The 71,166-nt window shown below is 43.3% G+C and overlaps 1 protein-coding gene across 1 annotated transcript; it reads left to right on the forward strand.

Moving 5' to 3' along the window:
• Positions 1-10,513: 10,513 nt before the first annotated feature.
• On the forward strand, positions 10,514-58,335 carry NUP210 (nucleoporin 210). Its single transcript, XM_062500751.1, has 40 exons — positions 10,514-10,671; positions 17,901-18,031; positions 18,804-18,935; positions 19,764-19,860; positions 21,328-21,478; positions 21,800-21,932; positions 22,672-22,830; positions 23,297-23,365; positions 23,661-23,767; positions 24,794-24,934; positions 26,123-26,260; positions 28,909-29,064; positions 30,351-30,549; positions 31,119-31,264; positions 32,167-32,388; positions 33,622-33,795; positions 34,767-34,959; positions 35,232-35,338; positions 37,477-37,581; positions 37,711-37,812; positions 40,483-40,611; positions 41,275-41,402; positions 41,943-42,078; positions 42,369-42,431; positions 43,339-43,518; positions 44,819-44,899; positions 45,125-45,256; positions 45,456-45,611; positions 46,102-46,193; positions 46,837-47,011; positions 49,713-49,888; positions 50,831-51,048; positions 51,525-51,661; positions 52,400-52,523; positions 53,391-53,537; positions 54,918-55,168; positions 55,856-56,075; positions 56,211-56,306; positions 56,424-56,507; positions 56,974-58,335. Exons 1-40 carry the CDS (start codon positions 10,514-10,516, stop codon positions 57,048-57,050), a joined length of 5,622 nt encoding a protein of 1,873 aa, XP_062356735.1. The 3' UTR covers positions 57,051-58,335.
• The last annotated feature ends 12,831 nt before the right edge of the window (positions 58,336-71,166 follow it).

The raw sequence follows: 71,166 nt of genomic DNA on the forward strand, positions 1-71,166 counted from the left end.
AGTTCTGTTGCTCAACCCTCTGCTATCCAGTTTATTTTCCTGGACCCTCCATTGTTCTTGTTTTTTTTGTCCCTGGTTCCCTTCTGTGCATGGTCAGTAAAGCCCCACAGGAATACCACACAAAGAACCCCTCCTGTCATTACTAATTTTGTCAGCCCTCAGAAGATACAGCAAGGTGCATGAGCGTCTGGCGCGCCCTGAGCTATCCCTTCTCATGGCAGAGATGTTTTTGGGAAGGCAGTGGTCTCGGCAGCCTCTGCCACACTGCCACAGCAAACCTCCCTGCATGCTTTGGATTTGAGATGAACTAACAGATACCTGAAATTACAGATCATTAGGAACAATGCAAATACCTAGCTCCAGAAATGGAGGATTGTGAGTTACCCTGGCTGGGTTTGAAAGCAGCTGCAGGCAACATTTGTGGAGGCTGATGCTGTCTCCTGGCAGTGCAATATGCTTTGGGTTTCACTGTCCTTGCTCTTTGCCTCTTCCTGGAGTGCTTGGGCAGAGCTGACTGCTGCCAGTGATGCAGGCAGGGATAGGGGATGTTTGGCCCTGGCAGCGTATACACTGATTTGACCTCTCCAGAGTCAAGATTCAGGACAGTATTTCCAAAATGCCAACACTTTACTGATTAAAATGCAAGCTGAGACAGGTTGATGTGAACTCCAGCCATGCATCCACTTCAGATAACACTCATTTTACAAATCTGGATTAATTTACAGCAAAAGATGCAATTTAACTGTGAGCATTTGGAGGCCATGCAGTGTGCAAAGGATAAGGACGTGCATGAGTGTGCTGAGGAGCAGGCACCTGCAATTGGAAAGATGACTTTTAAAAGAATTTAGAAAGTTAATAGAATTTTTAGATCCTTGCAGCTGGTCTTTGCACTGAAAGAGCATCTTATGCCCTACCAAATTGATTTTCTAATTAAAATATATCCTTTATAAGAAGATCTAGGATTTTTAAAAGAGCTTGATTGACTGAGATACTGCTTCCCATTTGAATTGTGAAGCAAATACAGTTTCTTGCAAATACTGTTCTTACATACAGTCCTGCAGTATAATTCAGTATAATTCTGTGAAAATCAGGCATAAGCTGGAAGGAAAAACCCTTTATGGAGTTCTTACTGTAATTTTTTTAGTGGAATAAAGTTACAGTCCCTAAAGCCAAGCATGTGCAACATCAGATCTGAAAGAGAATTCCAGAAAGGTCAAACAGAATGTATTCTGAGCTCACAACAAACTACTACATCTTATTTCAAACCTCTACAATGGATAGTGTAGGGTAGGATTTTTCTTGTTTGTTTCCCTGTTTGTTTGGCTTTTAATTTGGTGTTTAAATTTAAAAAACAGGGCTATTCATTATTTATACAGAAAAATCTCATTTGTCTTCTGCTTTTCACCAAGTGTTTTCCAATTTAGAAACATCACTTGATTGTAATTAAACCAAATGTTAGTGAATAATTCTGTACCTTTTTTCTTCACTCCATTCTTTTCATCAGTTAGAGTCAAAAGGCTACAACTTTCCAATAATAACAAATCTTTAGTCAATAATTAGTAATAATTAAAGACTCAAAGCTGTTACAGCAGCTAGTCAGGAACAAAGAAAATTCTGCTTGTGAAATGAGAACTAATAAGGAAAAATTAATTTCTTATCAACTTAAGTATTTCTAAAAATGTAAGCTTTCATACAGCATACTCCTGGGAATCTCTTTGTAATTTCACTTGATCAACACAGAGCTTAAATTGGCATTCTTATAGTTAATTTACACTATTACATAATAATATAGGGAGAATAATTCACAGAGAGAAACTGCATGGTGCAGAGTTGCCTTGAAGCTTTTTTCCACTTTCTATGAATTATATCAGATAGGTAGTTACATAAATCAGAATGGCACTTTGGGGCCTCTTACAGTCTGAGGTGCTTAAAAGATTTACAAATTTTAAGTAGAATTCAGTGATTGTAAAATTAGCCAATAATGGGCTATATTGGGAATCTTCTATTTCTTTTCATGTGTTTCACACAACTTTTCACAAACCTGTAACACTGGAAAAAAATTTAACATTCTAAAGTAAAAATAAACTAAAATGAGCAAAAAAATGTACGAATTGCATGAAAATCTGTTGACAAACGCTGTTCTTTGGTTTTGGGTCTGGGTTACTACCAGAACTGTAAAGAACTGTTTGGCATTTTCACTGAGGAAAAGTTCAAATTGCACTTTACTGCTGGAGCAGAGTTCATCTGACAAAAATGTTTAGTCCTGTAGGATTGCTGTGCTTCCAGTGTAAGTGAGCCTGGCTCCTGCCACAGCACGAGAGGTGCTTGTGAACTTCTGAGGGATCCTGCTGTGTCTTCAGCACCTTGGTAGTGCTATGTAGAGAACTGATCTGAGAGTGAGAACTTACTCACAAGGACCCACAACCAACGAGAAAGGCAAATGAGGCAGAAAGGAGAACACGTACGTTCCCAGGATCCCAAGAGGAAACATTCCTAAATAACTTAAAACCTGGTGTGGCCAAGCTGTTGCTGGTGAGGAGAAATAAAATGGCAGGTGGATGTTGATGGGCTCGGGGAGATCACATGGGAATAGAAGCAACTGATGACACCTTGTGGGGAGCATCTTTTCTCTGGGTGAGAATAGTCACCCCACTGTCACTGTGTGCACTGATCTCCAGAATGGAGAGCAAACAACCTTCACAGGTTCCATACAGGCCAGCATGAGTTCTGACAATGGGCTTCCAGCTTGCTGCCGCAGCAACAAAATACACCAAACAATGGATTTAGGAATTTTTAGAGACATGGCCCTCTCCTATGATAGATCTCAGGTGAGTGGGAATACCCCGGCTCATTGAAAAGTTCAAAGGAAAACAGGAACAAATGTTTTCCCACTGTATTTTGGGTCTTTTCTAGACTAATTCTTTTTGTATTCCACCACCTCATTTAGCTTTTGAGTGCTGCTGGGCGTTGAGAAGAGTCTGTAATTGTGCTGGGTGTTCTTTTTCCCTTAGCAGTTAGTGAGAAGTTAGAACAGGACCCTGGGTACAGGCAGTTCAGATTTGCCAATCTCCCGTGCTCTCCCCTGCATTTGTCAATGTCTGAGTTTCACCAGCCATTATGCTGCCAATTTGCCTAGTTCTGTTCCCATGAAGTTCATCACAGCCTTCTCTTAGGAAGATAAATAATTTTGTCATCTGCAAATCCTGCTGACCTCATTTTTCTGTTCTACACCTCATTTCTGCCTTTCTGGATAATGAATGAGTGTATTAAATGCTAACTACAGTCCAGATCCTTGGGACATACTAATATTAACCTCCTACTGAATTGAAAACTGACAGCCTAATGAATCTCTAAACTCCTTCCATGAGAACAACAGTGTCGACACAGGGAAAAACCAGGATGACTTGTCATATACTCCTGAGCTGAAGAAAAAAACCAAACCAAAACCCCTCCCAAAACTTTGCAAGTGCAAGTACCTGTAATTTTCAGTGAATTTAATTATGGGTCTTGGGAAAAAAAACAGGCTACACGAGGAAAAAAAAAAATCTAATTTAAAAATAGGGAAAACCACCTCTGTATTCCTCTTTCCTTTCCTGTTTATGGAATCACTGAGCTATAAAACAGTACCTTAAGCATTTTCCCCCCATGAAATTGCTAAAAGTGCCTTGACTAGAATATTCTTGGAACATCAAAGCTTGTTTAGGAATTTGATCCAGAGGGAACAAGGTAAGCATTTATAGCTAATCAAGCCTGAAGTCAAAGATGAACAAGATGAAACAAACTGATGACCACTACAGCTGTAATCGTGGTGGAAGGACATGCTGCCTTGTAAAAGTCATTTAGATTTTTCTGGATATCAGAAGAATTCCTGCATTTCTCTGACAGTTTGGTATAGTATCTATAGTGGACATTTCTGAAAGCAAAAAACGTATTTGGAATAAACATCAGCAAGCCACATAAAAAAGGGCAGTTTCTTAGTGTTCTGCCACTGTTATAAAAACCAATATATTAAAATTTAGATGTGTTATAAACTTCAGAAGAAAGTCTAGAGTTATTCCTGTAACTACAATGCTTCAGCATCTAAAAAGTGTAATTTATACAGCAGCTTTAAAAACTCTAATTAGTGTCTTCCAAGTACAAATCGTCTTGTTTGAACTTTGTCCCAATGAAGAGGTAGAAGAATACAAAAAATGTTAATGAATATTCACATGCTCTTGAAGTAAACCTCCTTCATGAATGAACATTTTGAGAGACCAAATTTTCTTAGCACAAACCTTCACAGATGAAGGTGCAGGTGCAATCATGTATTTAATTAAAAATGTATTAAAATAAACCTGTTAATAAACTAATAGGCCTTTCCATAGGAAACCACAAAGTTGTTTGGGAAGTCTGCCATGTTTTACTAGAGTTTTCAATAAGTTCTATCGAAGGAGATTCCTTTTCTCAGGTTGGAAGAATTTGCAAAATGCCTGACCTTTAAAAATCACTGTCCTGTGCCTCACTATCTGCAATGAATTTGACTCGGGGACATTGCATTTAACCTTTTTATTTGTTACAAATCTGCAGTTGCAAATTCACATCAAAGACAACTTTTTTGCTCCATAAATTAATCTAACTTTTCAGTGTTGAATATTCCATTCCCCATAGTAACTTGATTGCTAGGCGGCTTATCTGGAAAAGTGATCCTGAAAGGATTTTAGGAGACAAAATAGGAATCAGGGCACCTGAGTGCAGTGTGGACATGATCTGTTATATTCTGTGGTGTACTGCTGCACCTCCTGCTTTTCCACTGACATTCTATTGCAGGAAGTGATGCTTCCTTTGAAGGACTCACTGCGCATGTAACAGAATTTAGGTTACTTCAAAGTTGGCAGGAGGAGTTAATTTTTAGTACTTTTGTATATATTAGAATGAAAAAAATAATTATTTTAAATTAATAAATGCAATTTTTCAGTTGGAATGCACACTTTATAGTGTCTCTGTAGATGGAAAAGTCTGAGATCTTTGTTGTTTGGGTTCAGAACCCTCTAAATCACTGCCAGTGCTGAGATAAATGAGATCAGAAGACTTCTACATTAAGAGAATGGGAAAAACAGAAAAAAATGATGGGATTATATATGCCATCCCATGTTGTTGTTTAATGCATAAGAAACAGCAAACCAATTCAGAAGAGTGTTAATGTTTAAAACAGACTCAGAATTATTGTATTTGACTGCCTACTTAAGATTTGTGAGGTGTACATAGCATAATTTGCAACCAAGTAACCTTGAAAAGACCAAATTCACTTTTGTTAGTGCTATTAACTAAGTCATTAAACATATTCACATGCCTGCTCATAAATTCTATTCATTATTTTCAACATTTAAGACTTCCATGTTCTGCTAATTTTCCCTGATGTATTTAAAGCAGAAACAAAGGTTGGTATTTTTGTTTGTTACTTGTCTCATCTTGTGAATTCTCCTCTCTCCTGCATCCAGTGAGTTGTTGGGCGAATAGCTCATTAATGTGATTCCTATCTGTGTACAAAGGCACAGGGCAGAAGCACTGTTATGTAACAGCTTGAAAAGACACCTATAAATAACCTCCTTCAATAACCATAAATTTACATTAGAAAGGTAGATAAACTCTGAAGTGAAAACCGTTTATTTTTATCTGATGCTGTTATTTCTTAATCTCAATGTTATCAGACTCATCCTGCATAAATTAGTGAGGTCTTGGGGTTTCATACCATCTGGGAAAGTCTTGCATATCAAATGGATTTATCCATATGAACAGGGATCTAAAGAGCTGCATTTCTCTGTGGGGACTCAGTTGTACCTGGTACACATCGGGAAAACTCCCGGCAGCATCGTTGGCAGATGAGTCTGTGCAAAGAAAGGCAAGCTTGGCTCTTATTTTACCCATTTTCTAAACACAAGTGCTCTTATCTCAGTAACCTGAAGGAACTCAACCTCAATCAATTTTAAATATTCCTTCCTTGACACCAGTAACTGCCTGCCTTAATTTTGGACATTTTCTGAATTTATGCCTTCCTTTGGCCTAACACCTTGAAAGGAAAATCCTGGCAGGATAACCAAAATGTTCAGTTTTATAGCTGCTGTCAATCCATCATTACCCCTGTAGAAAGCAGTAGTAAGGTTGAGAGGGTGTTCTCATGAAATCTTCCATAGGTGTATGAAGATACTAAAGTCTAATACAGTAAACTGAACATGATTACTGGTGGGGAAAGTGATAAAGAAATAACTGAAAAAAGACTGTTTCTGCACTCTGTAAGTCTCCAATACCCATTGTGAGGTAATGCAGTGTAATGCCTCCTCTTACAGCTCAATTTCTGTAGGCAGCAGGAGCAGCTGAGCAGAAATGCAACCCTAAGGCACAACATCTCCATGTGCTCCTGCTGGCAGGGTCGATGCCAGGCTGGAAGGGGCTTGAGGCAGCCTGGGATAGTGGGAGGTGTCCCTGTCCATGGCAGGTGTGGGATGGGATGGGATGGGATGGGATGGGATGGGATGGGATGGGATGGGATGGGATGGGATGGGATGGGATGGGATGGGATGGATGTTCTTCCCAACCCAAACCATTCCAGGATTCTCTGAGTCTTTTGCTGGCGCTAAGGAACACTGGCTGAAGTGCTGTTCCTCTGTTGTTGGTTTTTTTTAGGTACCTTTTATTATATTGGATGCTCTTCCTACTTCTTTGATTTAAGTTCCTTTGGTGGAGATACTATGCAAGGGTCTGCAGCTGTGGGGGTGGAACCGGGAAGCAAATTAGGCAGAAAAAAGCCCAACAATAAAAGCCATTGAACTGCTCAGTTGGGAAATACATGTATTACATACATATATATTTATATATTATATACATACTTTGAGCTCAGTGAGAGGTAAAACAGACAAGGGGAGCAGCAGCCTGACAGGGAGGAAGGAAGCTGACCATCTTTTCCAGTGATTTTTGCAGGATAATATTCTGCTCTGCAGTGTAAACAAAGACAGCATCAGTCGAAAGAAGAGGCCCATGACTGCTATTCTGCTCTAAAGTTACTATTCCCAGACCACCTTCTTTGTCAAGTCTATTGACCTGCCCTTTTCATCTCCTCCTCAGCATGGTGTAGGCAACTCCCCATTCACTTCCCAACCAGAGCTGCATCCCTACAGGAACAGGCATTTCATTAAATATATTACTAGTGCTTGTCAGTCATTCTTCAGCCCTTAAATAAAATATTATTTTATTTGAGAGGTTCGGGAGTGTGACAATGGAGAATGTTTTTCATCATTCTACTGGGTGAGCCGTGATTCTTTCAGCTTAATGAAACGGTTCTTACAAGTAAATTGTACATAATGCACTCAGCTGCTGAAGCTTCACAGAGCTGGCCCTACCCTGTTAACACACAAAAAGAGAGAGACCTGCAGGGTTTAGGACTGGAGCTGGTTTGAGTCAGCCTCACCCAGGACACTTTAAAAATAACCCTCCACAGGTCGTTGCCTTTGCATTTTGCCGAAGTTTCACCTTCTAAGTTGCATTTATTCTGAGTTGGTTTTGTTGTTTGGTTTTGGGATCTCTTGGGGAAGGGGGGGGGGGGGGAAATTCTTTTGTTTCAAAGATGAGTGTTTAAAATATTTTAAATTACTCAGACATTTAAAAATATGAAATGCCTGAAAATGAAGCCAGGTGTTTCTTGCCCAGATGTTCCTTCATCACTGTGCCATTCAAATACTTCCTTTTCTTGAACAAGGATTTAAAAGTATTTCACTGACAATAGATCACCTCATAAGATATTGATAGACTTTTTTCTAGTTTTATGAAAAATATATTTCCCCCAGAAATTGATAGATTTTAAATATTTGATCCAAGTATGTGTCTCTTTGGTTCCCTGGCAGTGTTTTCAGGTCTTCAGACCAAGTGAGTTTGTAAAATCTTCCTGTAATTCTCCCCCTTTTATTTTCATATTCCAGTAGAAACATTATCAGCACCTGGTGTTTTGTTATTTATTGCATGTATTTTGATTGCCTCTAAAATCTCTTGAAATTCTTCCACAAGAGGCTCAGCTTCTTAGGGAACAACCATTTATTGTTTGCCTATCTCCCTCCTTAAGCAGCTCATTAAAGCACTCCCTCTATTGCTCTGTAATCGCATTCTTTGTGACCAAGACATTTCCATTTGTGTTCTTTATCAGACTTACTGGGTGTACACAGATACGTCTGTACAACTCCCTCAGATTGCTGCTGTGTGTCCTGTTCCAATTCTCCAGCACACCAGGTAACCCTGAGAGGTGTTTGTCTGTCCTGGGAGGAGGGATGTGCTGACTCCTATGGATCTCAAAGCAGTGTGGACAGGGAAGGTGGAGCAGTGCAGGAACGCTGCTAAGTCAGCCCCTGATGCTTCAGTGACTCCTACCCCCGATGTCAGGGACTCCTCACAGAGCACACACTGTACTGGCTGCCTCCCAGCTCACCCTCCTCTGGCCAAAATAAATGCTAACACAGCGCTGCAATGCATGACTTCCAATTCAAGTGAGCACAAAATTCACTTCGTAATCTTACCATATAATGCAAACTGCAGATTTGCTCACCACTGTCTCCTGCCTTACTCTGCTCTTAAAATTGCTCACTATGCTCTGAAAGATGTGTTGGATGTTTACTTGCAGTGCTTCACTGTCATGTTTCATCAATAAACTTTAAGGCCCTAACTGCACCTTGCTTGTCCTTGTGAAAATAAATCAGTCTAAGAAGTATTTGTTACTGGAAGATTACTGTTCTCATATTGAATACTCATCACCACCACTGCTGATGAGAGAAAGGAATTAAGTTCTGAGATTGCACACCCTGCTTTTAAAGCTAGGAAGTACTGGGATGCAGACATTTCCTCACCTCATTCACAACACAGGATGCAAGGTACTTACTATCTACCCCTTATTTACTCAGTTGCAATTGTACTAACTGTAAACCCATTATACTGTTTAGTCATGGGTGATTTTATCACATTCCTCCCTAATATCCCAGTCTTTACTGAACTTATCTTCTTAACATGCCTACAAAGAAAGGCTCCAGCTTCATTGAGATGAAAAGTAAAGACAATAAACAACCTTCAGTATTTTGGGCAGTAATTTAAAGTCTAAGGGCTTGATTTGCCGACACCTTTAACGCCACACATCTTTCTAGGCCCAGCTCCTACTAACTTAAAATTGCAGCTGCAAAGTTCAGCTCTCCTCTAAATCAGACCACTCGATTTCATGATGTGCAGTCAAACAATGAGTAATACACACAGAGAAGCTGCAGGGAGAAGTGAACTGTCCAGCAGCACATATTCCTCTGGGATAGAAAGTGGAACAGCATTGCTGAGGTACTGATAAATAAAACACGAGCTGAATAAATAGTGCAAAAAGTGCTCCTAAAATGCCCTGTATATTTTTACTTGCTTAGAATAAATGTGAACTGGTTAACTTCTGTAATACCATCTCAATTAGATCTGGGTAGACTCTTAGGTGGTGTCCCTGGACAGCAGCTGATCTTCTTGGCAGGATTTGATGATCTTTACTCCAAAATGTTTGTGTCCTTCCTGAAATCCACTCTACTGATGCATGCATGTCCCATGGACAGGCAGATCCTCCACACATGGAACATCTCTCATACAAGGAAAGGCTGGCACAACTGGGATTTTTCAGCCTGAAGAAGCTTTTGGGTGACCTAATTATGGTCTTCCAGTACCTTAAGGGGCTGACAAAAAAGATGGGGAGAGGCTATTTACAAGGGCCTAGGGTGACAGGGAAAGGGAGAATGGCTTCAAAATGAAAGAGACATGTTTGAGATTAGATGTTAAGAAGGAATTCCTCCCATTGAGGGTGGGCAGGCCCTGGCACAGAGTGCCCAGAACAGCCGTGGCTGTCCTTGGATCCCTGGCAGTGTCCAAGGCCAGGCTGGACAGGGCGTGGAGCAGCCTGGGACAGTGGAAGGCGTCTCTGCCATGGCAGGGGTGGCAGTCGGTGATTTAAGATCCCTTCCAACATAAAACATTCTGAGATGCTGTGAAAATGAATGAACTGTAGCTTAGCATACCTGATTGCACCAGTGTACCCGGGGACACGACGGATGCCACCAGGAACGGCACCTGGCTTGTTCCACACTGCTATGGCAGCAGGACCGGGTCAGTGACCGTCCCCATGTGCTGGACTGGTGAAGCCATGCTTCGAATCCTGTGTTCAGTTTTGGTACCCCACGACATAACAGACGTTGAGGTACGGGAGCCTGTCCGGCGAAGGGTCTGGAGCACGAGTCCTACGATGCGCTCGTGGTTACGGCCCGGACAAACCGAGGTTTTTTTAAACAGCCAGCACCTCACTGTCGGAGCCGCAGGAGCTCCCCCGAGGGAGGGCGGTGCGGCCCCGGGGGGCGGAGGGCGGAGGGCGGGGGGAGGCCCTGCCCCCGGGCCGCCCTGCTCTGCCCTGCTCTGCCCAGCCCTGAGTCTGGCTCTGGCCCAGCTCCCGCTTCCGCCGCCCCGCACGGGCTCGCCCGCGCCCAGCATGGCTCCCCCCGCGCCCCGAGCGCTGCCTCTCCTCCTCCTCCTCCTCCTGCACCTCGCCGCTTCCTCCAAGCTCAACACTCCCAAGGTGCTGCTCCCTTTCACCCGCGGCACCCGCGTCAACTTCACGCTAGAGGCCAGCGAGGGCTGCTACCGATGGTGAGTGCAGGTGCCGCCGCCCTTTGTGCGTTTGTCCCCCCGCCGGCACCTGCGGCGGCTCCTCGGCCCGCGGCGGGGCCTGACGGCTCCGAGACAGCCGGGCCCTCTTTCAGCGCCATCACCTCGCTGCGGGTGGGTTTGGGCGGCCGAGCAGCGCGGGAGCAGACACGGAGATAATCCCTAAGGAGAAAGGTTGTTTATTTCGTGCTGTGGGGGTTAAACCCGCTGGAGTGGGGCAGTGTCTGCAGGCCGGGCCCTCAGCAGGAGGTCCCCGCTTGTAAAGGAAGCTTCCCGCCATGGCTCCGTGCCAGACATGTGCCTCACACCCCGTGTGCACCCAGCCACGCACCCCACACATGTTCCCTTGCTTCTCCTTGTACCTCACACCCCCCAGCTGCTTCTCTCTGTACGCCACACACACGCTGCACCTGCTCCTCCGCGTACCGTGCCCGCTGTGCCTCCACACAGCCCCCTGTGCCCACCCTGGCGCCGCACACGGCCGCAGTGCCACCGCCACAGCCCCGCCTGTGGGGGGACGGCGCCCAGAACTCTGCTGCTGCTGGGGGGAAATGTCCCTGCTCTTGCTGTTGTCAGTGATAAAAGGTCCTGACAGCTTTGAGCCCAGGGTATGGGATGTAAAGGAGTCGTAGTTAAGTCGGGAGCCTCTCACTGCTGCTCTACGTATAGGTAACAGCAGCCTTAGTACTTCACCTGGGGACAGTGAAGGCAGGTTGAAAAAGCGAAAGCTCTCCCGGTTTTCTCAGCGTTGAGCACGTGGGATGTACTCCGGGAGCTTCTGGCTGGGAGCTCCCTCCCTGCCTGGCACAGAGGGGAGGGCTGGGTGGTGTTGAACACAGGGGCTGAAGGCAAATCCCACAGCGTGTGCAAATTCGGAAAGCTCACAGTAGTCTTCATGTTAAACAAACGTTGCCAACGCCTTGTCCTTTCTGTCCTAATCAGTAATGAGCAGGAGGTACTCACCTGAAAGAGAAGTGGCAGTCTTGAGGTATGTTCAGGATGATACTTCCATATGTGCCAGATGGATGCATGGAGCAGTTTTCAGTTGGTGTTTTGCATCTGGCAGGTATGAAACACGTCTTAAAGGGCTGTATTTTCATTTAGTCAATTTCTTTGCTTGGTTGTTGTACATTCCTCCTCTCTGGGCTGGGTACAAGCGTTTGGTCTGTTACAATTTACAAATTTGAGGGTCCTTATGCTGAAGTACAGTAATTAATTTTATCCAGAAGTCAACTAAATGGAAGTTATTAGATGAGCTGCTTGTGGTCATGCAATTTAATTTTTAATGAACCGGTTTAGTGAAAATCTCACAGCTGTGGGTTTTTTTCTCTTTTCTTACTCTAGTTTTTGAAGGCTACTGAGTCTTTAAAAGGATTTGGTTTGTGAGGTAAAGTACATTGCATAAACTCATCAAAGCACTAGTAAAATCTGGAAGTACAGACTCTTTACTGTTTGCTGGTGAGCTGTTAGGTGATGCTGGGCTGGCTGCAGCCATTCCTGCACATGCCAGATGCTATCCAGCACGGAGATCCTTGCTAATCTCACTGAAGTCTGCAAATGAAAAGATGTAAGGTTGTTCTCCAGAGAAATGCCAGATTTGATCCACATTGATATCTCTAAGGGAGGTGATTTTTGTGCACTTCACAGCATGCTCTATTGGTGCTGTTGGTCAGTATCCAGTGACTCATACCCCTCATGCAGACAGGCTTCAACATCCTTTTCCATTCTCTCCCTCTACCCTTCAGAGATGAATTTTGGTTGAGAATTAAGGAAACCACACCTCATTCACCTTCTGTGTGCCGTCGTTTTCTGCAGCAGGATTGTAAATGGGCATTTACTCATTTCTGCTTTGCAAGGCCTGGCAGGATGTGGGTTGTAAAATCCAACGTGTGCTCAGCAGACCCTTCAGAGGAAGCAGGAGCTCTGTGTATGTGACTGAACAGAGACACCAATTGCCTCTGGGGCTCTCTCCCTCTGCACTCCTGTCCCCGCAGGCCTGGAACTGTGAGGGTTAGAAAGAAATGTATCTGGAGGAGCAGCACCACAGCCACTTGCTGACAGGTTTCCTGTGCTTCCTGTCAGAAGCAGCTAGCTGGTACTGGAGAGGGGCTGTTGAGCTGAACAAGTGAGGGAGTAGCAAATGTGATGGCTGCAGAAGGAGTGACTCTTCCTCACATTTCAGAAATGGTGGGTGTGTTTGCATGCATGAAGGCAGGGATTTGAATGGAAATGGTCAGATTCAGGCCCTCTGTGTCTGGAGAGGAGACTGGGGTTTGTAATATGGGAGATCGTGGGGTTAGAGGTGGCCTATGAGAGCTGTTCTGGTTGCACAGCAGCATCTGATAGGAAATTAAACCTTTTGAAGGCCTGCAATACTCATCTCAAACATTCAGAATTCAAAGACAAGTGCCCAGTTTCCTGGATGATCAGCCTATAGCATGTTGTGACCTTATTTTTTCCCAGTTTCCCTTTCAGCCTTCAAGTTTATCTCTGGAAGTAGGATATTTTCAAAGTGATTGCACTGGTGTCTGAGAATTTCACTGATTGAGAGGGCTAAGGTCAAGTTCTATCATCATTCCAGCAGATTGGGAGCAGTGGTAACATTACAAGCATGGCTCTAAAGTATTTTCTGATTTTCAAGATGCTCATGGCTGCTGAAATTTGTGTTGCCTTTATGTTAAAATTATTTTTTTGGGAAAAGCTTTGTTTTCAAAGCACACAGTGTTCCCATCTGTAAATATTGTACATGATACTATCTTCAGGCATAAAACACAGTCTGTGCAGTTATGTTTTGTATTTATATTGCATCTGTATTTGTCTTTTAATTACCTTAATCCAGAAATTACACCTGAAAGGATGAAAGCATTCAGAAGCAGAATGTTCTCATTGAAACCTGCCATACCATAATAACATTTCTGGGGGGAGGAGGGGAACACACACAAAAATAAACATTTCCCCCCCAAGGTACACAGCATGGCTGGGTATTTGTAGCAGAAATTATCTGCAATATACAACTATGTTTATGTATTTCAGTATTTCATAGAGTTTAGAATTGAGATACATGGTGAGAGCTGGTGGAAATGAAGAGGAGTTTATTGCCACTGTAATGAAAGGTTTGTGTGTGCTACTGAAACCCTCACTGAGGAGGTTGTATGGAGGTAATTGCCATGGGAGAGGAGCTGGTGGCAGAGTGGTAAAGGGAGAGCTGCAGTGGCCGAGTGGTGTTGGAGCTGTGGGATGCACAGGTACTTCAGAGAGCCCAATCCCACTGCATAGTGCTGCTGTTGCAGTCGTTGGCTGCCAGAGCTAATTTTCTAGCTCTTTACACTGTCATGGTTTTGTTGTAAATTGATTTTACTTCTCCATGGGATATACGTGGTAGCTTGTGTGCTGTTAAAAATCTGTATCAGTAGTTTTGTTCATTGAGATCTGTTGCTTTGCTCTAAGACCAGTAGTCTCATGCCTGGTAATCTGAGAGTTGTGTTGTCCTGGATCACCTGTTTTACCACAGGTCTAAAAAAACTTGTCTGATTCTCACTGAAAAATGTTTTATTTGAGATACTGTTCCATATTATGAAGTGACATCTTAAATAATGTTTGTTTTCTTCTCTCTGCTTCTCACCTGCTCTGCATTTCCCTCTTGTAAGGCATTGGAGTGGGCAGCAGGATGTTCTCCCTCTCCTGGACTCACCTGGCTGTGCTTTCCCAGCAGGGCTGCAAGCTCTTGGAAGTGCCAGCACAAGCTCAGAACTGGTTTGAGGTGTCCTTGTTGGTAAAGTGAGAGGGGCTATGCTGCTGTGGCTCAGGTGTGTGTGTGTGTTACCTGAGAGTGTTGGCTCAGAACCAGAGCGGGGATGTGAGTCTGCAGCAGAGGTGTTCTGACAAAGCCCAGGAGGCACAAGAAATAATGTTGTTTCTCTTAGCTGATGTGTCAATGTCGGTGCAAGTTTACTGTTGAAAAAAGCTTTTTCTCAGTCTGAGCAGACAGAAGGATTAGGAGCTTGTTGATTTTGGGCAACTTTTCATTGCTGAACACCCACAAAATAAATGGTTAAGACTTTTGGTCATTTTTTAGTCCCAAGAGTGACTATATATAATGTTCCTGGTGTACTGGTCAGCCCAGTCTTCCCAAACTCTTGGAAACTTCTACTACCCAGGTTCCCTCTGACTAAATGTCTGCCTAAATACCTGCCAAAATTCTTACAGATCAGATCAACTGACAGTCGTGGTGCAGCTCCACAGAGGTGGATTTTTGCTGATTCAGTCAGCTGAGTTTAGTTTGAAAAGCTGGCAGAACAGTATAAAACACTGCAGCAGTAAGAATCAACAGGGAACTGCCTGGGAGAGAAACAGGAATAGGTGCCTGATCTTTGAACCAACTGATAAATAAATGAAACATAGTCTAGTGAGCTATTGACATGTGGTGTTACAGAACAGTCCATAAAGAATGCAGGCCTGGGTTTGGGTCCATGTGTGGAAACAATCTTGGCATCTGGCTCTGTGTTCCTTCTGTGCAGGGGATGGAAACTGAATGAAACAGAGATTGACAAGAGGGCTGGCAGCCTCTTTTTGCCAGTGCCATTCATTCCTCAGCAAGTAGGATTTTACTCTGAGGGAAATACAAACTGGGGACTTTTGTGAGCTTTTTTCCCCTTCCCTCCTCTTCTGTCAAATGCTTCCTCCCTGTCTTGCTCTTTCTTACAGGCACTGGCATGGGATCCAGAGCTAGTGCCAGAAATGCTTCCCATTGCTGGCTTCTCAGGATCTAATTTTGCCTTCTGACAAGTCCAGCTCTCAGTGTCACACACTGACACGTTGCTGAAGAGCTGCTGTTGTTGGCAGAGAACATAAATTGCAGCTTTCCTCACTTAAAGCTGAAGTTTCTTTTTCTTGCCCATCTAGGACCCAGTAGTGATTGCAGAGTAGTGCTGCTGTAATCCCCAGCCTGGCTGATTAATGCCTTTGCCTCTCTGTGCTTGACCCTGCATCCAGGTAGCTGTAAATAGAATGTGCTTTTGATATGGCTGAATGATAGAGGGGTCATCAAATATTTTGTATGTTCTGCTGGAAAAACCACTACTCATGCAGTTTGTTTTAAAATCTAAATCTATAGGAAACCAAGCCTCAGAAAGGCCCACTTGAGTAAAATTTGTATTTAAAAAGATATTCAGCTGATACTCTAGCTCTTAAACTACTGCTAGAAGCCAAATAGTGTCTAATCAATTCTTCTCTGCTGCAGTGACTGACTTTTAGCTTTGAAAGTTCCTTTTCATTTGTGTAGTGTGTGCAAGTTTACAGTTAAAATTTTATTTTTGTTGGTCTTTGTTCCTCCCTTTTTCTAGTCTGAAGAGTATCTGGTAATTAGATTCAGTTTTACAACACTGCTATTAGTGCAAACCACAGTGGTTTTGTATTACAATTCATAGCCAGATATTAAAAGAACAAATACAAACCACAGCGAAACCCCTGTTGTGTTGTAAACACAATCAATTCCAGACTGCAAGAATGCAAAACCCTCAAATTAATAACAAAAAATCTAATGGCAGAGAATATTAAGCAGTGTAAAGAGCTAAATAAAAGTCAATTTCCGGCATATGATGCTTATTTAAAAATACCTGCATGCAAACAAAGTCAAATGAACATGCTTAGCTTCAAAAGCCAACCAGCCAAGTACAGGAAAAGCCTTACTTGTTGTGAATGTTAATGTTGTTTAAAGAAACTTGCTGAATGTTGGAAAACTGTTTCATAGCTTCCTGAGAACAACAGAACAGGAAAATAACTACTCACATTTAATCTCTAAAAAATATTTAAATTTTTTAGAGTAAAATCTTAAGTGTGCTATTAATACAGAAAATCATTATTTTGGAAACATCATAAACCATACTAAAAATATGCATGTATTTGTATACATTGTTTAGGTATATAGAATAGATATAAGCAAATAATTTTCAGGTTTAAGCTTCTAATTGGTGTTTAAATTGCCCATTGCATACTGCTGTGGTCTGTTTTTTCCTTGATCAGATAAAATACTTTGAAATTCTGGGTCAGCAGTTGGTACTGTTGTTTCAAAATCCTCTAAAACTACTCCTTATGTAAGCAAAGTACTGTTGGGAGCTTAAGGTTCTAAATGGGATTTGCAGTTTTTTTGCAGTGGCTACAAGGAGAGGTCTGTGCTCACCTGGACTGCTGCTGTTACCTCTCAGATAACAGAGTGTGGTGTGACGTGTTAATTTTCATTAGATACAGTTTTAGTTAAGGAGAAATGTAGTTTTTCACTGGTGTGGATTTGTTGGTTGTGCCAATAAGAGAAGGAGGCGCAGCCTGTGTCTGGGGATTCAGGCATACGTGGCAGTGCTGTTTGTTTGGAGCTCCCATCCTGCTCCTTGCTGGGTTAGAGGATTTTCCCCACGTATCCCAGGTAGGCATTTTTGTACATCCTCTCAAAAAGAAGTCCAAACCGGTCCAGCTTCCCCATCTTTACCAGGTGGGATCCAGTGCCCGGTTTAGATTACATATATCAGATAGCACAGCGTTTTCATCAGAGCTGCTCTCATCATGCGGAGAAGCAATTCCCAAGCAGCTCTGTCACCCATCAGTGCTTGCTTTCATTGTTTTAATCCTTCAAAGGGCCCTTGTGAGCGGGTCCTGGGCACACAGCGGGGACTGTTGGGTGCTGGGTTCCGTCCCTGCCCGGCTCCGGGCTGTGAGTGCGGCCGGGGAGGAGAAGCTGGGACCGGCTCCGGCACGGGCTGGCAGTCCGGGGTGACTGCCAGGACTTTGGTGCTGGAGCATTTCACTGGCTCTGCAGTTCACCCGAAGATGTGTACTGCTGCCATCTCAAGATTTACTTTCAAGAGGCTTGGTTTTTACTAATTCTCGAACTTTTGTTGTTTTATCTTGATGTTTTTGGCATGCTGGAAGGGAGAGCTGGGCTCCACTCTGTAATGGCCTGGTCTGCTCCGTGCATTTAGGGGAAGGTTGTTCGATGCCGTGATGGAGAGAACGCTCAGCTTGCCTACCTCGCCTCTGGCCTGGGCTTTCTGCATCCTCAGCCCACGCTTGCTTTGGCCGGGGTCCTCGAGGAGCTGCTGCCATCCGGCTCTTCCCAAAGTCAGCCGCCGGCCACGAGGCACGCCCCGGGCGAATCGCTTGTGTGGCTGTGAAGGCAGAGCCGTGAGCCGTGTGTGACAGCACCCCACCCCACCCCGCAGGTCCTCCACGCAGCCGGAGGTGGCGAGCATCGAGCCGCTGGGGCAGGACAACTGCTCGCGGAGAGCGCTGGTCCAGGCGCGCTCCACGCAGCCCACGCGCCTCACCGCCATCATCTCCGCCGAGGACGCACGTGAGTCTGGGCGAACCGCTGCTGCTCCCCGGCACCCTGCCTTCCTCCGGCAGCAAAGCTGACACGGAGAGGCGCGCAGACAAATTTCAGTTCCTATGCACGGTCGTTTTAGACTCCCCTGGGCGTGGGTTTTAGCTTCTCTTTGCCTCTGATAAGTGTTAATTATTTTAATGATGCACCCAGGAAAAGGGTTATTCTTAAACCCCCAACCCCCGCCCCCAAATCCACAAATAGAGGGGGTGACTGAAACATAAAGTAGTGTTTAATAAAAATGACAAATGCAAATGCATATACTTTGCATTTGAAAAAGCTGGAAGTTGCTTTTGTGTTTGTCATGGAGTATACCTGGTTAGTTTTTATAGTGACAGAGAGGCAAAACCAGATGACCAATTAAATGCCGTGCAGTCACTAACTGAAGGAGTTGATGGGTGTTTATTGTCTGTGGGTAAAAGTCATTAATTTCTCTGGGACGCGAGAGCACTGTAGCAGCTCTGCGTAAGCACTTCCGGACAACACCTGTGCCTGTCAGTGTAGATGGAAATCCGAGTTTCTGCAGATCTATTCTGCAGTTCAGTGAGCAAGGGAACTGCTTTACTTGCTTTCTGAGCCACCACTTGACCATGAGTTTCTTCATCGAGGTCATGACCAAGTTTCAGTTCCTTCAGTGTCTTGTGTAACTGGCTAAATTTGAGATGCATCTTGACTTATTGTTGTTCTTGACGAGCACATCCAGTGCTGTGATTTCTTGTGCTCTTTCTGATGTCTCTTCAAGTGACTGGACAAGTGCTCCGCTGTGATGCCATTGTTGATTTAATTCATGGCATTCAAATTGTGTCGACAACGAGAGAGCTCTACCTTGAGGATTCACCACTGGAGCTCAAAATTCATGCTTTCGATTCAGAAGGTAAGAGATCTGCTTGTAGGAGATTAAATCTATGTTTAAAGTGCGATGTGATACAGGCACTCGCTTTATTTGTCACACATTTGATGGTTTGAAGCTAAGTGGAGAATTTTAAGGAGATTCTCTGCATAATACATTGTGAAGCTGTTCTTTTTTCTTTTTTTCTTTTGAGCTGAGGTAGTCTAAAGAATTTTGCAAAAGGATGTTTTTGTGACCACTTGGATATCCAACAGGAAGTTCAAAGGTGATGTTTGAGACCAGCCACTGATTGCCTAATCTGTTAATTACTACACAAATGCTCACTTTTGGGAGGCACTGTTTAGGCTCATAAGAGTCAGTGCATTTGGACTGAATGCATTACTATTTAATAGGAGCAGAAAACTTCTGCTTTTTGTAATCTGTAGCAGCAGAAAAAGAAAAAAAAAAGAGAGAGAATTCCATGCTTTCTACAATCAAGTTTTATGCACACATAGCAAACCAAGCAAGGAATCTTAAGGATGACTACTGAAGGGAAATAATGTGTCAAGCAGGTAGAAAAATGTTGAATTAATTGTTTTGGGTACTTACTGAGCCCATCCCACCTGTGCTTGTAAACCATGAATGCCAGGTGAAGTATGATGATTTGTTAATAATGAAAGTAAACATATTTTTATCCTATGTGTAGTGCTGGTTTCGTGGCTTGGTGTTTGTGCAAACTCAAGGTTCTTTCATGGTTCTTCTTGTAGGGATAGAATAGGGAGATTTCTCAGAAAAATAAGTCATGGTTTATGTTACAGGAGGACTTAATGCTTGTTCTCTATTTTTGTTTTAATCTGGGTGTTTGATTTTTAGGAAACACTTTCAGCACTTTGGCAGGGTTGGTGTTTGACTGGACAGTGGTGAGGGACCCAGAGGCTGATGGCTTCTCAGACTCCCACAGTGCTCTACGGTAAAGTCATTTCCTTTGGTCTCAAAAGTCCGTTCAGTCTGATGTGTAAAAATATTTCCAGCATCTAGGCAGTTTACTGAACTGATGCCTAAAATTATAATGTTAAGTGTCAGTTGTTTCAGGTTGGTTTTTTTTTAAGTGTTTGCCTACTCGACAGCCTGGGCACTTTGATGTCTGTTTAGTTTAAGTGATAGTGTTAGTAAGCAGCTCTGGTGCAGTAATTAGAAATAAACAGATGGGGTCGTTGATCTTGCTGAAACATCTTGTCCAAGGGGAAGATTTATCAGTAAGATTCTCATCTCAGCATTTCAGCAGAGTTTTATTTTTAGCTTTTTAAGGAAAAAAAGTCTCCCATTTCAGAAAGGAGCTCTCCGAACCTGAAGAGTTTCAGGTGTCAGTGGACACTTAGTTCTGCTGTTGAAATAGGATGATTCCTTATGGGGAAACCAGTTCTCCTACAGAGCAGAAAGGTTAACAGCCAACTTCCATCTTCAAACCAGTACTCCAGATGTACTGCAAGTGGAGTGGGGGGAGCAAGCAAGACTTTGCTACTGGGCAAACACAAACTGATTTTGCCTCTTTAGAGAGGCAGCATTAGCTGGGGAAAGCCTGTTGAGCCCATGATACACCTGAAGCTGCAGGCACGAGTGAGAGCCAGAATGAATGGCTTAGTGGCCCAAGTCCTGGTACATATGGAGCTTTTTCTTTCAGTATAAGTATTTGCTGATGTCATTTTAACCCAAGTAGTACTGATATATGCTTTACTGTTAGCGTAATTGTGACAGCATAAAAATGTTGTACAGGTAGTACAACTTGGCAAAATAAATCATAAATTGTCACGGATGTGTTAATAGCCATAATTGTTCTCCATATGACTCTGCTGGTTTTACTGTGGAAGTGCACATGAAGCCAAGCAGATGAGGTGCATACGTGAAGGTAAAACATGCTCCTCTTTCAAAAATTTCCTGTCATTTTTCCCATTCACAGCAAATTCTTTCCCTCTCTTTTGCCACTTTTCACTGAAGTTTCTAACAGTTACTACAAGTCTTCTGCTTGTAGATGATTTTCATAGTCATTTACTAAGTACATCCTGGCTTCTTGAGAGAGGTCAGAGTTACATTCTGGCTTTGTTGAGCTGTTGCTTTTATAGACATAAGCTTTGGGCTCTGTGCATCAGTTCTTCTACAATACTGAGAGTTTTTACAGTCTCAGCTACTGAACAAACTGGAGGGGTCATTGTAGTCAACATGTGCAGTTTTCTGATAGCTCACAAGCAAGCTTCAGACAAACTTATCTGTTGCAGAAATTAGCTGCAGATACCTCCAAAAAATGAGTAAAATTTGGATATCTGGTCCCAGGCAAACATTTTAAATTGGCTTAAAAATGGAAGTGGCTGAGAACAGATGCTGGTGGTGTTTTTATGTGGGTTTACAAAGGTTGGTTAACTATTTTCTGTTCACCTTTCAGTATACTCAAGTTCTTAGAATCCACTTACATCCCACCTTCCTATATATTGGAAATGGAAAAAGTTGCCAAGCAAGGAGATACCATTCTAGTGTCTGGAATGAAAACAGGGAGTTCTAAACTAAAGGCAAGGCTTCAGGAAAGCATCTATAAGGTAAGATATCTGATTGTCGAGGCGGGGGAAATGGAATGTCTGAATGAGCATCTGTTTCAAGTTTCTCTGTTTTCTCCAGGATGATCTTCATAAAGACATGATTTTTTTCCTTTGTTCTTGCTCTGTGTGCACAGAGCAGATTTCTCTACCATTCACTGTCCCTTGCATTTCCCTGTTGTGACAAAATTCGAGATGAAAATAAAGAGCCCATTGCATCAAGTAATGTTTTTCACTTCTAGATTTTAAGTTCCTGTTGCATGGTCTGTTTCAAAAAATGAGCTGCTTTAATGTGGTTACTTTTCTTTCCCCCTCTTTCAACAGGATGTACACCCTGCAGAAGTCAGATTGCTTATTTTGGAAAACATCATTTTAAATCCAGTATATGACATTTATCTTCTGGTAGGAACATCAATTCAATACAGAGTTCAGAAACTGAGGCAAGGGAAGATCATAGGTTTGTTCTGTTCTTATTTATTTTTATTTTTTAATGCTTCAAGTGAATTTTTAACTGCTGAGAAATTTTTAATTGTGTTTAAACTACTTTGTTAATATTTAATAATGTTTTCCTAAGGCACACAATGATACAGCTGTTTAGTTCTTTCAGTCAAAAAATTGTGACTGTTCAGAATATACTCTTGCAGATTTGTCAAGGATGTAAAGGCAAGGTTAACTTAAAATAGGAGCTAACACTGTCATTTTAGATGTTGACAGTCACTAAGGAACTGACTGACTTTCCTACTTAAATTTAGATTAGTAACTTTTCTCAAAGAAAATGTTTTATTGGCAAACGGATTTGCTCTACAAAATGAAGCCTTCATAAATGTGGGTTAGCTGGCTTTATGCCCATTTCAGAATGCAGTGCCTTGAGTTTTCTCTCCTTTCTCTTTTTTTCCTTTTCTCCCTTTTGTCTTTTTTTTTTCTTATGAAGCTGGAAAACAGTTGAATGTTAGGTCTAAGTAGTGAGATGATATTAGTTGGGAATTGCAGTTTCACAGACATCAAATTTTCTAAGAAGCTTAATTTTGTGTGTGTGTGTTGATGTGATGACAGAAGTGCTAATTTTACAAGATGCTAAAAATACTAATTTAATATGTGCACTAGGCATCAATAAAAAAATAATCAGCAATAATTAGCAGCAGCCAAACATTGCCACACCTGCTTTTATTGTTTCATATGTTCTGTTTCACCTCCAGAGATAGCCATGCCATCAGACCAGTATGAGCTGCAGCTCCAGAACAACATCCTCCATCCCAAGGGAGATCCCTCCCAGCCAGTTGCCAAATTGGACCAGGCAACATCCATTGTGACTGCATTGCAGCAGGGCCAAACCAACCTCGTCCTGGTGCACAAGAGTATCCTTCCTTGGGAATGCTGCTCCAGCTGCCACTCTGTGGCAGGACACAAGCTTTCCACTCTTTGCAACACAGAAAGATCAAGTGATCCTCATTTGTGCCAAGAGCATGCAAATCAGGAGCAGTGGTGGAGCCATGGAAAGCAACACTGCTGTGAATTCAGTCTCAGCAGAGCTGTCTGATGCCTTGGAATATTTTAACAAATTAGGTTGGCAAAAGATCACTTAAATCATGTCAGTTCCTCTCAGTCACTGTAAAAATGTGATGGGGCTTTATTTAATTTTTATATTTCAATCGTTATATTCTCTAGTGAGATCTCTCCAGAGTGCTCACTGGCTTGCAGTGAAGTGGAGATAATGTTTATTTGCAGTGTGCAAATAGCTTTAAACCATCCAAAGAGGCATGAGGAGTCCCAGGAAAATGTAGATCTTGACTTGACTTGTGTGTTCCTTGACTGAGCCCTCAGGCATCCGCATGCAGGGGGTGTCCAGGCTGCCCAACAGCACTATCTATGTGGTACCTCCTGCATATTTGGGTTGGTATTGCTGCAGTCTTCCTCATTGCTTAATGCAATTTCTGGCCTTGTTTCTGAGATTTTCATGGTTATCTTCCACGCTTCTGTTTAGTGTTAGTTTTCACAGAAAAGTAATTTTATTCATAAAAGTAGCTCAACGTCAAATAGGTTTTATTTATTTTCTTTTATCTCTGTAGTCAGCAGTTTAAAATAATCAATGTTCATCTGGTAAGTGTGGGCACCAGAAACAAAATGCTGTTCTCCATTAGCTAGAGAGGCTGTTGGTTTGTGCTGTTCAATATTTCCTGTTTTGCAGGATTTACAGTTCATCCAGGTGACAGATGGGTCCTGGAAACGGGCAGACTTTATGAAATTACGATTGATGTGTATGATAAATCAAGCAATAAGGTGTATTTATCTGATGTAAGTTGAAATGTTTAGATACTTTTCAGTGACTCTCCTAAATCCTTACTTGTTTTGGAATTACTTGAGTGGTTTCTTCTTTGCATTGAGACAGGACAGTGCAATGCATGTTGGTTCTTGCCCTTTCATTTTCCCATTTGTTTTGTTGTTGTTACTTTTTAAAAATAAGGCACTCTGGGTGATTTGTGTGAAATTATTGTAGTCTTAAGTGCTGTTGGAAAAAAAAATGGGAGTTGGACAATGTCCTTCAGGTTAGGTGGGGCTTGGAGCAACCTTAAATCATCCTGTCTCATCCCTGCCATGGGTAGGAACACCTCCCACTGTCTCAGGCTGCTCCCAGCTCCATCCAACCTGGCCCTGGACACTTCCAGGGATCCAGGGGCAGCCACAGCTTCTCTGGGCACCCTGTGCCAGGGCCTGCCCACTCTCCCAGAGAAGAGCTTCTTCCTAAATTTTATGTACTAGGTACCAAATGTATATAGTTCTTAAAAAACTACAAAGGAAACTGAATTTAAATAGTACTGTTGCAACAAGAAAAAAAAATCATTAAGTTACTGCTTTTCAGAGGATTGGAGCTATAGGAATGTTACTTTATTTGCCCATAATTGCTTTTTGGGTACAGATCTGAGTTTGAGCTAGAGCCCAGCAGTGTGCTGTTGAGGCAAGTATATTCACGTGTTCTTCTGTGTTGAAGAAGAAAAAAAATAGAAAAATACTGTAAAATATGAATTACTTATTGATACAAATATGGGTACTTTCGTGTTAATTAGCATGTTGCTGATAACTTAAAAAAAAAAAAAACACCAAACAAAAACTTGCTGTGGAGTTTATGTTGTGTCCAGAAGTAAAATCTTTCTGAAGGACTGAAACTTCCATTGGGAAAGTTCTTATCAGTTTCAACAGTGTCTCTTTGAACTTTGTTATTGTACAGTGGTTTGCACAGTGACTCCTCGGATGTTAACAGCTTTCTGTCCTCTATTGATATCAGTTACCTGTGGCAATTTCTGTTTGGTGTCTTGGTTTTAGAACATCAGAATTAGTACAGAGCTGTCCAAAGAATACTTTGAGGTGCTGCAGTCCTCTCTGAATGGATCCTATCATCATGTGATGGCAGTAAAGGCGGGTCAGACCACGATTGATGCCGCACTGACATCAGTAGTTGATCAGGTGTGTCTTTGTGAAAACTCCTCTGCTTCACTGGTAGGCCTAAAAATAATGGAGCTGTGCAGTAGTGACTTCTTAGCAAAAGGAAACCTAAGAATTACATGGGTCTGAGCTGTCTTTGAACAGATTAAGAACCAAATTGTAAAATCCTTTCTTCATGAAAACTGTCATTGAGTCAACAGAGGATTTGCTTAAATAAAGACTGTGGGATTTTGTTCCCGAGCTCGTGGCAAACTCCTGTTAAGGCAGTGGTGCACAGCACTGATTTCTTTTCTCGTGGCAGATCCTTGTGCTGGGCAAGGGGCCTCTCACAAGCTGAGGGAATTTTACACTTTATTGTGGTAGGATCATCACTCTCATACCCTGGCCTTGTTCTGCAGTCACTTACATTGGGGAAGTTTGCTTTCAATTGGTAAGTGACCTTAAACTCTGGAATGACAATCTGCCAAATGTATCAGCCTGCACATTTCTCCAGATTAATATTCATTAACTTTCTGCTGGTTAGGCAGGCTGCTGAATGTGTGGCTAACTAGGGCATGTGGCGTGGAAGTGAGTTGCTTTTGCTTGGAAATTCAACACTTCAACCCATTTGCTGTGAAATCATTTGAGTGATTCCTTGAGCAGGATTTAGTAGCTCCTTGAATGTGATAAGCCACGGTCATTTTTCTGTGTCAGAGATGTTCTCTTCAATGGAAAGGCATCCCCTGAGAACTGTTTTTCCCTCAGAACTGCAGTAGCAATGTGTTGTGCCAGAGGCTTGTGGCACTGCAGTGACAGCAGAGCAAGGCTGAAGGCCAGCGTTTGGGGGGCTGAGCAGTGGGTCTTTCAGGCTGAATTTTGTACACAGTGGGATGAGCAAAGAGTAAATACAGGTGTCAAGCCTTCAGATAGGTTCTCCAAATGAGGTCTCAAAATATCAGTTGGAAGAGTGTATTTATTCTTGCTGTTTGCCTTTTAAATTAATGTGGGCACCTGTATCTTCATAGCAGTAGTGCTCATTTAGTACAGTGGCACACCTTGCTGCCAGGAGCTGTTTGCTCACAAGGAACTCTGTTCATAAGTGATCCTGAATAGTTTTCTGTTCTCTCTGAGGTGTTTTCAAGGACTTGTCTGTACACAAGGGCTAGGCATTACCTCTGGGAAGCTCTGTGGTGCCATTTCTAACCCTTTGCTTTTGCACAAAATTTTCAGGATGGAGGTGTTCACACCTTACCAGTTCCAGCACGAAACCAGCAGGATGTGGAGATCTATGTTCCAATATTTCTTTTACCCAGCATTCTGATGTTTCCATGGCAGCCAAAAGCAGGAGTCTACCAGTACAGCATCCAGGTATGCCAAAGAAGTACCCCACTGCAGGGAGTGTTGCTCAGGCCGGTACACTGAGGCCTGACACCACTGAGGTAGGGTTGGCTTTGGATACTTCAGGGATGGTGGCATCCAAAATGTAATTTGGAGGAACTTCATGGGACGTTAGTTACAGGCATTAATAGACAGTTTAAAAGAGGCACCAAGATGCTGACAAACACAAAAAGCTTAGTGGCTTCTACCTCTTGTCTTTCCTTCCTCTCTCCCTCATGCCTGCACCAGGTACCTGTGCCTGGAGTGATTTGGAATTCCAGGAAGCATCCTATATCCGAAGCTCCACAGCAGTCATTAGAGCCTGCCCTTTGCTGGAAAGGATCATATGAATGGGAGTGTGAAGTGACTGCAAAAAGGGCATGACAAAATTAATTAACAGCACTCTGCCAGCCTTGGACATCAGTATTCCAGGGAGGCAAAGGCCACAGTTCATTTACAGAAGAGATTATTTCAGTGTTCCTTAGGTGTGTCTTTGCTCCCAAGCTGTCAGTTATTCCTTATGCTTCATGAAGCAGATGGTTTGTGGTCCAGTATTTCCAGTAAGGAAAAGAAAGTTGTGCTTTCTCAGCCCAGACTCTTATCCTAGGCCAAACACTGCACAAAGTGTTGGGTCCACAGTTCCTACATCTCCCTTTTAGCATAAAGTAGTGCTCAGTTTTGGATCTGTCTTAAGTAAACCATATCCAAATAGGCAGCAGGACACTTGGTGCCGGGCTTTTCTCCCAGGTAACAAGGGACAGGATGAGAGGAAACAGGCTTACATTTAGATGGGATATTAGACCAGGTTTCTTCACAGAAAGAGTTGTCAGCACAACACAGGCTGCCCAGGGCAGTGATGGAGTCACCATCCCTGGAAGTGCTCAAAAATCATGGGGTTGTGGCACCTGAGGATGTGGTTCTGTGTGGACTTGTTGATCTCGGAGATCTTTTCCAGCCTTACTGATTCAGTGACTCCATGGAGAGAATCAGTGTCATAGGGGTTAAACTGTATTCTCCAGTGCAAATCTAAAGACAGGTCCACTGTGTTAAACCCTGCATCTCTACTTCTCTTTTCTGTGGGATTAATTTGGTTTACTTCATGCTATTCCTGACCACACCAGCAGAGTGTGGTAAAAATTCTTAGTACAAATCTGCATTTTCAGTACTTCATCATAATTCTGCTGGAGTTTTCCCAGTAAGGGAAAGGAAATGTGGTTGTTTCCTTACCTCTCTCACAGTTCTATTCTTACCTCACCTTATCTTGCATATATAATGAAGTATCTCACTAGAGAACATTCCTTCATGGTACTGCAATAATTGTGTCACTGTTCTTACTTTAGTCTGATTTTTTTCTATAAAAACGTAGAAGCTTTTTTCTCCCAAGATTTAACTTTTGCTGAAACAGAGACCCTTGTGGTTTTTCCATGCCGCAATACCAGTGGTTGTCAACATCACACAGACAGCTCAACTGTTCCTGCCTCTCTGTCAGAGTTTGCCTCCTACTCCATAGCTTCAGTCAGGCTGTTTCAGATGGGTGAATAAAGTTTTTTCTGAAAATAAATTGAAAGAGATTTTTGGATCTAACCAAATTCTGTGTATAGCTGAAGTAACTCCCTCCAGGTGGCATCAGAATGCTTGGCAGGTTTTCCTTTGTCTGCTGTCTGGTTTGTTGGGGGTTTCTTTGTTCATGTTTGTGCTAATGAGATGGTTTCTGTTGCCTCCTTTCAGTCCACGCACAGGAGGTGCAGTGCCAGCTCTATGAGGCTGAGCACACACAGGTTCCGGGTTCTTGGGGAAGGCATCACTCACAGGTAGCAGCAGTGTGGAGCTCCCTGCCAGGCTGTGGGTAAATGGCCAGGCTGCAGGAGAAGCAGCATTACCCTTCCTCTCCTCAGTGCAGACTGACTCCCTGAGAGAGAAAATGTAGTGAGGTGTCTGGGGTTTATGGCAAGGACATGAGACTTCACACAGTTATTAAGAGTTGGGTATTTCTCTTTTATGCTTTCTGCTCATCCCCGTTTTAACTAAAATACCCTTACAGATCTGAATTCTTGCATTCTTTTAGCCTTTCTCACCACATCCCGTGCATCTCATGTAACACACCACTACCTGTTTATTCATCTGTCTCTCTCTAATCAGGCTGTGCACGTGCTCAGGGGAAGGAAGAAGGGAAATTACCCTCCTCGTAATTTTCTTTTTATTCTCTATTCCTGGTAAAAATTACTAGCTAAGCTCCTGCATAATTTAGATTTGTTTGTTTTCCACACTGTCCCTCTAGACAAATATATCATCTTGTTAACTTTTAATTATGAAATAGGTTAAAGGAAATGCTGGAGAAGTTAAAGAAATGAAAACAATATGCATAAAGGAATTGCTCCAGTGTTCACCTGTGTTTAACTCTGATGGAACTTTAGACGTTTATTTTGGCATGTGAAAGAAGCTGAAATTAAAATGAATGAAGAGTAGCAATCTTCTTGTGTCTCTCTTCCATCTTGCTTACTAACTTCTGAGGTGTTATTTTCTTTGTATGTCCCATTCTCAGTGCATTCTTGGTTTTAATGCAAGGTATCCAAAACCGTGAACTGTGAGAACCATGTACTTTATTAAATGTTTGAAAGATTTTTCCCTCTGTATTCCAGGCTCAAGGTGGAAGTGGCAGCTTCATCTGGTTCTCTTCTAACCAGTCAGTAGCCACAGTGACAGTCAAAGGAGTAATGGCCACTGGGAGTGATATTGGGGTCAGCATTATCCAGGCATTTGATGTTTGGAATCCATTGCATTATGGAGAAATGAAGGTGAGCGGTTTATTTTGCAGTGATTGTTCTTGAATATGGCTTTTGGAAACAGCAAAGGAGCTGAGAATGCCATAGGCATCCCTTCCACTTCGTGCCCTGTGGCAGGTTAAGTGATTAATTTCAGTTTGTGCTTTAGAGAACCAAACACTGTCCAGTGCATTAACTTTACACCCAGTTTTGCCCCTTCCTGATTTCCTTTGCAGGTCTTTTTCCTTGTTGGAAGTTTTAAGTGCAAGAAGGAAATGGTAATTGACTCCTGGGCTGGCCATCTAAGCAGACAAGCCAAACTAAAAATTCATTCTATAGGGTGATAGTTGGGTGTTCTCCATTGATACCAAAGGATGGCAGTTGTTATCAGGATATGCAAGGAAATTTCTGTCTGGAGAAGTAACTAAAGTGAGCAGAGTGCTGCAGACTGATACCTAATATGGACAAGAAAAAACAATATTTTAGGAAAATTAAGAGAGAATGGCAAGAGGGACTTGGTGGTTTCTGCAGACCATCCCCTGTTCTTTGGTCACAGTGGTGGGTGTGTGGTGTGGAGGGAGGAGAATGCAGGATCAGTGTATCTGGTGGCCCCACAGGGAGGGGTGTGACAGGAATTAACATCTGTTCAGAATTGAGCTTGCACACTCGCTCTGAAATAATGCTCTGAACAACCCAGGATGCTGCTTTTTAGCAGTCCAACAGTTACCAGCCTGAGACAGGAATGAAGATTTTTTTCAGCTAAAACTTCTTATCCTCAAACATAAGTCAAAGCCTGAAGACAGAAAGAAGCCTTCTGTCCATGTGAGCTTTCAGAGCAGTGTGTTGCACAATCTGAATAGGTTATTTTTGAATGCCTTTGTTCCTGTGTTAGGAGCTGCTTTCTTTGTGGAACAGCTCTTCAGACCTCAGCTCTTACTGACCTCAGTGAACAAGTTTTTAGTAGTAGTAGTTTTAGGAGTAGTTAATCTACACAGATTACAGTTTTAACTCTGTACCGTATGGTTTGGTGTCCTGAAGCCAGTTGCAGAGGATTAAGTAGTTAAGATACTGCAAATGAAAGCTTTGATCACAGTGATTGTTATGAAATCTGTGGTCAGTCTGCAGTGGATTCTTTAATGGATGCTAAACCTCTCCTAGCTGGTGATGGCATCTCCTGGAGCTAGCACACACCTTGGTCCACGCTTCAAAGTCTATAACGCAGAAGAAAATTACAGCAGTAAAAGGAAGGCCCACCAAGCTGCTGTGGGCTTGGGCCGGCATGGGACCAGAGCACTGACACACAGTTCCTCCTTCTACAGGTGTATGTGAGCCAGCCCAGTGCCATGGAGTTCACTCCCTGCCAGGTGGAAGCACACGTGGGGCAGGTGCTGGAGCTGCCCCTGAGGATCAGTGGCTGGACCAGTGCGGACAGGGGCGAGCTGGTCCCCCTGAGCAACTGCTCACACCTGGAGCTCACGGTGGAGCTGGAGAACCCTGGCGTGTTCAGGCCACTTGAAGGTCCTTTACCTCCCTCCCTGGTTGGGAAGTTAAATTGGTGACAGGTGTTGCAAAGTCTTATCTCTCCCTTAAATCACTGATTCGTGGCTCTGTACTGTATCCCTACAGAAGTGCCAAACTTCAGAGGGGAGGGGATCCAAGTAATTTTATTTTGACGGTATATTTGCCTTTTTATGTAGAATAGTTTGGGTTGGAGAGACCTTAAAAGCTCATCCGGTCCCACCCCTGCCATGGCCGGGACACCTTCCACTGTCCCAGGCTGCTCCAAGCCCTGTCTAACCTGGCCTTGAACATTTCCAAAGATCCAGGGGCAGCCACAGCTTCTCTGGGCATGCTGTGCCAGAGCCCTAGCACCCTCCCAGCCAATAATTCTTTCCCAGTATCCCATCTAAACATTCCCTCTTTCAGTTTGAAGCCATACCCCCTTGTCCTATCCCTGCATGTCCTTGTAAAAAGTTCTCTCTATCTTTCTGGTAGGCTCCCTTCAAACAGCCATGTTGAATTTGATGAACTCACCTGGGCATTTCTTTCCAAATAAGCTGTTGTACTATTTTAAATTTATCTGACAGGAAGACTTAAGCCAACTGCTGATTTTTGCAGTGGAGTGAGAGTGAAGGCTGAATTTCAGGGGTACACCAGGCTGGTGGTTGTGTACACCCACGGGCGCGTGCACCTCAGTGCCAGCATCGCCATCGCCGCTTACCTCCCGCTGAGAGTGAGTCTGCCTCCTCTGCTCCTGGGGCAATCCATCTCTGAAACACCTGCACGTGACAGGGAGCAGGTTATGGAAGGAGTAGGTTTGAAAAACCCGGATGGGTGGGTTTACATTCCGCCACTGGCTGGTTCAGTGAAGAAAATAAGAAAGAAGCTGACTGCAGGGTCGGTAGACGGACGTACAGAAGAGGCTGCTTTGTTACCTCATCTGCAGAGGCCTAGCACTGACTGCAGGCTGAAGTCTGAGTATTTGACCATAGCTTTCCCCCACGATGAAAAAAGCATTAGTGCAAATCTTACAAATTTGTGGTTATAATGATGTAATACAATGATGTGAAACACCGACTGGAAATGGTTTTTGTATACTAAATGTCAGGTTAATTGCTCTGGTGATGAACAGCACAGGCTTTCCCAGGGATGCACATCAGTACAGAATTTGTTATGTTTGAAGTAAAACTTGTGTAGGAGAATAATTGGATACACAGAACTGTTCTGGAGAGAGCACTGTCAAGTGAAAGTACAATATGACATTATTTAATTTGTTTTAAATACTGCTTTAAAAGTGTAGCAGAATACTATCTCTCCGTGCTCAGAAGAATATATTGAGGGTCTTCCTCTGTCTGTAATTTTTCATGAGAGAGATATGATTAGAATGCAGCTAAAACTTCCCTTTGCATCCATGGCTTCCTTTGAATCTAATCCAGCTGGACAGAATCCATGTGGATTTTGGTGCAGCTCTGGTTTTCACTAAGTGTGCTGACAAACCATGGCATGGGAGAAATCACAGCGTTATCCAAATAACCAATACAGCTGTTCCATTCAGAAGGAAGTTTATTCTGCAGAGCAGAACCAAACTATGTAAATAGATGATTAATTTTTAATGAGTTAATTAATTGATTACAGGCTATCGATCCACCAGCTGTTGCTTTAGTGACTTTGGGTTCCTCTAAGGATATGTTGTTTGAAGGAGGACCAATGCCATGGGTCCAAGAACCTTCCAAGTTCTTCAGGAACGTTGCTGCTGAGGATGCAGAAAGTATTGCCATGTCTTTACTTGAACCTCCCACACCTCAAAACAACAACCAGCACTGGGTTAGGGTGCTGTGCAGGAGCCTGGGAGAGCAGGTAAGTGCCAGAAGGGCTTGGTGTTGCCCTCCATCAGGCACTGAGAACTGGCTCCAGACAGATTTATGGTGCCATATGCCTCTTCATGTAGCAAGATGTTTTTATAATGAGCCAGTAAAGAACTTGAGTAAGTACATTGTTCATGCATTGTGATGCAGTTTTTAGAGTGAGCATTTCACAACATTATGTTAAAAAGTGGTTTATGATGGGTTTATACTGCAATAAGCCTTATGCTGTGAGATGCATTGAACATCCTGTTGAGTGCAGGTTCAGTTTCCATGAGTAGCATCAGAGCAGAAGGTTACTGAGCTGATGGACTCCTCTGTCTGACCTGCTTCTCTTAGCCCTGTTACCTTCCAGTGTAATTCTGTTTATTCTAACAAATGGCAGCCACAGGAACTGACTGCTCTGTTCTCCCTGCAGCCTTGGTGAGCATGGCCATGTTCATTCTCCACCTGATTTTGTTGTCTCCCAACATACAGAAGTGATTTCTTCTGTTTTATTCACCCTCCCCAGTCCATGAAGCTTTTAGCTTCCATGTGCTGTTTTTCTCCTGCAATTCTGCAAGGCCTAAGCATTTTGGTTGGGCTGCCAGGTTTTACGGATTTGCTCAGTGGACACTTTGCAAAGTGGAGCTATTTCTGTGAGTGCAGATTCAAAAAGAACAGGCCTTGGTGTTGATGTGCAGATCTGCAAGGCTGGCTGTCCCCAGCGCATCACACCTGAGTGACTGCCCACACCAGTGCATGGGAGTTAAGGCAGGTGACCAGAGCTGCCTCAGCCTTCTCTGGTTTTAGATCCGCTTCATTTTGCTGAAGACTAAAAAAGGAATGTAAAATAAAAGATGAGATGTTTTTAAACAGACTGAAATCACTATAAATGTTGCCTTTGGGCTGTTCTATTCTCCCTCTGCAAGAATACCTGCTGTTTCCTTTTTCAGTTACAAGAGATTTGTTGTTTGAAACAAGTTTGATGGTAATGAACATGAACAATGTCTTGGGGTGACTTGATAAGGCCTTCTTTATAGGAAGAGTAGTTCCCAGAACAGTACTTTTATAGTGATAAAGAACTGTTCTTGAAACATGCTCCCCCTTACATCTTCCTGTGTCTCAATGGTGCTGTAAATCCCTAGGATTTGTATTTTTGGTTTTCATTCTGATATCACAGTTTAACTGAGACCTGTGGAAATAAAGCATGTCTGAACTCAACTCTTGCCTTGTTTGCTGTTTCCAGGTTATTACCTTAACAGTTGGAAACGGCCCCACAGTCACCAACCCCTTCCCAGTGGTTGAACCTGCTGTGGTGAAGTTTGTCTGTGCTGTGCCTGCCTGCCTGACTTTGATTCCTGTTTATGGCAGCCCTCAGCTTGATCTCTCCTGCCCTTTGCTCCAGCAGAACAAGCAAGTGGTAAGCCTGGGAAGTGACAGGAGAAGGAGGTGTTCTTACAGCTGAAAAATCAGTGATTGGAGCTCCATGTGTGAAATAAAGCATCTGAGCTGCTGCAAGAGGAGCAGTAACTGAAGCTGTGGCCACACTGGTGCCCTTGGGAGCTCCTGCAGAGAGCAGGCTGGGGGGGTCCTGCAGTAAATGGGCAATGGATATGCATAGATTATCAGGCATAAAGAACTTTGCAAATCTGTTTTTATTCCTAATGAGTTACGTCACATGTTGGCTTCTGAGTAAACCACCTTTTGTCATGTTAATCTTCCCAGGCAAATGTAAAAGTCATCCTCCTTCCCTAAAGTTGATGAATCATTTTAAAGAGCTTCTGTGTAATAAGAAGAGGAGAAGGAGATTCTTGTGTATTATTAGCCACCTCAGAGCTTACCTGCTTTTCTGGCTCCATGATGTGTCAGCCTGCCTTGGTGCACTGCTGTTACTAATGCACTTCATCAGAAAAACACCAGAATTCTGAGCTTTAAAAAACAGCAGTGTTTGTCGTAATTTGTTTGTATTCTGAAAACAATTTTGTTGAGCTGTTCAATTTTGTTATTGTTGGTTTGAGGTTTCTTTTTGTTTGTTTTAAGGTAATTCACTGGCTAAAAAAAACCCAAAACTATGCTCCAGGAAGATGCCTTAGAGCTCAGAGATTCCCAGAATGCTCTGAGCTGGAAGGGACCCACAAGGATCATGGAGTCAAACTCCAAATAGCCCATAGAGGGCTTGAACCCACCTGGTGTAACCAGCACCATACTCTGAGAGATAATCTCAGGGCTGTTGGAGTACAGCTCAATGCCTTGCAGTGATGCCTCGTTGTAATGAACGTTCCTTATGTATTGGTGTTGTAACAAACCTCATGGGTCTCAGCGTGTGTTTTCTTCAATGATTAAAAAATCGTCTTGTGTCTGTTCAGTTAAAAATATTCCTTCTTTTTTCAGGTTCCCGTTTCCAACTACCGCAATCCAATACTGGATTTGACTGCCTGTGACCAGCAAGGCAGGAAGTTTGACAACTTCAGCTCTCTAGGTGTTGTGTGGGAACCCACAAATAAGGCCATTGCTCGTATTGAGCCAGAGCTGCCAATGGAGCTGACTCTGAAGGAAGACGGGAATGGTCAGAAGAAAATGCATGGTATGTTGATTTAAATGAGCATTTCATTGTTTGAAGGTCAGGATTAAATCTGTTTGGTAATGTCTGAGCTTGGTTAAAGAAAGTACTGTAATCTTCAGTCATACTTCGTCTTAACATTAATGTGCTGGTTTTTGTGTGTGTATTATTGATGGGAGGAGAGAAAAGGAGCTAAGTCTAATGTGTAGAACCTATCATGAAGAGAAAGTTCTTGTCTGATGGGAAAGATCCTAGAAGAGCTAAATGGTGTATTTTTCATCTCTGTTACATTCTAGGCTTACAAACTGTGGTAGTTGACCATGAGTTTGGAGCTGCTGCCATCTCTGCCACTGCCACTGGATTCCAGCAGCCCCACCTGAAGGCAGCCAGAGCCAAAATACCGGTACCGGCACTTGGGGGGATTTGACATTTCCCTGTGGTTAATGCCCAGTGTTCCTGGAATAGATTTATTTCTTCCACACACAGCACTGTACCAATGAGGCAGCTCCATAGTGGAGTCTGGAGATAGGTTCATACAGCAGAGCTTTGATACTGGTTCATGGCTTTTCCTGCTTTCCTCTGCACTAGGTGCTTCTATCTGTACCAAATCTATCCCAAGTCCTTGGGAGTTTTTTAACCATCTGAGCAAGGGCATTACAGAGAAGTGTTTCATTTAGTTTTATTTCTCTTCAGGGTTTTTAATGAATTGGTGAATCTCTGCTGCTTGTCCTTCACTAAAGCAGCCATGTGCTTTGTACAGCTGTCACTGGGGAAAGCAAATGGATTATTGCCCCTGCAAAGATGAGTGGGAAAGTTCTGCATGAGCAAAGCAGAAGCTGACTGATTCCTCATATGGACCATATGTTAGTCTGGGCTCTGACTAATGGTCCCCTTTTTTTTTTTCTTTTTTTTTTTTTTTTCCCCTCCACTGTACAGTGCCATAAACCCAGGCTCTCCTTTCACAAGTCATTAGCCACTCCCTGAAATATTTAGTTTATAGATAATCAGCCTAGGGAAGAAAAACAGCAAAAGCTGGTGATGATGAACAAAGAGTGCAGGTGTAAACAGGTGGCAGTTTTCTGTTTATGTCGCTTTTTTAAACCAAATAAAAGGGCAGGTTTCAGCCTGTGGAATAACCTGACATGTGCAATAACTGACTCTCAAAATATTCTGCTTCCTAACTGGAATTTCTTTTTAATCTTGTTAAGCAAGATTTAAGTGGATTTGAACTATATGCAATACCTTGAAAACAGAGTTGAGGCAAAGAGTAAAATATGCAGTGAGAGGTTACAGGATTTAACTCAAAGCAGGTACCAGATGGGCACCAGTAACGTGAAATGCCCTATGGGCCAGGTTCCTCTCATCATGGCTCAGGTGTAGAATCTGCTTAGTTAATTCTTTGAGAGGTGATCTGTTTTTGCCACTTAGTTCTTGACTCTTCTGTGAGATTTCTGCTCTTTTCCTGTTGGGAAGTGTGATGTAGATGCATTTTCCCTGAAGAATTTTGCCTACAGTTTAGAGACACAGTTACTTTGCTACTGAAGTTATTTGAGATACTTGGTGGTGGTTATTTTTTTTTTCCTATTAAAAAATCGAGCTGTGATGTGGACACTTGATGTTCTTCAGTCATTTTGTAATTCACTGTGCTCTGCTTTGTTAGACCAATATTCAGTGTTCTTTCTTTTAGAAATAATCATAAAAGTGAATGCTCTAAACTTTGCCTTGAATTCAGAGAACACTAGAGTTCTTTTAAGTTCTATTCTCTGTGTTTAAATTTGGGAAGACTCCTTGGCAGCTGTAGATACCAGTTCTGCTGCACTTTGTAGGCTGCTTTTCTCAAGTACATCAGCAATGGGCTGCTCTATTCTGCTCTCAAACCTGCCCACTCTCCTTTCTTGCAGCCAAAAACACAAACAAAAATCTAGTACATGGGATATTAAGATGTCTTGATTGTTGTTTCATGTTTAAGTGGAACACCCTATTATGTCATTAGGGAAGAATGACATCCTTTCTACATCAAGGAAATAATTCTACTAATGAGGTGAAATGGGTACAGAGTAGTGACTTCCTCTAGGAACCTTTTTCCTTTTCTGAGCTAATGTTATTGTGAGTGAGTGATTAAACCTGCATCTGGTGCAGTGTTCATGTACTTACATGTAAGGAAGAATTTCTTTTGGTGGGCTGCTAAGAAGAATCACAAAAAGATGAGTTAAAGATAGAAAACTTTTTGTGTTGGCCTTATCATTCTGTATGACTTAGGCTCAGAGTTAATACCCTATCTGTGCTTGTCAGATATTATTTACTGATCCTGCAGTGCCTGGGCCTTGTCCTCTAGCTTGGCCAGGGGTGCAGAACAGACCAGCCCTGAGGATGCTCTTCCCTGTGCAGGAGGATTGGCTGAGCCATCTGGATCCCGTGGGCATCTCACACCCTCAGCCTGTGCTCTGAACTTCGGTTACCTGCTTTAAACATCCTCCCTGCACACAGCACCCTGCCAGTGTTCTGACTCTTTGCTGTAACTGCTAACACTGTTCTTTGCAGCATGAAGCTGTGCTTCCAGGGCCTGCCACCATTGAACTGATGCTCGTGGAAGATGTGAAAGTGAGCCCTACTGGGGTCTCCATCTACAACCACCCTGATGTCCAGGTGAGGAGTTACTCTGCTGCTTTCCAACTACAGGGAGGAAAACATCTCACATTCCAGAAGATGTGTGAGGAGGCCAGCTTTACTGGAAAGATAACAGTCTTAATCCTGGATGCTTTTCTGGTTTTACAGGCAGAACTTCTCATCCAACAAGGTTCTGGATATTTTTTCATTAATACCAGTGTGCCAGATATTGTAAGAGTGATACATGAGGAGACTCAAGGCATTGCTGTGGTGAGTACAGTATTTTGTGGTTTTACACCTTTTTGGCAACCAGGTTATTGTTCCACAGCTTCAGCACTCCTGGGCATTTTCCAGCAGGTGTGGATAGAGAGGCAGTAGCTGTGTTTTGGTTGTGTTTGCATGTCACTGTCATGCTTCAGGCAGGGGATCTTTGCACTTTCAGGTATAGCCTCAGGTACAGGAAATTGTTTCATTACAGCTGTGATGCATTTGTGTTCTCTGTATAAGATAAAAGCCAGTTTCAAGTACTTCACCCATTACAACTTGGCAGTAAAATGTTCCTGATTTCACAAACACACCACAAAGAATAATGTGATAGAATTATTCAGAAGCTACACATGAGATTAATTGGTTTCTAAAGTAGTACTGAAGTATTTACCATGGGCCAGTAATTCTGAAAGCTTCAAATTCCTCTACCCTATAGTGCTGTTTCAGGTTATTTTTAATCACAGTATTGCATCCTCATTTAGTGAATGTATATCTATTAAAGAGTTTATTCTGATCTCCATATAAAGTTTCTAATGAATTTTTCCACTAGAAGATGGTACTAAAGTGCAGGTGTGCTTGACTTCATCAGGCCCAGGATATGAAGTGCATTCTTCAGTTAACAACAATAAAACTGCATGTTTGCATTGCTGCTTTCATTAGGCAAGAAGTGGAAACGAAACAAGATGCTCTTGAGTGGTTTTTGTAAATGTACAGATTTGTCTTTTTAAGAAGTAATGCTGATAAAGTTGTGAAATAATGATAACTAAGGCAGAAATTAGAATATCAAAAGAACTTGTGTGTGTGATTGTCTCTAGCTGTTTTAAGTATGAGGTGGGAATATTTTTTCCAGCTAGGCACAGAGGCTAGAAAAAAGTAGAAGAGATGAGCAATGAATAGTACACTGTTCAAAGTTTTAACAGTTTTTTAGTCTGGTCTCCCTGATGGCTTTAACTGATGTACACGAGATAAGTTCAGTGCTCTCATCTGGAATTCAGGAGTGGAGCAGTGAGAGCAAATAGGCTTTGTGAAGCATAGGAAGAGGTTTAACTGCCTGTCAGGTTATAGGAGAGAAGACTCCACTTTTACGACATTTTAAAAAGAAAATGCAGCCCCACACATATTTGGCAGGTTTGTTAGCCCTGCATGCTGTGTTTGGGTTAAATCCCAGTACCAGCCCTGGGTTTCTCCATGGAAGCAGCAGAACAGCCTGGGAAATCAGCAGGCTCTGTCAGGCTGCTGCCATGGCAGGTACCAGTGCAGCCAAGTTGACAGAGAATGAGTTGGCAGTAAACTCCTCTGGAGAAACTAAATTCAAGTTATCTGGAGCAGCGATTCCCAAACTTTTCAGTGGGGCTGCCAAGGAGAAATTCTGTACCTCTCCTTCTGGTTTTGACATAGCAGCTGCTCTGGGCATGAGTGGGTGGTAGCAGGGGAGGAGTGAAGAATGGTGACCAGTGCAATATCCCTGGATACTGGGTGCCACTGGACACCTAATGGGAGAGGAGAACAGCAGATGTGGCTGAGACAGGAAGAGTTTTAAAAGTTGCAGTAACCCTGCTTGCCCTTTTCCCTGTTTCCTTTCTCTGGTTTGCTGGCCCAGCTGAGCTCCATTTCAGCTCCCTCCCCTGACCACATCCCCTGCCCTGTCGCCCAGCCCCTGTATTAGCCACCCTCTCAGGGAACAGCTGCTGTTCTGGAAACTGACCTTTATTAAAACTTCACATCTCTTTCTATTTTGAGGCAGAAGTAGGAGTGGTGCCCTCAAAGAACAAAATGTCAGCTCTCCCCACTGCTCTGCTGCTGACTCCTGTGATGCTGCCAGGCGCTGCTGCGAGTTCACTGAACTCCTTTGCACTGGGGGGCCTGGCCATCTCCCCCTCTTCAGGGTTCAGAGCACAGAACAGGACACCCAGCTTCACTGCTGTCCCTGGCCAAAGGGAGGAGAACAGCTGGGATTGTCCTGAGGTCTGTGGCAAGGTCAGGGAGCTGCAGGAGAACTGCAGAGCTGATGTGAGCAAGGTGTGGGTGCATGGCCTTGGGAAAGGGGACTTTGGGGTGCTTAGTTCTGAGGGCTTGTGTTTGTGACCAGAGGTCTCTTTCTTCATTTTTTTATTATCTTTCCATTAAGGAGTATAACGTTCTCTTTCTTTAAAATTAATGGAATAATAGTTGTATTAAAGAAGTACCTGATCTGTCAATCGTCCTCTTACTTGCTAGGTTCTGCTACAGGTTTTGGCTGCTCAGATGTAAAGCAGTGAGAGTAGAGTACAAATCTTACAGGAAGCAGTACCAATGCCTTATAGGCATAATCTTTGTCCTCAATTTTTTTTCCTTATCCCTTTGTTTTTTACTCTATTAAGAAAAGTTTTCTTGCTCTAAATGATTTGTGTGTTTTTTCTCTTGATGGCGGGAGACTTAACAGGATGCCAGGCTGTTCCAGATGAAGAGCTGTTAATTCACTCGGTGCCTGGGGGCTGTTGGCACTAGCTCAGTAGCATGTTACTTTTTACATACATTTTACAGCTTGATTTTTATTTTGGTGGAAGAAGTCTCTGCGTCTGAGCTTGGAGATTTCTGCATCCAACTGATTCTGCCCTGAAAGTGATACACATTTTATCCTGTGCACAACAGACAAAAGAAGTGCTATAATGCTGTTTTCTTTTGGCATTGCAGGTGCAGCCTCTGCACCCAGGATCAGTGACTGTAATGATTCATGACCTGTGTCTGGCTTTCCCTGTCCCAGCTGAAGCTGAAATTCATGTATCTGATATCCGGGAAGTGTATGTGCGAGTTGTTGACAAGGTCAGTGCCTTGGAAACAGCATTAGGAGCTGATGCAGCCTGCCCTGACTCCCTGTGCTGGTCCTGAGCACCGAGATCAGACATGGACAAGATGCTACAACAGAGAAGCAACTAAAACCTCCCTGTGTCTATGTTTCTCCCTCTCAAATTTATCCCTTTAGGTTATAAGTGTCTCATAGTATCGGGTACCTGTTCATGTTCTGTGTGGCAGCAATCTCAACTTTTGCATTTACACAGCAATGTTAATCCATAATTTATATGAACGTGCTCATTTACATTTCCTCCTGTTTAAAGTGCATGTGAGCAATTCTTTTAGGAGTAGGTTTTGCCCCAAGGTCATTTTCCATATGTCAGGTTTTAAAACTGAACAGAAAAAAGTCCAGCTCATTCCACTTGCTAGCTTGGGTGCACCTTAAACAAAAGAAATGTTGATGTTTCTGGATGTTTTAATTATGCCCTTGCCAGCTGAAGGACCTCAGTTCATTCATTTCATTTGACACTAACTCTAGCTGGCAGGGATTAGTCTCTAAAATCAGTGCTAATCTAACCTTGGGGCTCTATATCCACTACCCTACTACAAGTGTAATAGGAAAAAAAATGGAAATGGTTATGCTAGTAAATAAGAGTGGTTTGAATACAGAGTGACTGTACGTGTCTGTTTCAGGTGGAGATTGGAAAAACAGTTAAGGCTCATGTCAGAGTTCTGGATGACTCAAAGAAACCTTTTCTGGCAAAATACTTCCCTGTCATGGATCTCAGTCTCAGAGCAGCATCTCAGCTTGTCTCACTTGTGTAAGTTAAAGGATTTTTGAAATTAATCTGCAAATAAGAATTAGCAAAAAATGAGTAAAGGTGTTAGGTTGGATGCATGGTAATATACAATGGCTGAGATTTTATCTATTTTTTCGAAGTCGTAATTACCTGTTAAAAGGTAAACAAATATTAATTGTGAGAGAAATTGCCTGAACTAACAGCCAGAAGGTTACTGGTGAATGAGACTGCATTCCTCCAGTGTCATGTTTGATGAAGCTTTGTGCATCTTGGAAGCAGTGACTTGGCAAATAGTGTCAGGTGAAGAGTGCTATGTGAAAGCACATCTGATGTTATCAAACTCATTATGTCTGTCACTTGTTTCATTTTAATTTCAGGTATTTAATGTTACAATAAAGCACAGGTTGCAAAGAGCCATCCTGTAAAAATGTGGTAATTCCCTTAACTGTGCTTTAGACATAGTCACAGCCTTGTGGTAAAACTGCTGGGCACTAAATGGGTCCTTTGCTTTGTTATTTGTAATTTACTCAGAGAATGTCTCTTTGATGGACTTACTTTCAGCCCCCTGAGGGAGGCTCTGGATGACCACACTGCTGCTTTCCTGGTGTGTGGGATGACCATTGGGCAGACGAGTCTGATGGCAACTGTGACTGACAGAAGAGGACAAAAAATCAACTCTTCTCCACAGCAGATTGAAGTAAATAATTTCAGATAAGATACATGCATAAATAAAGTCTGTGCTACAATGGAACAGGAATATATAAATTATGGTCACAATACAGTAATCAGTTAGCCAGAAAATTCAGTCTGTCTGGAAGCTGACCAGTCAGATTTCACTGTTAATTGCAGATGATGAGTTAAATTTATGCATGCTCAATTTACTGTGATGAAGCAACTAAACACTCAGTTTTACACTTGTACCGTCTTGGGGCATAATTTATCTGATTGAAGGATCCTGAACACAGGTATTGATATTTCTGCTTTTAGGTCTTTCCCCCATTTAGACTACTGCCAAGGAAAGTGACGCTAATTATTGGGGCTTTGATTCAGGTGAGGCATCTTCTTACATATTTTCTTTATTTTGTGATTTCTGTTCTAAAATGAATTTTCATAACTGGATTTTTCAGTAGTAGATGCTCAACTTGACATTTATCTGCATCCACACTGAATGGACTGACAGGATTGCCTTTGGGCAAGGGCCCAGAATGACAGGACACAGGGAGTGGCTTCAAACCACAATTTCAAACACTGGGCAGGATCAGATGGGATACTGGGAAGGAATTGTTCCCAGTGAGAGTGGGGAGGCCCAGCCCAGGTTTCCCAGAGCAGCTGTGGCTGCCCCTGGATCCCTGGAAATATCCAAGGCCAGGTTGGACATTGGGGCTTGGAGCAGCCTGGGAGAGTGGGAGGTGTCCCTGCCCATGGAACAAGATGAGCTTTGAGGTCCCCTGCATCCCAGCCCATTGTGTGTTTCTGTGATGAGTACTGCTCTGAAGAAGAACAGTGTCATTCTTGAGCCAGCTTCCGTTTTACTCTATTGCTGGATCAAAGGATTTGTACTTGCTTTTGTCAATGGACTGTCAGTTTTTCTGGTGTTAAATACCAGCAGAGCATGAGCAAATCTGTCAGCTCCATGACATCAGGCATAGTGGGCTTGTTGTACAAACTGGAGCACAGAGCAGAGCTCTGCACCAGGGTGCTGAAGAGAAACTTTCTGGATGGAAGGCAAAATCAGCCTGTGAGGCACAGGATCCACTGCTGTACTCAGCTCATGCATTTCCCAGGCTCTCATCCTGCAAGGACCAGTGTGCAGGGGGAATAATCCTTGAGCTGCCCTGGGAAGGTGCAGGTAGCACTGAAGTCACTGTGGTGCTGAGCAGGAAGGATATGCCCTGTAATGGTAACCAGAAGAGCTATCTGAAGTGTTTATGCACTGTTCTGTGTGCTGTTCTCACAGATCACTGCTGAAGGAGGCCCCCAGTCTCTCTCCAACATAATTTTCTCCATCGACAACGAGCACATTGCAGCAGTGAACAGCTCTGGGCTGGTCAGAGGAGTGGCCATTGGCAGCGGGGTGGTGACAGGAGTGCTGCAGGCTGTTGATGCAGAGACAGAGAAGCTTGTGGCAGTGTCCCAGGTAATGTTTGTGGTGCTGCTGGGGGCTGACAGGGGCTAACTGACTCATGGCTTTGGCTCTGAAAGGGGACACAGTCTTTCTGCATGAGCAGTGTTACCTCGTGCACTTCTCTGCTTTCCTTCCTTACTCCCTGGCCTGTGAACTTACACAGGTATTGGCACAGGTGGTACTTTGAACAGGTAGCTAAATCTTGCTTAAACCAGAGTCTCACAGATAACCAGGGAGGCTTTATGACCAGTCTGGTATCTTCAGGATTGGTTAGTGCGTCTAGAAAAGCCCATCTAAAGAAGCCTTTAAGCACAGCAGAAGGTTGTCCTTGTCTGCATTCCCTCTTTGGTCAGGAGGATCCAGAAGGCAGCTGTTGCTCAAAAACCCCACATTGTCTCCTAAGATGCAGCAGTCTCTATGGAACACTGTCATCCCTTGTGGTCTGAACCCATCTATGAGGTGCAAGCAGTGAATACCTGGTATTCCATCAGAATCTGTGTCCTTAGATTTTCCTGCAGCTGAGTGTGAAGGAGGTGAGCAGGCGTACGAGGGAGCACAAGTCCCTGGGACTTGCATGAGACTCAGAACAACGGATCTTGGGCCAGATCTTATGACTTCTGCCTTTGAGCTCAGGGCAGCACAGCTGCTGTGAACCACAAAGCTCTGCTGCTTGAAAGGTGTCGGCACAGGTCAAGAGGACACAAAATAATTTTTCAAAAAAAAAAAAAAAAATCTCTGCTTTTTAATGCATGGGCAGCAGTCTGTCCTAATGGTGTGACAGGAGACAAAGTGAACTTGAAAGATAAATCTGCTGCCCAGTGAGGTCCAGGTCTGACCTTTCCTCCCCAGTATATAACAGGAATAAAATCTGTTAGGAATGTCTGGATGTATGAGGAGGAGATATGAGAGGCACACAGAACCATTTTATTCTCAGTTGTCCCATTTGGTGCTCTACAATCCTCATTTCATTCTAACACTTCTCCATGTCTTCCTTTACCTCCTGGGTTTCTTCATCCCTCTTCTGCTGGGGCCCCCCTGTGATCTTGTCCACTGCTGTTTCTCACCTCTCAGCTCCATCATTCATTTCATCAGTAATTTTGAGAAGATTTGTTTTTTCAATTTAGGGGGCATTTTTAGATGCCTGTCAATTAAAAGTTAATCCTTTTCAGGTTTTTACATTCCTACCGTATTTTCTCTGATAATGCAAATCACGTGGCAACTGTGATAGCAAAATAGTGGCTGTAGAGCCTGAAAGTGAAATCTGGTTTCTGTTTGACAAGTCCTTACGTTGTCATCCCTTCCTCCTTCCCAGGACAAGGTGGAAGTTGAAGTGGTACAGCTGACAGCTGTGAGAATTCAGGCACCCATTACACGAATGAAAGTTGGTACTCAGGTGAGTTGTTTGGGATTGACTTCTGTTGCCTTCGTGTGTTGGAACTGCAGGTTGTGCCCATTCCTGTCACATCATCAAGTGACAGCACTGCAGCTTTGGGAGGAACCATTTTCTTTATGAGAGACCCTCATCTCTTGATCAGTGAATTTTAATTCTTTTTGCTGTGGGCAGGTGTTTGGTTTGCATGCTGGTATTACCTAAGCAGGCTGGTTTCTCTCTTTCCAGATGCCAGTTTATGTCATGGGCATCACCAGCACTCAGACTCCTTTCTCCTTTGTCAGTGCCATGCCAGGGTTAACATTCCACTGGTCTGTCAGCAAGAGGGACACTCTGGATGTCAGGACAAGGCACAGTGAGGTGAAGTGTGTGTGTGTGGGTGTGTGTGTGGGGGAGGTGCATGTGTGTGCACCTTGGGAAAAGGAAACAGCCACATCAGGGCAATGCAGGAAATACTGCTGCCTCCACTGCCTCAAAATCCTGGATCAGTTGTCAGCACCTCTGTGCCAACGTCTGGGCTTTCCGTGAGTCCAGCTTTAATCCCTTTCTCCTGTCCAAGGCTGCTTTTCAGCTTCCTGCAAACTACAACTTTGCAGTGGATGTTTATGGCAGAGTAAAGGGAAGGACAAGCCTGAAAGTTGTAGTGAAGGTCCTTGATGCTGCAGCCAACCAGTTCTACATGGCAAGAGAACTGTCTGATGAAATCCAAATTCAGGTAGGATAATTTTGTACACCGTTCCTGTTTAAGTATCTCCTTCAGAACTGGATTGAAGTCTGGATTTGAAGTCAGGACTTTGAAATGCAGGAGTAGCTCCAGCTTTGGTATATCTTTGAGCCCTTACACTTGTTTGTATAATGTTCCTCATCTGGGCTCACTCATTTCATGGGCTCATGGGGGCAAGGGAGAGTCTGAAGTAACAGTGAGTATGGGGTTCCCAACACCTTTTCCCTTGAGAAATATGTTTTCATGCTGCTTCCTAGTTTAGCCATATCCCTGGAAATAAATGCTCTTCAGAGTAACTTGTAGAAGATACTGGCTCTCCATTCTCAAATATTCATGTTCAATTGTCTTGTTTTGCCATATATATTATACAGGAGAAGAAAGGAAGTTAGTTCTGTTTTGTTTGTTTGTTTTGAAGATTAAACTAATAAAGAAAATTTCTGTCGGCACACAACAGTAGGCCGAAATGGCTCTTATTTTCCAGGTGTTTGAAAAACTTCATCTAGTCACTCCAGAGACAGAAGCAGAGCAGATCCTAATGTCACCAAATTCCTTTATTAAACTTCGGACCAACAGGTCAGTGCTCAGTTTCCATGCTGTGGCTTTTTTTTATCCCTTTATCTGAACTTGGGCAGTTGTGTTCAAAGGAGCTGTTTCTGTCTCTCAGTATCACTGTACATACCTTTAGTAGGATGGCACTACCATGAATCTGCTGGTTCATGGTATCTTACCTGTTCTCTTGGGCTTTGTCAAATCTTGTATGAGATTGTAGTTGGAAAATTCATTCAATATTGGGAACTTTCAGATCCTTTTTTTAAAAGCTGCTGAGCTGGTTAAAGCAGTATCCTGCTTCCTGTAGAGGTTTTGACGGGTGACTTGAGGCTTTGTGGAATATAATTCTGTGTATTTCTCACACAGAGGTTGTGGCTGGATTTTCAGATTAAAATGTCATTTCCAAATGAGAAACTCTTTTTACATAATCTCTTTTCAAAGACTGACATTTTAGACTCCTATCAGGCTTGAAATGTAGTTTTCCCAGCATAATAATGGGCTGATAAAGACAGTAAGACACACACTGAGAGCAAAGCTTTAGAGGCATTTACATTTTAGGGGGAGAGAACCCTTAGTTTCATAGAATCACAGAATGGGTTGTGTTGGAAGAGACCCTAAATACGGTTTTACACATTTCAGTGTTTTCCTACTTGTTGTTTTTCTTCAGGGACCAAGTGGCATCCCTGAGTTACCGTGTCCTGGATGGACCAGACAAAGTCCCTGTTGTGACAATCAATGAGAGAGGATTCCTTGTCGCTGGGTCTGTGATCGGATCATCGACGATTGAAGTGATTTCCCAAGAGTTGTTTGGCATCAACCAGACCATCATAGCTGCTGTTAAGGTACTGTCAGCTCTCTTCCTTTGCAGCTTCCTCAAGTACATCTTCACTACTGCATCAGGGATTGTTGGCTGCACTTCTTGAACTTGACTTCTGAAAAATGAGCAGTGTAGGAATTAATAGTTCTGAGCTTTGAACCGTGGGACACCAGGGAACGTATGCCCATTATCTCTGTTCAAAAAATCCTTGAGCCAAGAACTTCCTGCATCTGGCAACATAAGCCTTGAGATACCCACTGCTTCCCTTCCTGCTGTCCCTTTTTGCTGTCAGCATCTTCCCTCTGCCCAGCTGAAGGAGAAAGGTGTAGAATTGAGTGCTTTAAGTTATTTCTAGGTTTAACTCCTGTAACCACTATGAAGTGGCTTGGTGGATTTTTTTTTAATTTTAATTTTAGTATTTCCCATTATGTTCAGCTCCGCCTGTAGGACAGGGTGTAGATCTCTTCTCCTGGGTGGGGAATGAAACAGGAAATGGGGGCCCAGTGGCCCTAAAGCCACCCCTGCTGTAAGGTGGTGGCAGTGAATTCCTCAGCTCTGTTACACGTGGCCTTGTTTCTTCCCTTCAGCAAATGAAAGATGTCTGATGAGTTGGGGGTGGCTCAAATGCCATTTAGTCAGTACTCAGTGGGACTGAAGTCAGATCCCTCTGTGTGAGTTTGTCCTGTACTCAGGATGGTGATATGAAGCTCTCTGTAGTAGGACCTATCTCAGTTCAGCACCTTGTACAGCTCATTTGTTCTCCTGTACTTACTACAAGTGCCTTTGTGGAAATGTTTTTAACCTCATGAGGTAACAGTTCATTTTATGGCTGAGAAGCTGAGAGAGCTTGAGGGGTTTTGCCAAAGGTCATGTCAGAAAACTTCTGACAGAGCAGGAGATCAGCTTGAATCTGTTGTGTCATTCTAAGGCAAAGCTCTCTGCTTCAGTTTGTCCTTCTTTCATAAGGTCTTGGGTTGTCTGTTTTCAAGTGTACACAATTAAGAACCAAACTGCTGCAGCAGCATCACTTAACACGTAGACCTTGAACTTGGCTCAAAGGAGGGCTCTTACATAAGCCAGGGAGAGTGGGGGAAGAAGGAGTGACAGTGAGCTTAGCGTGGGACCAAGCTCAGCACTTGCCTGGACCTACTGCACTCAGTATTTATTTTATTTTTTTCTTGAACTAAAAAACAAAACAAAAAAATGCTTTAACAGTAAAAGGCTGTTTTCATCAATATTAAATTTAGCAGTTGTCTCTTGTGGGACAGTTGCTGAGATTTTAAAGTAATGGAAGCTTGATAATGTGTCAGGGAAATGGGGTTACTGTTGGCTTGTAACCACAGCTTGATGGGCAGAGATCTGTATGCATGGAGATTTTAACTGGTGAAACCAGCCTGTGGAGCAGACAGTGGGATGTGCTGATATTTTAGCCACTTTTTTTTTTTTTTTTTTTTTTTTTGGATTCACCAAATATGTATTTTGCTTGAGGCCAAATTTGTCCTTTCCTTTTTAAGTTCTGACATGTACATTTTCAGATAGCAGGGTTTTATGTTTTAGTTGAGCCTCTTAGGTCAGGAAAATAAAGGGATTTTTCAGCAAGATGAGCTTGAGGCCTTCTTTTAAAACAGTTTTCTCGATATATTTTAGGGTTTTTGATTCCTCTGTCCATCCATTATTTATTTTCCAACAGCTGTAACAGAAAGAGCAGATACAGTTATTTTTGTTGGGTAATTTTGCTTGTTAACCTAAGTAAATTAATCAAGAATAGCAATATGCTATTTAAAAGCCAAAAGAATAGGTTGTCAAGTCTTTGTCTTCAGAAGACCTTCCTTCACTGGAGTGTTACTCCAGGAATGTGGGGGTGTGCATGTATGGTTAATGGAGCAGACTCTCCCAAGGAATTTGGAGCAATTCCCAACTTCTGTCTTGGCCGAGGAGAGGCACTGAGGGAGCAGAGCTCAGCCTGCTGACCCCTCAGGGTTTGTCAGCTGCCAGCTCTGCCTGAAACAGCTTGGCTTTCTCACCTGCTGGTGAGCAGTGACCATTCCGTCCCCTTACTCACATGTGCATCCTGAGTTACTCTTCTAATACCTGGGCTGTGAATTGCACCTCTTATTTCAGGAATTATTAGGAGAGAGGTCCAGGGGCATTTGTTTTCTTGCATATCCAGGGAATCTTAACAGTTTGAATTGATAGGATAGTAATGTGTTCTGTGAAGTCTGTGTGTGATGTATGTTTCCACGTGATCATTGCTTGTGTCAGTTCCCAGTGGTACTAGAAAAGGCTAAGAAATAGCAGCTGTGAGGGTGCAGAGCAGCACAGCCAGGCTTTCTTCAGGCATGGCAGGGCCAGGGGAACACACAGGAAACACTGAACATAGGACAGCACTTTTTACTGGGGTGGCTGTTGAACACAGATTGCAGGAGGCTGTGGAGTCTCCATGTGAGGAGATGCCCCAGAGCTGGCTGCACATGGTCCTGGCCAGCTGGCCCTGGGTAACCCAGCTTCAGTGGGGGACTGGACTAGAGAGTGTCAGAGGCCCCTTCCAACCTGTGAAATGGAGATACTGATAACAACAGCTTCACGTGTTAGTCCTGGCGTTTGGTTAAATGGAAATGGCTCATAAAGGCAGTTCTACATATTTACATAATGAGAAGTCTTTTAGATAACTTTTATAGGGGCATCATAAAAAGCAATTTAACTTCTCATTGCTGATGTTTTTCCAGGTCTGCCCTATCTCCTACCTCAGGATCTCCATGAGGCCGGTTCCGCTCACCCAGAACAAAGAGGCACTGCTGGCCCTGCCCCTGGGTGTGACACTGACATTTACAGTCCATTTCCACGATAACTCTGGAGATACTTTCCATTCACACAATGCCGTGCTCAAGTTTGCCACCAACAGGTGGGTGTCTGTCAGGGGTGGTAATTACAGAGAGCAAAAAAAGGCCAGACACACACAGAACAAAGGGTGTCCCAAAGATACCAAGTGAGGATGAGCTTGGGCTGGGATTAGCAAAGCGAGGGTTTTGTCTCTGTGGTCTTCAGAGGCAGTGGCAGGAAAAAGAGTTCCAGTTAGCAATCGATATTCCCTAGCCGTGGAAAGCTGCCCAGATAAGCATGATCCCAGCGGGGCCTGCAGGAGCTGTGCTCTGCTCCAAGTCACTGTGAATCATCCCCCTGCACGCAGCAGGGGCCCAGAGAAACAACTGGTCCATCAGCATCTGCCTCTCCCAGTGCTGCTGTTGCACTGACTCACTGAGCGCTTACGTAAGGTGGGGAATGTTCTGGATCAGGAGCTGGCTCCTCAGATAGGCTTGTGCAGCCTTCCCACAGCAGGGACGAACCTCAAAGGACCTTTTGGTCTCTGCCTCACAGAATAAATGTTGTGAAGCAGCCTCCTGTGGTCTTCAGTAAAATACCACTTACGCTTTTACTGAAACATGTCTTGTTTTCTGCAGAATTTCACCTTGCTGAATTTGGGTAAATACCAGAACTGGCAGTCCGATGGCATTGTTAGGTCTGGGAAGTTGCATATTAGTGTTCAAATTTCTTCTTGAGAAAAGGGGAAAATAGTCAGATGATGTCATTCTAAAGCTCTACAATTCCCACAATTAAGAAGTAATCTTCGTGCATAATTACGATCTGGTGCTTCCTCAGCATCGTGGTGAGCTGAGAACTGAAATTTGCCCCAGTGGCACCTAAATAATTTTTATAATTTCCTTACTTTGCATATTTCATCAGATGGCTGTTGCTGAAAACAAGCAGCCAGCCATCTGAAGAGTTTGATTCCTCTCCTCTTGGAGAGATAATGCCATTACCAAGCCTGCCTTCTCTTTGTGTGCAGAGATGACTTTGTGCAGATCACCAAGGGAGCGGCCAACAACACCTTTGTGGTCAGGACTGTGAACGTGGGGCTGACCCTGCTCAAGGTGTGGGATGCAGAGCACAGTGGCACTGCAGACTACATCGCACTGCCTGTCCAACATGCCATCTTCCCAGAGCTCCCTGATGTGGTGGTGGGGGATGTCCTGTGCCTGAGGACCTCGCTGACAGCCCAGGAAGGTGAGGGCCTCCAGCTGTGTAGGTTAGCTGCTGTTCCGTGGGATACCACCATGCCTTTGGCTCACTCTCAGCAAAACTAAATGCATAATTGATCATGTTTGTTCAGAATCAAATGTCACTGTTCTTGTTAATGATAAAAATAGGTTAGATCAACTCCTCTAATTTTAATTGTACCGTGCAATATGTCTTTCATCTTGAGTTCCTGAGCATCACACTTCAGACATTACTATTCCATTGGCTGGGAAGGCCTGTTTCAGTGAGACTGCTGCAGAGTCAGGGCTTCCTGCACTCGTGTGTGACTGCTGGTGTTAATGGGCGTGTGTCAGAATAACTGCAAGCCAGTGGCACTCTCAGACACCAGAGTGGTTCCTGGGCACTGGGAGGTGTGTGCCCTGCCTGGCAGTGGCACTCCAAGCCACCAGAGTGCCCAGGAAATGCTGCAGTTGGTGTTGAGCAGTGCCCCTATGGTTTTCCAGGCCTGCCAGGTGTGTGGAGCTCCTCCTCAAGTGCTCTTCTTCTCGTGGACTCCAAGACTGGTGTGTCCCTGGCAAGGGACTCTGGGGTGGTCACTGTCTACTATGAGATCCCTGGATTACTGAAAACCTACAGAGAGGTGAGGCACTGTTCCATTTCTGCTGAGGTTGGTTTGTTTGGGGTGGACCCTTGCCAAACTGTATTCTATGGGATTCTTCTTTTTTTTTTTTGTTTTAAATATTTAGAAATGTTTTAGAAATGCAGGTGGTCGAGAATTATTTGATACGTGTCCAAAAACATAATGGATTTTTTTTGTTGTTTTTTTTTTTTTAGATCTGTGCTAAGGAGGAAAATGTAGCATATCAGTTTTGATTTTTCACCTCTACTGTTCTTATGCTCTATGTTTTGACTCCCTTTTTGGCTAAGTTGTTCCCAGGTGCTAACCAGTTTTTTAGTATGGCTGCTCTATGAATGAAGCTTCACTGGAGGATGATATGCCAGCAAGAACCTGGTCAAATGTTGTGCCGTGCATCACTGATCAGAAGTACTCCATTAAATTATTTTGTTTATCTGCAATGCAATCGTACTGTTGACACAATTCACTGCATCAGCCAGTATAAGCACCAGACATTCTTTTTAAATTAAATTTAGACATAGAGCTTTATGCATATTAGCTTCTGGGGGTTGGGTAGGAAGACAAAATGTTTTTGCTAGCTAAAATTGCTTGGAAAGGCAGTTTCTAATATTAGAGAAATGTGGGATTTTGAAGAAAAACGTCACCTTGTGGAGTCTTTCACAACCAATCCAGTCTGGTTTTGCCTTAATTTTTATTTGTTGAAGGAATTTTTGGTAACAGTGTGTTTCATCCTTTTTTCAGATCGTGATTAATGCACCTCAGAGGACCACAGCAAGCCATGTCAGTGGCATGCAGACAAGCTTGCAGGGAGTGGCAGCCTCAAAAGTCATAGTTTCAATTGGGGAAACAAACAAAAATTTGAAAGGTATGATTAAAAATATTTCTGTTGATAGTTTATTGTATGTTTATGGATTCATGGTGCTTTGGTTTGTGTTGTGGAGGTTTGTTTGTTGTTTAAGGGTAACAAGATCCCCAGGAACCTCAAATGCCTTTCTAGAATTCCAGTAGCACTAGGAGCCATGGCACAGAATTCGGAAGGTGTTCATGGGCACTATTAATATTTCACAATGAGTAAAATCAGTGGATTTCAATAGAAGTGTCATTTTTGATCATATAAACAGCAGTTAATGGGCAATCAGCTAATTGCTTATATATTTAATTGCAATTGCCTTTTTGGGGCTGTTACATTTTCTTACTTAGTTACCTTCCTTAAATTTTTACAGAACTTATCACCAGTTAGAATCAATATAAAGACTAAACATGATATTGTGTCCTCTATTCAATGAGCTGTATTTTGTGTGATTACAGATCCCTTTAGCTTCTAGCTTAACAATTTGCACTTCTTCCAATAGTATTTTATTTTGCCATATGTAAATTATTAGCCTACCGAAAAATCATCTTGCCAGGTACTAAAATCTAATTTAAGGCTCCCAAGATCATGTAATTTATTCAAGAGACATCTGAGCAGAAGATTCTCTCTAACTTATTCTTTCCTGTAAATGAATTATTCCTGTCAAGAAAATCCCACAACATACAAAATTTTCATTGCTGTCTCTTTGAGATTAGACCTGAGCAAGGACAGCTGTCTGTGATTTCCAACTATTTTAAGATCTTCATAACCTTGTGAAACAATTTCAGATGGTGGTAGAATAACCTAATACTACAAGCCATGATTTTGCTTTTAATTAATTCAACTTAATTAATTAGAGATTATTTTTTTCCTTCCCCCTAGGGGAGTGTTCACCTGCTCAGACTGAAGCCATTGCTGAGTTACAACCCCAGTCCATTATCAGTTGCCATCTCGATTTCAACAGTGATGTCTTTGACTTCCCAGCACAGGATATTTTTGTGGCAGAACCAGGATTTGATGCAGTTTCAGGTAAGATGTGACAAGATACTACACTGCAGACAATCACAGACTCTTTGGTCCAGCAGGTTCCACAGAATCCCAGCATCATGGGTTGGGTTGGGTTGGAGGGACCTTACAGCCCATCCAGTGCCACCCCTGCCATGACAAGGACAGCTTCCACTGTCCCAGGCTGCTCTAAGCCCTGCCCAGCCTGGCCTTGGGCACTGCCAGGGATTCAGGGCAGCCAGAGCTTATCTGGGCACCCTGTGCCAGGGCCTGCCCATCCTCACAAGGAGGAATTCCTTCCCAACATTCAGTTTAAACCTCCTCTCTTTCCTTCTGAAGCCTCTGGGCTTTGCTGTGTAGGACCTCCGACCTCAGTGAGCTGTTCACATGGACAGTTGTTGTTTCAATGGGTTTTCTGCCTGTGGCAAAAACTTGTGTTGGTTTTCAGGGAAAGCTAGAAGTGAGTGGCAGCCCCTTCATGTTTTTCAGAATTTCCATAGTATGTCAGAGAAGCAAAGGAGCAGTCAGGTGACAAGTATTTCAAAAGTGGAATGTACCCCCAAAACATCATGAACTGGGTCTTAAAAAGGGGGAAATTGCCAGACAGTATGGAGGTGGAAATAAAATTGTCAACAGAATGGGTTAATTCTTTGAAAGTATGACATGATTTAGGACAGAACCAAACCTCCATGAACTGTACATAAAGAACATTAATTATCTGTTAGATTCATCCCTGCACCCATTGTGAAAGCCCCTATTCTACCCTGCATATGCCTCTGTTACTTAGCTAAGGGAAAAAAATAAGGGGAAAACATGCGCCTGGCAAGTTCTCCTTGTTGCTGATGCTTATCTACCATTCTCTGGGAAGTTTTTACTAGTTTTAATGCTACTAACAGGTTAATTGGTCCCATATGAGACTAGAAACATGGTGAATATATAACTTTTAAAGGAACTTTTATAAATAATCTACATCTTCACAGACTTGATGATGGTGATCGTAGCTGGCTAAAATTTTAACAGTAATTGAAAAGAATATTAAATAGGATGTTCTGTCTTGTTTTCAGTAAAGCCTTTCAATATTAGCATAAATGTTGTGTTCAAATTGGAACCGAGTTTCAGTGGCACTTTAAAATAAAATGTGTCTGGAAGTTATCAGCATAGTGGTTTTTTCATGATGGTCAGTTTGGGACAAGGAATAATTCCGTTGTTGTAGTTCTGGGATTGTGATGTTTGACTCAACAGACACACTGTCCTAATCCATCTACACACTGCTCATCATGCTGCGGGTTGAACTTCAGCACCATTTTTAGCTTTTCTCTGAGGATATCCCAGCAGTCTCACTGTGCATGGAGATAAACCCTTAGAGGTGGGCAGTTAGCAGCTCGAGCTGTCTCGTTCCTGCAGGACACTACACGTGCTCCATCAGGATGCACAGCCTCACTGACAAGCAGCTGAAGCGCCTGAGCAGGAGCAAAGCCACGCTGCGGGTGACGGTGGCGGTGCGGGGCAGCGCCGTGCCCAGGGAGCAGCTGGGCACAGAGGTGCCCTTCAACCGCTGGTTCTATGCTGACCAGGCTGAGATGCTGCTCAGCAACCAGGATGTGAGCTCTGTCCTGAAAGTCTTCGGGGCCAGTGAAATCCTGGATAGCCTGGAGGTGAGTGCATTCCCAGGAAGTATCTCAGCACAGCTGGAAGGGTTTTGAGCTGTCACATTAAGCTTTTTAATGCAAGGCACTCCCTGCCGTCTTTACCGTATCAACATTTGTTCCTGAGATGGTTTGGACATGCTTGTCTTGGAATGCGTTCTTCCTCACTTTTCACAGGATCCCAGAATGGTTTGGGCTGGCAGGGTCCCCTAAAGCTCATTGTGTTCCAGTGCACTGACATGGGATGCCACTCACTCGCTGGGTTGCTCAGGGGCCATGCAGCCTGGCCCTGGGGTTTTGGGGTGGTACGGGTGTGTAAGGCTCGCCTGGGCATGCAGCCTGGCATGTGTGAACCAGGTTGTGGTCAGGAAGCAGAAACCTGCCTGACCCCTGTGGCTGGGGGACCCTTGCCCAACTGTGTGTGTGACTGACTGCTCACACAGCCCAGTAAGGGTCTGTGGATTTCAGCTCTGCGGGGTTAGCCCAGATCTGTGGAAAGGGCAGGTGAAAAGGAGCACCCTTGGCATTAGGCAGGGAGAAATGTTTCGGGTGTTACTGTAAAGGTACACCCAAGTCCTCTGGAGTGGTGAATTGCTCTGTGTTTCTGTGAAATTGTTGCTGGCAGCTGGCCTGGAAGATGGAGGTGTGCTGTGCTGTCCCCAGCAGTCTGTGTCAGGTTGGATGTTCCCTGTGCAGGTGACATGTGGGTCCCCAGCAGTGAAGGTGCAGGAGAAGGAAAAGTCCTACGGTCTGCCCAGCTACGTGGTGTACACTGTGAGCCTGGCTGATCCCAGAGTTGCTAGCCAGGGCTCCCTGTCCACCACTCTGTCTGTCTTCAGTCCCATGACAGACCAGTCCATCACCATCCCAGTCACAGTGATCTACCTGGCTGACAGAACCACTGCACCCATGAGACGTAAGTTCAGCTCTACACTCCCTATGCCAGAAGAAACTTTTAGCTTCTGTGATGTTTATGAGGTTAACTCTTAAAGCAGATTGGAGAAGATGCTCTTCTGAACTCAATATTGTCTCCTCTTAATCAATTCTGCAGATGAAGCCAGTCTCTTCCAGCAGTTTGTTGAGTCTTACCAGGTGATGATCTTCACGCTTTTTGCACTCCTAGCAGGGACAGCTGTTATGATCATAGGTAAGAGAAAGAAAGGTTGCACAAGTATGTATTTTCTGGAGCTTCTTACAGCTGCAAGATAAAAAGGAATGATTGCCATAGGAAATTATTTTGGTTTGTTTTTCAACTGTCTTGCAGTCTACCATGCATTTTTCTCGCCGAATGAACAGCACAATCAGCCAGTATTCCACCCAAGGACAAGTTTTCAGAACACCCCTAACAGTAAGCAGCTACCATCCAGTCAGAAGAGAATTAATTGATTAGTCTGGTCATTGCACTGGAATTGAATGTAGGAAGGTCTGTAATCAAGAGTGGCAACAAAAAGTAATACACGTTCTTACAGACGTGTTTAAGTTACAGTGAGCTGCAGGCCTGGTTGTAAACACAAGTGTGCCTGATGCTTCAGATAAAGCGAGGCAAATTCAGGTGAACTCGCTTGCCAAGGGCAAATGCATTGTGCCTCCCTCAGACTTGAAAAGTCCTGAACAGGAAGACCCACAAAGTTTTGATATTTGCAGGGTACCTATTCAAGAGGCACTAAGCTAAAGGGATGATTTCATTTGGAATGGATGAGCAGAAGGGATGATCACTGCCAGTGCTCAGCAGATGATCAAGAGCAGTTTCTCGGTTTTTTCCCTCTCCCACCATTCCCGAGCCTGATTGTTGTTTTCTCCTTGCCACGTTCCAGGTTCCAGTGTGTCACCTGCACATTCCTTCAGCTCCCAGGCCTCCAGCAGGCAGAGGAGACCCTCGGCCATGCTCTGAAGCACGGGATATGCCTCTCAGTAGAGGCAGCACATGAGACTCCTCCTCGTGCTGGCAAATGAAAATAAATACACAACTCGGTGCCTTAGCAAGCTCAGCAGCTTTAGCAGTCAGGATGCAATTCAGGTGTGCTCTAGAATATAACTAGGTCCTCAATTTATTTATTTTTTTAATATTTAGGGTTCTTTGAGTTTATTTTTTTTAATGTTAGTGCTGCAATTCTGAAAAGCTTGTTTTTTCTGTTGTTTTTTGCTGCCTGCACAAAAAGCAGCGTTCATGCTAATCTAGCTTTCTTGCACTCTTCAAGTAACTAGAAGCTATATCTAAGTTAGAGTGATAACAATTTAAATTTACTTTTTTTAAAATTGGATTTCTTTCTAATGAACTTTTTTAAAAAAGGGAAATTAGAAAAACAGATGAAATATGAGCCAAAAATATGAAGGATTGTATATTTTGAAGAACTAGTTTTTATATTGTGTTCCAAAACCTCAGGAATGTATTGCACTGATAAGTGTTCTTATGTTTAGCCATACACTGGGATTCATCAGCACGATATGCTGGTTTAGCATGAGGAATGCTGGAACAACTGTGAATAATTTGTAAGTTTTCTCACAACGATTTAAAAAGACAAAAAAAGAAACCCAGAACTTGGTGCAGCTTCCTTTGGGTACAACTGTAGTATTCCTTGGTACTGTAAGCACTTTTTTGAACTGGGAATGTGACAGCATGTGCCTTCTAAGTGGACCTTTCTTCTAGTAGGAATGCTTTATTTTGAGGATAGAATCACATCCCAGTCATTTTTATTTGTAAGCAGGGTTTTGCAGCTATCAGATAAGGTTTTTGTTTACATATAACAAGCATCCCAGTTTTAACTGTGAATAATACTCTGGCTGTCTGAATTCTCTTAAGGACCAGAAGGAAAGTGAAATAACAAAACACTTAATGCAAAATACTTTGTGTGCAGAGCTATGCAGGCAAATAGATGAGTGGAATGCAGACCCAGTGCATGGTGTGGAGTTTCGGTTTCACAAAGTGTTAAAAACTAAAGAATTGTTACATGTAATTGTATTGAGTCTTGTTTAACTTGCTGGCTAGTTTTGGACAAATTGTGCCTTAAGTGCTAGTACTACTTAAAAAGGTCACTTTGGATGTAGATAATAATTTGAATCTGTATTAAAGCTTTTTAAGACTCCTTTGTTTTGAATTTTCCTGTGGTTTGCTGTTCAGAATTTAGCACTGGACTATTGTTATTTGAATCTGTATTGTTTAATAAAGGTTTAAAGGTTCCTTTATTTTGCTGTTGATGCATTTTCTGTGGTTTGACTGTTTAGAATTTAGCTCTGAGCTGTTGTGTGAACTTTACTTCCTACAGCCCCTCAGTGTTTGCAGTCATGATTTTCCCATCTTAATTTTTCCTTTTGTTGACAGTCTAATGTTATCAGGTATTTTGACAATGTTTCAACTAGTATTTGTTGTCAGGGATTTCTCCCAGTTTTCGGTAAGCATCTTCAATCGCTGCTGAAATCGGTGATGACTGTAGAAGCAGCTCTTAATTTTCTAGGTTTGTTCAGACTTCCCATTTTGTTCAGTTGGGTTTTAAAGGAAAGATGTGATCTGTTTTCCACTTCCATTCAGCAAGAAACCAAAGGTCTGTGAATATCTCAGTACTAAGGGGATAAGCTCTTTGGAAATGCTTGAAGGAGAGATACTGCTCTCCTGTTGCTTCTCTTTCCCCTTCAGCAGTCTGGCAGTGAATGTTCTGAAAAACAAACTGCTCCAAGTGGTGGGAGTACTTTGGCAAATGTTTGCTGTTTATTTAATTTCTTTAGGCAAGTAGTTGGAGTCTCCTGGTAAGAAAAAAAAAAAAGGTATGAAGCAGGGAGCTGGTATGACTCACAAGCCAACCTCCTGCAAGCAACAACCAGGCTTTTGCCTGGAGGAGCTGATCTGACCTGTGGGGTCCTTCCTGGGGCCAGCAGGGCTTTGGGGGTATAAATTTTTCTGAACAGGTTGCTGCTAATGTAAAGATATACAGATATATATATATATATATATATATATATATATATATATATGCTTTTTTTTCCTTAATTGACTTAGAAGAGATTTGCGGATTTTGTGTTTAATGCTGAATTTTCCCCCTGTTCACTTACTGCTTGTTCCTGACTGTTTGCTCCCCTGAGAGGGAGAAGGGCTACTGGGAATGTGTCTGTTCCAAGTGTCTGTTCCAAGGTCCAAGCCTTATGTGAGTTGAAATGTGTGAGTTTTTCAGGAACCAAGCAGTGCCAGCTCAAGCCCAAGGCCCAGTCCCTTCCCATCCAGCAGGAGATTTGGTGTGTGCCAGCAACAGCAGCTTCATCACCTCCTGCTGGTACAGGGAGCAGAGGGTTTTGTTTTCAAACACAAAACAAGCAAACCCAAGCAGTGAGTAGTGAAATGACTGAGCCAATGCCTTGGGCTGTCCCCACAGCCTGGAGGGCTCTGTGGCAGATCCTGTGTTCCTGAAGTGCCCGTGTTGGACACTGCGGGATCTGCTCCGGGCAGGGGCGTCCCCTTCGGAGCTGCCATCCTTGGGCACAGAACGCCCTGGCCAAAAGTTTTTCCCTCAGGAACTGGAAGCGAACTCTGCACGAGGTGCTGCCTCTGGGGCACTCGGGTTCCCTCCCTGGGACAGGGACGTGGAGCTGTCTGCTGTGCCAGGCTGGCTTCTGCATCCTGAAAATCCCTGCCCAGCAACAGCTGTGTCCAAGGAGTTACTCGGGTAGATCAGCAAGGCTAGGTTAATACTGGTCTTCAACCCCATCTGCTCCCTAATACAACATCCCAAACACAGCCTAGTCTCATTTCTCCATTTACCCCCTTTAAAAGCAAGGCAGATGATGAAGGAAACATTGCACACACCTTTTCAGCAAAGAGTGAGCAGCCAGGATTATGGTGTGGTGCTTCAGGGGAAGGTTTTCCTGGCAGCATGTTTGCTGCCTTCTGTACTCTATATGAAGGATTGAAGTTTTACAGGTGTCAAGCCAGCCTCTGGGCTGACCCCTGCATTTGCTTGCAGATGAAGGCATTCTTACCTTCTCTATTTGGTGGTTGATTTTGGCATTCATAAGGACGTATCAGTCATTGTGAGCATGCTCTGACGATTTCTTAGTGCAGGGCTCCCGAGGAAGTTTGGGGAGTTTCCCCATCCCAGTTTCCCAGTTAGAGACACAGCTGTGGTGTACTACCTGTGCTAGGCTGTGTCTCCTTGTGTCCCAGGGGCAGTCTGCCCCATGCAGGAACTCTCCTTGGAGAAGCCCTGGGGTAGATAATGTTTGGTTAACAGGCAAGGTTCATGAATTCCTCTCTTAATTTTTTTTTTCTGGTAAGGCAATTGGATGTACTGTTGGTGTATTTAGCTTTATGATTCTGTATTAGTCTGTGTAATAGTGGTGATTTGATTAAAACCATTCTTTGCAGCTGTTTCTTCTTTGTATCAATTTCAAGCTTAAGGTTTTAGCTGGCCTTAAACTCCAGCCTGTGTTCTCCACAACACAGCCCTGTGCTCTTGAGGAAATGCATCAGTTTCTAAGCTGGGAAATAAGGCATTTAGCAAGTGATGGCTGTGTGACACAAGGTCTTTGGGTGACACCAAATACTCCTCTTTTTTTTGTTGTTTGTTTTATTGGCAAAATTTAAAAACCCCTGCTTAATTTTCAGTTTGAATAAAGCTGGGTTCACTTTTGGTGTGTTAATTTCAGTGAGACAACTTCTCTGTGTAAATTAGGCACACAGTTTCCCAGGTCCTTCTCTTGAAGCTTGCAAAAATGAAACAAGAATGGGAAACTAATTTTTCTCTTTGATTCGTATTTATCACCACTGCATTGAGCTGTAGATGTACCATCAGAAAGCTGCTTTCCATCTCTTCCCTCATACCACTTGTCCTTTCCATCTCCAGGGCTGGTTTTATCCCAGGTGCTGTGGCCAGCTCCCAAGCTTTGTGTGCCAATAAAGGAGTTGTGGCAATCTCTATCTTCTTCACCCCTCAGCACAGCCTCCTGCTGCTCTGCTCTGTGTGCTGCCTCCCTCCAGTGCTTTGCCATAATCACTGAACAGATTGGGAGCTGCAGTTGCTGTTTTCCACGGAGCAGACGTTGTGTACATGTTTATAATTCACCCAGTCATTCATTTTCCCCTTCTCGCTTCTTTCTTGCCATGTTGTGTTGTAAAGTGCTTCTCCCATTCTGCTTAGTTCAAAGCTTTATCGCACAGGCTCCACTTTTGTGTTTAGCATAAATATATTTATTTCAAGCTGTTGTGCTTATGGCTGTCTTCTGTGACCTTTTGCTCATTTTTAATTTAATTTCCATGCAAGGCAATCCCCACCTAGGGACATCCTTTCACACTTTGGATGGGAAAGCACCACAAAACCTCACTGGAGAGTCAGACCAGAAATCCCTGCAATGGACAACTTGAGGCTGCCTGTGCCAAAGGTATCCCTGGTAAATAATTTTAGGGTGGCATGTGCTAATGGCTTACAGTGACCGTCTTTAAATCAAACAAAAGCAGTGTTGTCTAGATAAAATCTGGTGATTGAAATTCAGTTTACTGATCAACAAGCTCAGAAGTTCTGGAACTAGTTTAGAATAATTGTTCCATTTCATATGTATTCATCTGTGAGAGAGACAAGAGGTGGGAGGTGCTTTTGTCTTTTGTGTCATATGCTTTACTTAAAAAATGAAGTTCTGAGAATGTCGGAAGCAGTAGGAAGCTGCCCTTAGTAACAAAATAGCAAAAACTGTCATATTTTATCCAAAAGGAAGGGGAAAAATAATTATCCAAAGTAATAGCTTGTAATTTGACAGCGTGAGTCACTTGTGTTATTATGAGTCATAAATAGAAGAGGCACCAAAAGAGTTATTTTTCAAAATGTATAAAGATAACTAAGAAACTACATCTCCCAAAACGTAGCTGGGAAGGCACCAGGCCATTGAACAGGCTAAGCTTATTTGAAATACCAACTCACTAAAAAGCGTTGGGGTTTTTTTTTGTTGTTGTTTTTTAGGGGTTTTTTTTTGTTTGTTTGTTTGTTTGTTTGTTTGTTTTAAGTAAAGGAAAAGGCTGCTTTCAATTACCTTTTTCTATAAAAGCCAATTAGCCTGTCTTTAGTGGAAGCTGGGTCAAACCTCTCCTTAGAAGAATAAGAATCTGGAATTTTAGTGTTACAATCCAACCTTTACCAGCTCCTGAACTCTTCTGCTGCACACAGTCTGGCCAAGTCACCAAACAGAGTCAATAAAGCTGATTTGGCCTCAGTACTTTGTCATTGCTCCTATGCATGTTTATCTTCTCAAACTTTCTTTCCTCATGCCTCACTAGTCATCTTTGGATCTGAAGCTGTGGCCATGTCCTGGTGGATATTTGGGGGTTTGTTCATTTGCTAGATTAATATTCCTTTTCACGCTGGGTTAAGACTGCCCAGTAGAAATAAATGGCCTCTGATTCTAGCACAATTAAGGAACTCTTGTGAAGAAAAAAGAACTCTGTTGTCCTGAGCATCTGACCCCAGCTGGTGCCTTCTCTCTGCCAGCTGGTTCTTGCATGGGAGGAAAATTAATAAAATTGCCAAACAAAGAAGTATTTTCAGCAAGTATGCAAACATTGAAGGCTAAACATCCTCCTTGCAATGCCAGAAGTGGATTCCAAATAAGCAGCTGAACTGAAGGATTATTTTGATAGTGTTGTAGAAATATTGGTCTGCTGGAGATGTTTAAAGGTCAGCTGGAGTGGTTTGTGGGGGTTTTATTGGTATTACTGGGTTTTTTTGGTGCCTGACTCCTTAGTTCTGAGCATGCTGCTTTTCATAAGGCATCACCAACCTGCTGGGGCTCTAAGAGCCTGTGTTGCATAGATGATCATCTCCATTGCTGTAGTTTCCATTTTCTTCCCCTACTACAAAAAATGTCACCTTTGTGAGATTTTTTTTTTTGCATCTCATGGTATGAGATTCCACCTTCTTCAGCAGGAGGAGATAGATGAATTGAGTTAATTGAAGAAGTAGATAGTAGTTGTTACCACTCTCAAATTATTTCATTAAATTATTATGAACAATTTGCTCAGAGCTATCTTGGGGTTGCTGGGAGAGCAGAATGTAGTTTAGGTATAAAACATGATACAGCAATTTCATTTTAGTTCCAGATTTTTTGAATGTGCTTCTAAAAGGGTGCACATTTTAGGGTTGCAGTGACAGTGAAAAATGCCAGAATTATGAATAAGTTAAAAAGCAGTGCTGAGTAGTAAAGTCACAGAACCTTGTTTGTGCTCACTCCATGATCTCATTTAGCAAATCACAGCTTCATATCCTCAGCAGTGATGGCACAAATACCTCCCTCTGCTTCACAGTAGTATCTCCTTTTATCCTGACTCTTTCAGTTGCTGTTTAGGAAAGGTCTGAAGTGCTCTGTGTCCTTGACCCAGGTGAGTGACCCAGCCTGCAGGGCTGGGAGAGCTGGGTACAAGTGTAAATACACCTTCAATGCAGTGACTTATCAAACAGTAGGATTGACATAAGAGAAACTATTGTTCCATGAAACACAGTGAAAATAGGGTGTAAATACATCAGGTGTTTTCAAAGAAGTATTTCCCAAGGGGAATCCTGTTCTAGCAGTGAATCACAGAAGCAGGTGGTGTACAAAGCACTGGACAGTGAAGTTTCCCTCCTAAATGGAGGAGGGTGAGGAAAGGCAGTGTCTTTTAAGTTTAACTATGGAATATTTGATATCAGTGAACTTAAGATAAAAACTATATTCACAGAATATCCTGAGTGGGAAGGGACCCACAGGGATCATCCAGTCCAGCTCCTGTCCCTGCCCAGACACCCCAACAATTCCATCCTGAGCATCTCTGGGGTGCTCCTGGAGCTCTGGCAGCCTTGGGGCCACGCTCATTCCCTGGGGAAGAACCCTCTCGGATAGAACCTTCCCCTGATCTCCAGCCTGACCCTGTCTGACACAGCCCCAGGCATTCCCTGGGTCCTGTCCCTGGTGAGAGAGCAGAGATCACTGCCTGCCCCAATCTGTTATTTCAGGAAACCCTTAGAGCGAGCTGTTTTCCTTCCAAACTGAGCAGGACTTTTGTATCTGTAATACCTGTGTCTGGCCTCCTGCCTGAACTCAGCATCTTTGTGCACACAAATACACATCCTCTGGGCACTGCTCCTCAGGCACCTGCCAGCAGCGCTCTTCCCTCTGCCTTAGCAGGTGAGCTGATCTAATGATATAGGAGCACCTGGTTCCCAACCCTGAAAATCAGGGTTTTCTGGCAAATAGCATTTCATTTAGGCAATAACACTCTTACAGCCCAACAGTGATGGCTTCACGTCCTTCAGACTTACTCAAATATCTCTGCAGCCTTGTCACTCACTCCCCAATGAAAGGATCAACATTTTGCCAAAGCAAGCTTTCTCTTGCTTTGGTTGATTTGCCCAGGAGGTGTAAGAGCAGCTATTTTGATAGAGCTGGACTGTGTACTGGGATGAACACATAGTTTCATGATATCTGTCAAATGTAATTTTAAAAGTCATTAAATGTGCTCTACAACGAACAGGCAGAATTACAGAGCAGAATGCCTTTTGTGAATGCTATTGTAAATGTGTCACAGCTCATTCTAGCTTTTGCATGTGGGCTTATCTTCAAATAGCATCCTGCTGTTGTGATTAGTGATTGCTATCATGAATTAAATCTCTTTGGTTTCAGCAACAAAATAAACCAGTTTATATATAGAACCCACTGTTGAATAGGACCTCAAATATTTATTTTCCCATTCTTCTTCCCAAATAAACTTCAAGGTGAAGCCTTTCTTCTAATGAAACAATGTCAGCAGTAGAACCAGGTCTTGAGGCAGCCATGGTTTGAGAAAGGGCAGTCAGCAGCAGAAAGCAAGCTGTTGATGTTACTTGTCTAAATGAAACATCCTTGGAATCCTGGGTGATTGGAATTGGGCAATCGTGTTTTACTGGGGTGAGACTTGTGGTGTCCCGGTGTGCACCAGCATCACCCCTGCTCCAGGTAATTGGTGACCCCACAGGAAGTGCCTTGTCTCCATGTGAAACACCTGCTGTGTTTCCACAGAACTTTCAGTCTTGCTGCTTTTAAAATTATTAGTGTCAGCTTTGGGATTTTTGAATTGGTAGAATACTCACAAAAAATGTGTCTTCATATGATTTGGCAAGCCATTTCATGATACAAGATTATGATATGAATTATATGCTATATGGCAGGGATTTGGATTAGATGACCTTTAAAGGTCCTTTCCAACCCAAACTCTTCTCTGGTTCTGTGATTCTGTAACATATGAATAATTTAGTTGTACAGCTCACATTTTTCCAAATTAAATTCTGCAAGAGAAAGCAGAATTTTGCCTCTTAGGCTCACTAGATGAAGACTTTTAGGCTTGTGGAGGATTGGAATAGTTCCAGTTAAGACTAACAAACCAAAACTTAGAATTAGTTGGAGCTAACCTTTGATGAGAGAGGAAAGAAAGAATCTTCTGAAGAGAGTTCCTGAAGAATTTTCATTTAGGTAAAAGTACATAAGAAGGCAAAAATCTCTGAAAGTAAAATAAATTCACGGTTTCTGAGAAGAAGCCCCAGAAGCACAGCACTGAAGGTGTTGGGCAATGCATGAACCAGAGATACAGAGAAGTAGAAGACAACTTTTACTACATCAGTAGATCTTCATAACACAGTGAGACTGGCAAAGGAAACGATGTCTCCATTTCCCAGTTTTATGAGAGCCTGGATGTGCGGAATAAAGCTCTGGAGAAGACAGCAAGGAAGGAGAGGAAGGTTTCCTGTGAGTAATCGAACTTAAAAATTGGAAGTCGTCTTAAATTCTGCATCATCTTTCAGGTTAAATGGTGAATCTTTATGTGAGACAATTAGTTTTGCTGCTGGAATCTGACCATAAAGTTCTTAGACACCAGCTCTCAAGTACTGCGTGTTCAGTTGTGCTTCAGGAGTTCTCTTATCATTATAAATGTCTCTCATTCCATCTGCCTGAACAGATAGGGCTGTGCTAAGCCTGTTATTAATTTTTTAGGTTGTTTCATTCCAGATAAATAAAATATTTAAAGTGGATATTTTTCCCAGCACCTGCAGCTGCTCAAAACCCCAGCACATTATGCAGTTGAATTCAAGCAAGAGTACTAACTTAAAATACTTTCAGTGCCAATGAGCACTTTAGGAATGTTGTCTCTGAGAACAGGTAATTGCTAAGTCACTGCTCTTTGAATACTTCAGGTCCACACATGTATTGGTGTACTTGTACCTTTTCTGAGTGACTAAAGGATCTATTTATATGAATTTGTTTATCATCTTGATTAGCCTGTTGTTCTAACCAAACAAACTTTCCACTGGTTTAGTGTCTGCACTCTCAGATAAATTCTTTTTTTGTTCAGTCACTACTGCTGTGCCCAGCCAGGCTGGACAGGGCTTGGAGCAGCCTGGGCTGGGGGAAGGTGCCCCTGCCCAAGGAACAGGATGAGCTTTGAGGTCTCTGGGATTCCAGTTGTTAATTGAAAACTTCAGCAGCAAGAATTCAGATGCTGCACTCCCAAGCTCACAAAGCCCATGTAGAAAACTGTGCTTGCTTTCCAGGCATGGATTTATGGGAAGCTGCATCTCTAGAGCAGCTTTAGACTTGTGGCTCCAGGAGGAGGAGAGTGCCCTGCCCCAAAGCCTGCAGCCCAGAGTTTGCAACTCTACAACTGCTCATATGCAAATTCCCCTGAATAAAGTTTTAGTCTTTTTTATTTATTTATTTTTTTCTGTTTTTATTTCTTTGGTTTTCTTTGTTTGTTTGTTTTTGTTAGGCTTGTTTTTGTTTGTTTGTTTGTTTTTGGGCTTTTTTGTGGTTTTTTTGGGCTTTTTTGTGTTTTGTTTTGGGCTTTTTTGTGTTTTGTTTTGGTTTTGTTTTTTTGGAGGTTTTGTTGTTGTTGTTTGGGGTTTTTTCTTTTTTTCTTTTTTTAATCAACATATCTTGATTAGTGTGACTGTGTAAATCTGTGGTTACATTTGGTGACTCTGTGTCATTACATGGATTTACATGTGCAAGAAGACAAGTTTGCTGCTGGCATCGTGGTGCTTTGATTGCCTGCAGCTGTGGAATTTGCATGTGCTTTGGATCCTGGGCACTGGTAAAAATGCAGAAGCATTTATTCAAAGTTCATAAATAGCTTCTAATTTTTAATTTAATGGAAATTTAAACATGAAACCATGAGAATCCATTTCACAAGTATTCAAAGAGAGCTGAGAGCCTTGTCTCAGGCACTAAAGCAGGTTTTGTTTGTTCCTGATATCCTTTCACTTGGCTTACCAAGCTTGTAATACAGTTTATCTTGCACTACTGCATTTGATCAATTTTGCAGAAATGTATCCTCAAGAAGAACAATTAGATTTAACTCATGATCCCTCCTGGAACTGGTTCTTTCTCCCTCCTTTTTCACTATGTTTTACTTTACAGACCATCATCTCCCAGCTGTTTTATACTATTTTTGCCTTCCCCATAAAGTAAACATTAATGTTTTCATGTTCTGTAAGTTACACTTTATGAAATATCAAAACCTGTAAAAGTTACCAGCTGAGGACCTACTTGTTTAGATTTTTGTGTGGAACAGAAAGTAGGAGAAAGGAGGGAAGGAAAGGTTGTTTTGGAGCCCACAGCACTATTTCAGTGCTTAATACAGAACAGTAAAGCATTTTGAACTCTATTGTTGAGAATGCACTTGGGATATAAATCAGAATTTTTATCCTTATCACTGAGAAGGCTGCAGCACACAGAAGGGATTTGTCCAAGGCCCCTGCCAGGGCAGAGGCAGCAGGGCTGAAAACAGAACCTGTGTTTGAGCAGAGCTCAGTGCTGGGTCTGTGACACCGAGGAGAAGGAGTGCAGATGGAGAATGCTGCAGAGGTGGGAGTCACACAGGGACACCCTGGGATACAGCTCTGAGCAGCTCCCTGGGGTACCCTGCTGGCTTTCCAGGGAAAAGAATTCACCTGCAAGGCTGGAAGGCCAGAGCCTTTGAGGAAACACCAGTCACTGGTCAATCAACCACTTTCAAACTTTAAAATGCAATAATAATAGCAAGTAACAATAATAATAACAATAGTAACGACAACAACAACTTATAATTACTACTACTATTATTATTGTTATTATTATGCTTTCCTAGCCCATCTGAACATTTGACTACACTTCCAGGAGCCAGACAAAATTCCCCTTTGCTGCAGCTCAGCAGGGCAGGACCAGAGCTCTGGTGCTGCTGCACCTGAAGCTGAACTTGGGGACTTCCACGTGGAAGCTGCAGTTTTATCAGGTTTTTTTTGTATTACACATACAGGTGTGTCAGTGTTAATGCAGTACACGTCATTACCCACGCAAGTGGGAATCCTCTGGGTACCCTGCAGCAGCATTGTGTATTGCAAGTGAAAAGATGCTTCTGAATCTAATGTTTGACAGCTTTTCACAATTATATTTAAGTATTGAGCCATTTGAGCATCAAAACTTGTTATCTTGGTATATGTGTTTACTTCCTGCTGGCTCCTTCCCCATTTATTTAGATTTAGAAACCAAAAATATTGTGCCTGATTCATCCAAGAACTTAAATATATATCTAAAATTATGCCTAGTTAATTAGTTCCATTTAAAGTTTTTCTGCTCAAATGCATAAGCTTTTCAGCATGCTGCTGTTATGTACTAGTTCAGGGCTTTGGGAAGAGAGAGAGATCCATAAAATTTATTTAATTGCTTAAAATTTTAGTCTGTAATTCAAAAGCCTCCTGCTATGTTTAAAGTCCAAACAACAAATCTTTTTTTTTCTAATAATTAGTTGATGTGTACATATTCCTGAAGGATATTGAGATATTTAATCCAGCAGAAAATTGCTATCTGCTGGACTACAGGGAAAAAGCAGGACAAAATTTTATTATGATTATGATTATTATTATTATTATTTTTTAAAATGTAGGTAACTATAATTAGACAAGAATAAAGCAATATAGTTCAATAATGAGAGGAGCAGAGCTACACAAAGCTTGGTGTGTAGCTGGTACTAAAGTCATCACTGAAACCAGAGTATTTCTCCTGTTGCCAGTAAAATAATTTATTGAAATGGCAGTTGTTACGATTTAAGCAGTGAGAAGAGGCAGTGCTTGGTTACGGGCTGGTGGGCAGGTTCTGCAGGTTGGCACTGACCTGCACAGGGGTCTGCAGGGAATTCCTTGGCCAGTGGAGATGGGATGGAAGGAGATGAGCCTCAGGGCCCCTCCCAGCCCAAAGCAGAGGGGATTGCATGCCCTGAACACGGAGAGAGCTCGCAGCAAGGGCTGGTCCTGCAGTGCTCCTGCAGGGTGGGATCCGGGAGGGAGGGATGGGATCCAGGAGGAGAGGTGGGATCCGGGAGGGAGGGATGGGAAGGGAGGATGGGATCCAGGAGGGAGGGTGGGATCCATGAAGGGGAGGGATGGGATCCAGGAGGGAGGGATGGGATCCAGGAGGGGAGGGATGGGAAGGGGGAATGGGATCCAGGAGGGAGGGGTGGGTTCCAGGAGGGAGGGATGGGATGCAGGAGGGAGGGATGGGATCCAGAAGGGAGGGTGGGATCCATGAAGGGGAGGGATGGGAAGGGGGAATGGGATCCAGGAGGGAGGGATGGGATCCAGGAGGGAGGGATGGGATCCATGAAGGGGAGGGATGGGAAGGGGGAATGGGATCCAGGAGGGAGGGATGGGATCCAGGAGGGAGGGATGGGATCCAGGAGGGAGGGATGGGATCCATGAAGGGGAGGGATGGGATCCAGGAGGGAGGGATGGGATCCAGGAGGGAGGGATGGGATCCAGAAGGGAGGGTGGGATCCATGAAGGGGAGGGATGGGAAGGGGGAATGGGATCCAGGAGGGAGGATGGGATCCAGGAGGCAGAAGGGCAGTGCCAGTCCCTGCAGGGCACAGCTGCTGCTCCCACCGCTGTGCCCAGGTCTGGGAATGTCAGTGCACAGGGACAGGGGCAGCAGGAGGTGCCTAACAGATGGAGGTCACTGCGGGCCATGGCACGGCCCAGAAAATCAGAAGCAGCCCCACTTACACAACAGCTCTGCCCTAACATCATCACTGCTGCAGTCAGCTACGGAGGAACGGGCGGGGGGTGGGCTTGGTGTTTTGTCTGTGCACTTTTTTCCCCAATTTGGATGAGACGACAACACTAGAGCAGTAAGAAAAAATAAAAAAAAAGAAAGAAAGAAACAACAACAAAAAACAAACACAAAACAAACAAACAAACAAAAAAACAGCATAGATAAGTCCTGGCTGGAATGGTAACAACGTACGGATTTCAGCAGCCTTGTCTGCAGAATAAAGTATCTGCAGAGAGGGAAGAGAAGGAATTTAAAAGGATCCCCAGTGTGTGGTGGGCTAGGGTTAATGTTAGTAATAAATGAATGAGGCTGTAATTGGTGTGTTTTCCCCAGTTTGGTTTATTTTAAGAAGGAGATACAGGGAAACTCTTCACTGCTGTTTAGAGTTTAGTGCCCAGGATCACTGTATTTACGTTTGGCTTTGGTTTCACTGCTGAGAACAACAGTGCTTCCTACCACATAACAAACCCACATTAACTGTCCTTTGGTAAAATTCTTGTGGAGGGAATGTGACTGGGAATGCAGAATTCTGTCCAGAGCAGGCAGATGTGTTTGCACTCGTCAGGGCTGGCTCTTGATGTCCCACCTGCCAAAAGGGAAGCCAGAGGTGCTGGCTCAGCTGTGGCTCTCGGGGAGGGCAGTGTCCCCCGTGCTGCTCTCTGGGGTCATTCTCCACTGGGCCATGGGAATTCCTCAGCTCGCATTCCAGCTCAGCTACCTGGGTCTCTGTGGGACACCTGGTTCCGACCCAACGTGACGCAAAATCCCATCCCTGGAATTCCTGCAATTCTTGCTGACAAATTCCCAGCAGAAGTGTGGGGGTCTGATTGTGCAGACACAGCGTGACCCGGCAGACTTCTTATCATCTTTAGGTATAAATCTGTGTCACACAGAGCAATCTGCAGGCAGCAGGGGACATGGAGCAAACACAGGAGCAAAACTGAGCTCTA

Source organism: Cinclus cinclus, chromosome 12 (assembly GCF_963662255.1).
Source record: "Cinclus cinclus chromosome 12, bCinCin1.1, whole genome shotgun sequence".
NCBI classification, from domain to species: domain Eukaryota; kingdom Metazoa; phylum Chordata; class Aves; order Passeriformes; family Cinclidae; genus Cinclus; species Cinclus cinclus.

Bases quoted from the DNA above. Each gene is read 5' to 3' on its own strand.
- NUP210 (XM_062500751.1), top strand. From the start codon at position 10,514: ATGGCTCCCCCCGCGCCCCGAGCGCTGCCTCTCCTCCTCCTCCTCCTC. The intron at 42,079-42,368 runs GTAAATAATTTC...TTCTGCTTTTAG, and splicing joins CTTCTCCACAGCAGATTGAA to GTCTTTCCCCCATTTAGACT. The intron at 56,508-56,973 runs GTAAGCAGCTAC...GCCACGTTCCAG, and splicing joins TTTTCAGAACACCCCTAACA to GTTCCAGTGTGTCACCTGCA.